Source organism: Ceratotherium simum, chromosome 32 (assembly GCF_057802395.1).
Source record: "Ceratotherium simum simum isolate JZ-2026a chromosome 32, ASM5780239v1, whole genome shotgun sequence".
NCBI lineage: Eukaryota > Metazoa > Chordata > Mammalia > Perissodactyla > Rhinocerotidae > Ceratotherium > Ceratotherium simum.
This window is the reverse complement of record NC_141931.1, coordinates 27,459,993-27,523,528: the sequence shown is the minus strand read 5'-3', so window position 1 is coordinate 27,523,528 and position 63,536 is coordinate 27,459,993. Positions and strand designations below refer to the sequence as shown.

Below are 63,536 nucleotides of genomic sequence, written 5' to 3'. Positions count from 1 at the left end.
ATAAAAAAGGCCAAGGATTTTGTAAAGCAAGTGACAACTGATTCCAAAAGATAGAGTTGCTACTGAATTAAGAGAGGAAGGTGGTCTTCAGCATCCAGTGCTGTAGAGACACCAAGTAAAATACGGGTGGAGAGGTGTCCCTCTAACTGGCTGTCTGCAAGTCAGTGGCGACACAGCATGGGCTTCAGTGAGGCCAGAAGGCAGGCTGCACCAGGCTAAACTGTGAGTGGGGAACTTCAGGTAGTTTGATGGACTAAACCTATGTTTGGTTGCTTCCTGAAACCATACTAAAATGACAATAAAAGGATTTTTTTTTAAAGCATAAACGTTTAAGGGCAAAGAAAATAGAAAGATGACAGAAAATTTTGGAAGTTGGAAAGCAGGTAAATAAGTGATAATTGACTTAGCTCACCTGAGAAAACTGAATCCTAAGCCCAAGAACTCTCAAAAGATGTGGGCATTGATGGCACTAGGTACTACTGGAAGTAGGGTGTAAAGGTGTAAGAAACAGGAAGATGGGTAGAGATTTTGTTTAAAAACCAGTGAAATCCTCAGATATCCTTTCCTATTCTGTGTAACTGGGCAACTTCTCATCCTCAACCTAGCAGAAGACTGGAGGTTTAATCTCTGGAAAGAATAAAACAGAGGAACATCTCATGTAAGAGACTAGGCACAGCTGAGGGCAGGGGCCATACTAAAAACAAGGCAACGGTCTCAGCCAGCTCGGGCTGCTGTGACAGAACACCACAGCCTGGGCGGGTAGCAAACAACAGACTTGTCTCTCACAGTTCTGGAGGCCGGAAGCCCAAGAAGAAGGCTCAGGCAGAGTCGGTGTCTGGTGAGGGCCCACTGCCTGCTTCGTAGACGGTGTCTCCTCCTCAGAGGAGACTGAGGTGAGACACCACCTCAATCACGTGGTGGAAGAGGCAAGGGGCTGTCTGGAGTCTCTTTAATAAGGACACTAATTCTATTCATGGGAGCTCCACCCTCATGACCTGATCACCTCCCAAAGGCCCCGCATCCAAATACAATCACATTAGGGGTTAGGATTTCAACATATGAATTTTATACACACAAAAACATGCACATACACACACCATGCACGCATACACACCTACTCTAGGTGGGAGATTGACAGATCCTTCTCTAGGGAATAGAACCAGCTTTAGCAGAAACACTGACGGTGACATCAGAGGTTTCTAAGGTAATTGGCCAATCAGATTACCCAGTGGAAAGAGCCTACTTCTTCAAACCCCACCCAAGTGCCCCGAGTTTCAGACATGTTTTTAGTGCTCCACTCTTAAATAGATTTGAGCCGTAAACTGGATCACCAGACATCAGAAAAGAGCCTCCAAGATGAAGGTTGGATATCAAAACAGCAGAAATGACCCAACCTGGAAGAAACAGTCTGTGCAGGGAGAGGAAAACATCTAGATATCTTAAATATATTCAGAGAATAAAAGAAGATAGTGCATCCTTGGAATAAAAGGATCGAAATATACATAAAAATAATTGGAGGCAAAATTAAGAGTATAAAAGAAAGAAAAAACCTCAATAGAATTGTTGGAAGGAAAAGTTGAGAAAATATCCAAAACGTAGAGCAAAAACAAAGATTGAAAAAAGGAAACAAGTAGTCAACCAATTTAAGAAGTTGAGCGTAGAGTTTCAGGAAGAGAAAACAGACGGGGAAATTTTTTTTGTAATCGTGAAAAATTACCCAGAACTGAATATATGAGTTTCCAGACTGAAATGCTCAGCCAAATGGATGAAAATAGACGTACAGTGAGTATGCTGTGGTGAAATTTTAGGAACACTGGAGACAAAGATCCTACAAGTTCCCAGAAAGAAGAAACGTCATCTGCAAAGGTCCAGGAATCAAAATGTCTTCAGATTATGCAACAGCAGCACCGTGGAGCTTTACCTTCAAAACTGAGGGGAAATGATTTCCAACTTAGAATTCCTAACCCAACCAAAGAATCAATAGAATAAAGGCATTTTCACGCATAAAAATTCTATCTACCACACAGCCTTTCTGAAGAAGCTCCTGGAGGACTGAATTACAGTAAGGTGATGAGCAAACCCAAGAATGAGGAGGGGAAGGCATGCCAAGTGTTCCTGAACATGTTGCTGGAATATTTCCATCATGGGCAGAGTGTTTAGGCTGGAGTTAGTGATGAAGACATAGAAAGCTAAGGAAATGGGGCGGGGGGACAAGGCAATTGTTAATTCTTTAATACTTAAAGCAACAGGTTGTGCAAGGGAGAAAAAGTAACCGTAATTTACTGCCCAGCCAGCTCAGCCACGTGTAGTGGAGTTTTCGTCGTCTTGTTAACGTCAGGGTGTGTATTGGAGGTAGGGAAATGTGTGAATGCGTGATAAGAAGGAGAGTGCTCAATTTTCAGCCTCCACAGTAAAAAGTCAGTTATAACGCCTGAAACTGAAAAAAGGAAGTAGAAGTCAGTAGGAGCTTATTATTTAGAGACACAGAGATAGGCACCAAAACAATCAGCTAAAAGATTTTTAAATAATTTCCTTTTGGGAGGAGGAGGTAGGGAGGTGGGGTGCTTTTTGGTAAGAAGCCTTATGTAACTATTGACTTAAACTCTGTGCCTGTGTGATAAACCTTCAGAATGAGTAGAGGGTGAAGGAAAGGACACCATCTGCATAGATGAGTCTCAAGAAGCGAGACTGGGAAGAGATAAGATGGTAGATGGGGGATGGTGTGGTGTCAAGGAGGGGAATTCGTTTTTTAAGTGCAAGAAATTTGAGCATGCTTACATGTTGAATGGAAAATAACAAAGAGAAGAGCGATCGAAGATACAGGTGAGGGGGTGGCTGGTTGATAGTAGAGTGGGAAGGTTTGGGACATGAGATAGAAGGAAACCAGGTTAGCTGCACATATAAGTGGTTAAGGAGAAAGTTCAGGTAGCTCCCACCCAATTATTTGATTTTATTTTTAGTGAAGTCATAAATATGATCATTCAGAGGGAGTGTGGCAAGTTTCGAACAGATGTAGAAGCTGACAACACAGGATCGCTGGGAGCACCAACCCAGTTGAAATTAACACCATGCTTTTAGTTGATGTGTACCTTTTCATCTAGCTGTCTAGGCGTGGGAGCAGAGAAGACAAATAGTTAGAGTCAAACACAGTTTACTAAATACTAATATGGACAGAAGTACAAGGGGAAATCATCCTGCCCGGTGGCCGAGTCCCCCCACGTGTGTGGCAGGCCATCGTCCGATCCTATAGTGGTGTCAGGTCTGCCCCTGGGCTGAACACCTGGGTTGACAGGGGACTTGGACACATCTCGAGTCAGACTACTTGTGGTATAATGCTTTTCCTCAAGTCTCATCTTTGCCCTCAGTCCTGCCTAGTCACCCTGAGCCTCTGGGCTGTTAGGAATGTGGTGAACACTGAGACTGAAAGCCAGTTCCTTTGGATTTCCAGTGAATGGGTACAGTTAGAGCTGGCCTGAGATGAGACAGGCCAGGAGTTCCTCCAGACACTGCCCCAGACAGAGTATGACCTGATGTACCCTTTTCTGAGAGCCCTTTAAACACCTTCACCTTAGGCTGCGAGGGCTTCCAGAGCATTCGGAGGGGACCTCGCTTCCTGAACTCCTGAATTACACATTCTTCAAGACAGCCAGGTTGCTGTCCCTCACTCACCACCAGTGATTTCATATAATTTCTAGTGGCCTGGCCCTCTTCAGGTAAGTAGATGGAGAGAGATGGAGCTTCAAGCGTGAATGTCTAACTTCTTCCTAACTCCATTTGATGTCTCTGCACAGTCTCAGACTTAACGTGTCCAAAATGCAGCTGTTGATTTCTTCCCTCACCCCCAACCGGTTCCTCCCCTTGCCCTTCTCCACCTCAGTAAGTGGCACCACCACGCAAGTTCTTTTTTTTTTTTTTTAATTAATTTATTTATTTTTTTCCCCCAAAGCCCCAGTAGATAGTTGTACGTCGCAGCTGCACAACCTTCTAGTTGCTGTATGTGGGACGTGGCCTCAGCATGGCTGGAGAAGCGGTGCGTCGGTGCGCGCCCGGGATCCGAACCCGGGCCGCCAGCAGCGGAGCACGCGCACTTAACCGCTAAGCCACGGGGCCGGCCCCCACGCAAGTGCTTTTGACTTGATCTCTAAATATCTTGAATCCAACCTTTTCCCTGCATTATCTTGCCTCTTAGACCAGGTGTCTATTTCATTTCACCTGGCCTATGGCCACATCCTTCGGTTGCTTGGTGCTTTCCTCTGGCCCATCTTTTCCACTCCATGGGGAAGGATTTGCAATCTTAAAACAAAGACTAAATTATGTCACCCTCCTGCTTTAAAACCCTTCAGGAGTTTCTTACTGCAATTAGAATGTTTGTCTAACTTGGACTGCAGGCAGAAAACGACCTGTTTTCCTCTCTGCCTTCCCCAGAAGCCCATCTTTTAAAGGACCTTACTGAGGGCCCCAAGAGGTAGCCAATACAACATCAACATCCTGGATGTTTTTTTTCTTTTTTAAAAGTCCAATTCAATGGTTCTCGATTTTTTTAAGTAATCATTTTCCTAATATTACATTTTCCTAATCTGGTAAAACAAGTAACATTTTAATCAGTTGTTTCACAACTACATAAGGAAGGTCACTGGCTTCCTAGCCTACAGTAGTAGGGACCTTACTCTCCTCTGTCTACCTCCTCTGCTCAGCCAGTTTAGGGTCTGTTACAATATCCCCACTTTCTGTTACCAAATTCAGCATCAGGACATTTGGGGCTGTGAGTAACCCAAAACAAAAAGTCTAAAGGGCATTGAACAGAACATGTTATGATTTCACGTAGGAGGACGGAGGAGGGCAGGCTGCAGGGGTGGCGACCTCAGCTGCTCAGCGTTGTTGTTAAGCAGCCAGGTTCTTCTGCCTCCCTCTGCCATCGCTAGTGTTGGCTTTGCCCCAGGCTGGCTTCTCTGCAACGAGCTATTTGCAGCAGTTCCGGGCAGTGTGTCCAGATGCAGGAGTGCCAGAGAGAAGATAGCCTTTCTTCTGTGTCTCTTAGGAGCAAGGAAACATTTCCCAGAAGCTTCCGTGGCTGACCCCACATCTCAGTGATAAGAATTGTGTCACTTGCCCATTCCTAAACCAATCACAAGCAAGGAGGATGGCTTAAAATAATCAGGATTTCCTTTCCTGGAGCTTGGGATGAGGTCAGCTTCCTTTAATGCATGTGGCTGTGTGGAAGAGAATACTTAAAAAGTGAGGACTCATGAGAAGGAAGGAGAGGGGCAGGCAGCCACCAGTACCAGATTATCCAGTATGTAAATGGATCTCATTTAGGACATGAATTTAGTATTAAGTGTCTCCTCCGTGGTAGGCACACTTAGGACTTTATGTCCATTGTTTCGTTTAGTCCTCACAACAAATCTGGAGAAGCGGATGATGGAACAAGATTTGGAGTGATCGGCCCGGACTACTATGCTCGGTAGCACATGGGGCAGAGCTTGGATTAAAACTCAGATGCAATCCCCAAACCAGTGGTATTTCCACTACCACCATGTGAACAGCTGGAACTAGAACGCTTCAAAAAAAACCCACATTTGTTAAAAACAGAAAGCATAGACGGCTTTCAGATATCCTTAGCCATGGGATTCTTCAAACCAAATTTTACTCCTGATTACGGAATATGGCTGCTGTAATTAGGACTGGGGGTGCTAATGAGGATTCTTTCCGAGCTCTCCCCCGGGTAACCTCCAAGGTGCTTCTGGATCTTCTAAGGCTTCTTGGAACACACTGAAGACAGCAGCAGCCACACGCAGCCCAGGCGGCCCTGGACCACTTGGTATTAGAGCAACTTACGTGGCCTCTGGATCTCATTTATCTCAAAGGGGATTTTGAAGAGTACACGCTTATTTTGTAATTAGTGCTTTTGGTTCTCTGCCCAGAAGAAGTGACAAAACAGTCCTGGAAAGATGACCATCTAAGTTCATGGTGATGACATCTACCATAAGGGAACATTGGGTAGAGCCAGGGACTTGGGGCAAGACCCTAAGATTCTGCTGATTCCATTCAGTCCCTGCAAGACCTTTGCTCTTTAAAGCTGCTTCTGTTTCCATTTGTTTGACATATAGTCACTGAGCAATCCTCCAGAACCAAACTAATGTTATATATAACCCCAGGGGGTTATAAGAGAAGTATGATGCTTCCCCATCTGATTTCTGCCTGATGTGTTAGCCCTATAAATAGCCTGTCATTCCAGCCGCCTTGCTTGCTTTTCTGAACTTGTCACTTGCTTTCCTGTCCGTGTCTTTGCCTGCATAGTTCCCTTGTTTAGAATCCTCCTTGCCTGTTTCTATTTATTTAAATCACACCCATCCTTCAACTGAAGTCCCATTACATCTAAAGTGCTCCTCAGCTATCCAGGCCTTTTAATGATTTGTTCCTTTCCTCAACTTGTGTAGCATTACTGTCTTCACAACTCATGTGGCAGGTATATCTACTAACTTGTGGTATGAGGTGTTTGCTTTGCCTTGTTTTGATCCATCTTCCTTTTTTTTTTTTTTTTTTTGACCAGGCTGTAAGCACCTCGAGGATAAGTACCAGCTCTTCAATTACCAGCTGGTGTCTGGAGAGAGAGAGAAGAGAGACACATGTTTATAAAGCACTTTCAAATATCTCATTTGCTTATCACCTTTGTGGGAACGACAATACGTGTGCTGTTATCCCCACTTTAAAGACAGAATGTCAGTCCGTACAGCTTAAGAGATTCTCCCAGGGTGACAGGCCAGCAAATGGCAGAGGGAAAGCTTGGTACTCAGGCTTTCTAAGTCCTGTGCTTTTCCGCTTTATTAAGGTGGTATTAGGCAAACACCTCATTTGTAGGACACATGATAAATATTACAGGAGCTCAGAGGCAGGCGCTGTTATACATTGGAGTAGTTATTGAAGGCTCCTTGGAGAGGCTGGACATCGAGCTGGCTCTTGGAAGGGAGATGGGATGTAGAGAGATGACAAAGGAATGACAGATGGTTTGACCTTGACCAATGTCCCTGACCTGTGAGGAGACAGTAGGAAGATTCCTGGGAAGCAATGGGGAGTGAGGTGAGAGAGGCAGCATGGAGCAAGGTCCTGGACGGCCTCTGTGGGAGCTGTCATTCCAGTTGAATAGGCTGCATTATGTGATCCTAAGAGTCTGGCTAGGATACTTAGTGAAGCTCTCTTCCCATGCAGACCAGGAGGAGAACAGGCTGCCTCTTAAAAGATGACTCCTTGGCCAAGGAGGTAATGTTACCTTGAAGCAGATGAGGAGCAGCGTTATCAGACAGAACAGGGGGCTGCTTCTGAGGACAAGGGAGGGTAAGTGGCAGGGGGCAGGTGGGATACTCATGAGCCCTCCAAATGGTCCCCTATATCTCCACTCCAATATTGGGGCCTCATCCTTACCCAGTCAGTGCTCTGTTTTTCAGCTACGAAACCTGATGGGCTGTAAATTCAGCTGATGTTATTCAAGAGCTTGAAGACAGATTTTTAATTAGCTTTCCAGGTCTCTTGGCCTTGCTTTTCGAAGGGATGAAATTCAGCATGGTTATAGAAGTCTCTAGGTTTCAGCCTGTGGCTTTCATTAAGTCTGTAGGGATCTGAGTTTGTTAAATTCTCTTTTGTAAGTTATTCAATGCCGTTAATAGTAGCCACCCTTCTATGGCCTTGGATTTCACTACCCATAATACTTTAGGTTGGCAGGGATGCAGTCCCCCAGAGCTGGGCCTTCAGTGGGCCTGTCATTCCAGGTGACTTCTGGGGAACTACCTTACTGCGTGCCGTGGGCTGCTTGAGTCCCCTCTCAGAGTATTAGCAGAACTTTCACTATTGTCTACCCTTTCTAAGGCAGATAACCAACTGCAGATATTCCTTATTTCCCAACTTCTCTGTAATTTGCAATACCCACTCCTAGTACTGAATTCTGTTTTGGTTAGGAACTTCTCAGTGACAAGTAATGAAAACTGAATCTGTTAGAAGGAAAAAAGAAACCATAGTAGAAGAATGTTGGGGGCTCATAGAATCACGGGAGGTTGGAGGATTATGTTTGGAAAATGGATAGAAACCAAGACAGTCTGAAGAGCCAAGAAACAGACAGCATGACAGCCATTTTGATGCTTCTGCAACATTGCTGGGCGCTGCTCTATGAATTCTGTTGTGCTCATTCCTTCCATATTCAGCAGCTTCTGGGCACTAACTAAGTGAAGGTGTCTGATGGGCCTCACCGGGTCAGCGGCCCACACCCTGGTGGAAGCAGGGAGAGGGGAGATCGACCTCTGCATTAGTGGGTGGTGAGGCACTTCAACCCAATGGCGGGTCCCCAAAATTGGAGAAGAGGGAGTGTTGCATCCCAGGTAGCTAAAAAACAAAAGTAGAATGGGTGGATTTTAAACAGGCCCTTAGGGGAAAAAAGTGTGAACCAGAATTCCCACATAAATATAGTGCCGTATATTCTGGAAAAATAGTCAGTCTCACGTTGAAGTCCTGATACATTCCAGGCTCTGAGGTGTTGGAGATACTATGAATCAGGGTGGTCTTGTCTTCAAAGAGCACAGGCTTGTGGGAAAACAAGTAAACTCAAGATTGTCAGCTGTGTTCTTGAAATTCTTAGGCCAGGATGTGGCAGTCTCAGCTCATGGTAAAGGGTCCTTTATGAAGAAAGTGGATTGGGCAATTAGAAACATGGAGAGACCCTTCAGTGTTTCTTTTTGGTCCCTGTTCTCCTACTCGCTAATGTCTAGAAGAGGGTTTAAAAAGAGAAAAGTAAAAGTCTTATTTCTTGATCAAGGAAAATCAAGGCAAAAATAATAAGGATGAAGAGCAATCAGTTATCTTCATGGCACATGTTGTGAAGGACAGGAAATGAGAGAGGAGGGAAAAATGTGAATTATGTGGATTTGTAGCCAGCTGACCGAAGTCATCTGGGCCAAAGAAAGTTGTAGAACTTTCAAATCCTTTTGAGTCCTATATACTTTTTCCACTAAAAAATAAAAAGATTGGCTCTTCTCAGTACCTTGCAGATCATTCTGTTCATTCATCCAACATTTATTGGCATTTACTCAGAGCCAAAGACTGAAAGATAAATTACGCTTCTCTGATGGCCCTGGAAAGTACCGTGGTAGATCATCTCCAAAGACGGTTTCCATCGATTCCTTCCTCCCTTTTGTCATTCCCATTTGCCTTGAATCTCCCTGGTGTGGTGACTTGCTTTGACCAATAAAATGCAACAGAAATGATATGTGCCAGTTCCTACCCTAGCCTTTAAGGGTGCTGGCAGTTTCTTCTTTCAGTCACCATGTAAGCAGGCTGACTATCCCAAGACCATTATGCTGTGCAGAAACCCAAGCCAGCCACATAGAAAGGCTCCTGTAGAGGAGAGCTGAGGCACCAGACGAGCGGGTGAAGCCTTCTTAGACCTTCCGGCTCAGCCCAACCACTAGCTGAATGCAGCCAAGTGAGTGACCCTAGTTGATGCCACCTAAAGTAGAACTACCTGGCTGAGTGCACTTGGCCCCCAGAGATAATAAACGGTGGTTGGAAGCTGCTGTGTTGGGGTGGTTTGTTTTGCAGCAACAGATAACTGGAGCGGGTAACATCATACCAGGTCAGTCAGCAGGACTCTTCCCAGGTTGGCTGAATCGAGGCTTTTGGGTAGACTGGGGGAAAGTGGTGATTCTGGAGAACTCTGGCAGGCAGCCTACTGGTAGAGGATGGGGGGAGGGTTTAGAAAGGGGGCTCTGATGCGACGGAAGAGGTGCACCTCAGATCCCTATGTCCTGCCCTTCCAGCGTAGGTGGTTAGTGTTCTCCATGCACTCCTCCTCACTTCCAGGATACATCGTGTCCTCCCAAGCCAAACCCTCTGAGCATCAGTCAGTTACTACTTGTGTGTGAAAATAGGGGACAGATGTAGAACTTGAGGCAGTGCTTGGAACTATCAAAGAAGGATGGGGACATGGGAGGCAGAAAGACAAGTGGTGGAGTGCCCCCAAACATCACTCCTTTATAGCTTTGCCTGAGAACTGGCTACCCTGTCTCAGAAAACTTTGCCATACTTTGGCTAGGAATATTTTAATTTATTAATCTAGCATCTGTTAATCATCTTCAGGGCACTGCATCAGTCTCTGAGAATTCAAAGATGAAAACACAGTTCTTACTTTCAAGATGTTCATCACTGCTTGATGGATAAATTCTGGGGCCATGGTATGTTTTGACATTGTAGAGGTTACTTACACATTTCCCTAGAAAGACTACACTACCTGGTGAGAGAATTCATTTTACCCCTTTAGTTCTTTTAAAAAAAGTCCTGATCCATGGCTCCATTAATCAATCTCTATCTATCTATCTATCTATCTATCTATCTATCTATCTATCTATCTATCTATCTATCCATCCATCCATCCATCCATCCATCCATCCATCCATCCATCCATCCATCCATCTATCCATCCACCCCACCTGCCTTGGTCTTTCAGACCTCAACTCCACCCAACCCTGCTTGTTTCCATGTCTAGACCTAATTTTTGTTGTGTAATTTACCAAGCTTGAACTTGGTTGATGCCTGATGGATCAGACGACTTCTGTGATAGACCTGAACCAGGTGATTCCACAGCTCCAAAATGGACCCCAGAGGTCATCATATCATTTACTTTTCCAAAGATGATGGTGAATCTGAACCACAAATCCATGAACTAGCACTATGATTTAGCCCTCTTTGACCCAATAGAAACTGTTCAAAATTCTGGTTCCACTGAACATCTGCCCAATTTTTTCTGTAAGTTGTGTTTTTCATCAAATTAGTTTTAAAAATAACAAGGATCAAACTCTTAAAACTTTTTATAAAGAACAAACTGGATCCAGTTAATGGTAAACTCTAGAAACTTAGGGGCAAGAAGCTGAAGAGAGAAGCAAAAAGTTTAAAAAAATCAGGCAGGTTCAGGATAGTCAAGTAATTAAGGCCAATAGTAAATAAAACGGCTCAGCTCATGTGTTAGCAATGAGTTTTTCTACTTGTTGAAAGAGACATTTGCAGATAGTGAAATGATGTGGCTCTAAAATTCCCAACATCAGCCATTTTCAATTCCTACCCTTCCTTCGCTTTTGATGAAACCATCTAAATTGACAACATGGAAAAGTTAATAAGGAATGGCACTTGGAGAGCTTCTGGCAGCATGTGAATCAGTTGCTATGACTATGCCCCACCGCCCAAATTCTTGTGATGATGACGACCTGGCTGTGTGATGGGGCAGTCAATAGCTGGTTTATTTATAGTCAGGACTGCTCTGCTTCTACTCACCCCCCCATCCCGAATTCTGTTCAGACTCTGGCATTAATTGAGCCATGTGGCCTTGAGCAAGTCAACTTTTCTAGGCCTCCATTTTCTTATCTATAAAATGAGGAGATGGGATTAGGCCCATGATTTTAGAAGCGAATGTTATAAACAGCAGAGATAGAAAGAACAATGCAGGGAAAGAGACAGTGTAGGTACCAGGCGTACCTGGCCCATAACCTGCCACTTGCTGCTTCTCACATGGAAATCCTATTAGAAATTCTCCAAAACTGTGATCTGATCCAGCTTTAGGCTAGATTTTTTTTCTCCCTTTAGAAAGAAAAGCTGAGCTCAACCATTTGGGACTCTACATTCCTGCTATTCTCTTTTTTTCTTTGTGGTACATTTCTCCTCAGTGATTCTTTTAGTGCACTTTTTTATATTGAAAATAGACATTTTATTTTGTTTATACGAGGCACAATTTCAAAACACAAATCATATGTAATACGTAGATATAATAGACAAGGAAGTATAAATATAAATGGGCATATATGGAAAATGTCACTGAGTTCAGTGTTCTTTCTGAATCCTTAAATCAAGAGGATTCACTGGGCACCATATCTCTTTGCTCCCTTTCAACGCATGCAGAGCACCTAATTGGAGAAGCGTTTTTAGGAGCTGAAATGCTGGTGTCATCCTTGTAGATGTCTCCCAAGCCAGGAGGAGCCTCGTAATTCACTTAGAGCCTCAGGTATATTTCTTTTCTTTGTAAACTGCAATCAGGATGAGGGGTGGAAGAGATAGTCAAGCTGAGAAGCTATCCTGAATCGATGTCATAATGAAATAAAAGCCCTGATGGGAAGACCTGAGGCCTTCAGCCTCTTCCGGGAAAGCTTCAACTGCTGAGACTTTGGGAACTCGGCCCTGCACCTGTGGCAGGCAGGGCAGGGAAGGCAGCGAGCTTCCATCCTGAGCCTGGAGAGCTGACTCATACAGGTGGTGCCCAGGCTGGGCACAGTGGATAAAATGATGCCAGGACGTTTAATCATCCTGGTGGTCTGTTCCCTGGCGCCCAGCTCTTTGAGTCCTTTCTAGGTCCTCTGGCTAGAGCAGGCTTGGTGCCTTCGCCCCAGCCTTTGCTGGCCTCAGTTGTCACCCGGAGCTTCCTAGGTCGTGTGGGTAGTTTTCTGTGTCCTCCTCTCTGCCGCTGGTTCCCCCGGCCATTGGTATATCTTCCATGTTTTCCATTTCAACATTGGCTCTCCGGGAAGTACGCCTGTAAAGCAGATAATGCACAGGTTTTGAAAGGGGAGCAAGTGGCCTTCAAATTGAGTGAACAGATAGTTGCTGTTGAACATTCAGATGCAGAAAACCTAGACTGCCTCCATTCACAGAAAGTGCTTAAATCCTATTTTAATGTTTTTAACCCCCTCATCCACCAAAGATTTACCAGTGCTGTCGGAGCGACTTCCCCCACCTTGCCAACCCTCTGCTAGAAGCAGTGGTTCAAATGGTGAGAACAAGAAAGGAGAGAGTAACTAGGAGCCTGGCTAAGCTGGGCGTGATAATCTTGATAAAAATGAGGTAATATTTATAAAGGTTTTCAAATAGTTCTTGGGACTTAGTCAGTGTTAAATCAATAAACAAATATATCAATCAGTTTCTGAATAGCCCAGAGTAGGGGAGGCAGAACATCTTATTCCATGTTTCCCTGTCTGTCGTTGAACGACATGTTTTTTAGGCCCTGAGTGTCTGGCTCAGTGGTTTCTTCCACGGATTATTTAATCCACCTCCTGAGGGTCAGCAGCTTTTTACGACATTTTAAAGCAAGCACTTTGGGCCGGCCCCGTGGCTTAGCGGTTAAGTGCACGCGCTCTGCTGCTGGCGGCCTGGGTTCGGATCCCGGGCGCGCACCGACGCACCACTTCTCCGTTCATGCTGAGGCCGCGTCCCACATACAGCAACTAGAAGGATGTGCAGCTATGACATACAACTATCTACTGGGGCTTTGGGGGAAAAATAAATAAAGTGGGCACTTTGAGTTCCTTGGAGTGAGAGCCAAACTATAAGTCAGGACTTAGGCCAGTTTATCAAAAATAATTTGCTAAAAGCCAATTTGTTGAAAGACAAATCTACCTAATAACCTGTTTGCAAAAAATCAGTCTATGGCCAGAATCAATTCACCAAGTGACCAAATACTCACACTTATCAGGTTTACCAATTCTTCTTAAAGATATATTTATGAATATTTCTTTAACATAGTCAGTAAATATTGATATTTTCCTCTTATGAGCATATTTATTGGCCATATATACCAAATTGACAAATTCTTTCTAAGAATATATTTTTAACATATTATTCTTTAGAAAGATTTTTGTATATTCTTTTTTAATATGGTCAATGAATACAGTTAGTCATTATAATGTCTTAAGAATATAGCTCCAAAATCATTATTTTATGTGGAAGTTATTCAGTTATAATGATATTTTAAAAATCATTTTCTATTTTGCCAACATTTTGGCATTTTTTGGATTGTTTTGATAATTTTTGAGTAATATATCAATCTTAGTTTGTGAATTTCTCAACTATTTATGAGGCTCATGGCATTTCTTATTCTTTGGGATAGTAGTAACAGCTTTTGAAGATTTATGTCATTTTTTGGATGACTGTTTTTCATTTTGGCTTTACAGTAGCATTTCATGGAATGTTCGTTTTGTCAAAGTTAGGCTGGAAGGATGGTATAATCTTTATACTGATACTTAGAAAAGATATTTTATAACTAGTAACTAAAAGTTTAGTTTCAACAAATCTGATATCCACTCATTGTATGATGCTGAGGAAGGATCCAGAACAATCATATCAATATGGAATGCTGAAATACTGGTTACTAATTGATAGAAGTGCAAAATTAAGGCTAATATGCCATTTGAGGCTTTAGTGAAAGTGACAAAAATGCCTAAAGATGAGAAAAATAAGCCCTGAAATTTCAGCAAGTAGCAGAAACAATCTTGTCACAAATGCTGAAATGTAGAATTTCAATTATTAGAAATACAAAAGGAAGGCCGACATGAATGAATATATTTATAAGAAAGGATGTCCGTATTTAATGAGTACATTCAAGAAGAATATATTCATGAATATATCATAAGAATTGATACAAATCGCATATCCATCAAACTGGTCATTTGGCCCATTCCTTCTCTCTGAATTGGCTTTTGGTAAACTGGCCCTGTGTCATCAGCTGGGTTCTTGCTGCCCCGTTTCTGACTGTGGCCTGCAAAATGCTTTGGAAAGAGAAGGGCTCCATAGGACTGGCTCAGTGACTGCTCAGCTCTGACACTCCTTTTGGCCGATATAGAAGGGGGCCACTGTGAGAGTCTGTAGCCAGGAAAGAGATTCTTCCTTTGAGAGGGCAGGCCTGGAATCATCCTGGTGCAGCTCCTTTCTTAGAGGGAAGGAAGACTCTTGTCCAATGAGGTTCTCCCCGGCTACTCACCTTAATACTTTGTAATATACCAGAAGAAGCACGACACATACTCCAAAAAGCAGGGTGACAGGTATGGAGACGGCCACTGTGGAAGAACAGAACTAAGCTGGCATCATGCTAAAAGTCTAGGTAGCAGATTCATTTCTAAGAATCTGAAAATTCTTTACAATTTACATTCCTGCAGAGAGATCCAGATGCTTGCCCAACCAGCTTACTGTTATTAACATGTCTTGAGGTCCATGCCATTCAGTCTATTCTATCTCTGGGCTAAAAGTCCACTCCTTTCCCACTAATGCTGCCAGTTCAAATTGTCCCCATTCGTGTTATCACACATTCCACGCTCCTAATCCTCGTCCTTCCTGAGCACAGTGACACAGAAGATGGCACAGGGACAGGAGTGAGTCAGGAGGGGAAAGTAAGGGGCTCAGAGATGAGAAGCCGGGTGGAAGTGTGAGGACGAGGAGGCCAGTACTTCAGGAGATGAAATGCCTGCGGCTAAGTCCAAAGTCAAGAAAATAGACAGGGCAAGTGTCCTCCTCAGCGGTCCCCTGGCACAGCTTCTTCCTTTCCCTCAACTGCACAGAATCCTGATTGAGAAACAATAGCGTACAGTGCCATTTTCCTCCCAATTTCATCATCATCATTTATTTATTTGCAACTTTTAATGGCAGAGGAAGAGCGGTAAGGAGAAAGAAGAGGTGTTATAAGAGAGATGTTGCAGAGAAGAGGAGAATAAGGTAACGGCTTAGGAAAAGGAAAACACGTGTTCCGACTGAGTGGAAAGGAACAGCATGGAGTGGTGGGAGGACTGGAGGGTGGAAGGCCAGCAGGCATGGCGGTATTTCAGATTTATCGGACAGGATAGGAAGAGTGGGACCTTCATGTGGAAGCAAGAGGGCTTAGCCCGAGGGCAGGGTGAACATAACTATTTTTAAAACACTTGCGTCAATAATAAGCTCCAGGCAGATTTGGCCAATTTGCCTTAATATTGTGGAGTCCCCCTGCAAAAATCACCTACCTGCCTACATGCAAGATGACAACCCAGAACATCTGGGGAGCAGTAGTCTCATTGTGGACCCAGAGTCACATATGCCTTCTAGACTGTTAAGCTTTTCAGACCTGCGCCTGTACAACCAGCACAAGACCTGGTATGTAAGGATAAATCTCCTGTGGGCTGGCCTTCAGAATACACCTCTGTTGAAAACCAGCTAAACATAAAGATGTGGGGAAACGCCCAGGTTCTCTGCTGGTAGGAGTGTAAATGGGTACAGTTTTTCTCAAGTGCAATTGACAACAAAAAAGCTTTAGAGAAGACCATACCCATGACCATCTAATTCCACTTCTGGGAATTTATTCTAAGGAAAGGAGAAAATAGATACAGGAGTATTCACTGAAGTATTGTTTAAAATAATTTTTAAAATGTTAATCTAAATCTCTTATCAATAGAAAATAAGTCACATAAAATGTGGTACGCCCATGTAATGGAATACTATTCAGCTTTTAAAAACTATGAGATGAATCTATGTTTATTAACATGGAAAGACGTCTACAATATCTTAAGTGAAAAAAGCTGGTTGAGATAAAAGTGAACCAAAAATAATCTCCAGTAAGCCATGTGTGTGTCCACACGCACAGAAAAGTCTTGAAGAATATATAGCAAAGTATTAATGGTGGGATTGTAGATAACCTTTATTTTCTTTTTCAAAAAAGTTTGGTAGTTTTGCAATGATACTGTAATCAGAAGAAACTGTGAAATTATAAAAACAAAACTACCTGCACCTGAATAAATAAAAATAAGCATAGAAAACTTGTTCCAAAAGAAGTAACAGAAAACATGGGAAATTAGTGAAATATGTTTTGAGTTTTCAGACTTAACATTAATCATCACTATGACTAAAAAAACAGAAATTTTTTTTTGGCAGAGATGTTGTATCCTATGGTAAACTCTTTCTTCACATTGAGTAATCAGCTTGGCATGCACTTAGCGTTCATGGAGAGATTTATCGGAAAAGGCAAGTTAATGTAAACTATACTTTTACTTTCACCATGCTTCTTCCTGTTTCCTTTTAAGAAGAATAAAAACTGCAGACTCAAACTCAAGTGAGAAGAGGGCTCCTGAGCCAATGATATAAACAAAGCAATTTGAGTTCAGTGACTTAAACTCAGACCCCTGGCCTCTGCCTCAATTATATCCAGGCAAATTTAGTAAAGAAATTGAAACCAGGATCACTAAAAAAATGGGTTAACATATCAAGTGCCAAGCTCTCCACCCTTTTCTGTTTCCTAGAAGGTGCCTAGATTGGAGAAAAAGGAAGAGAAAGAAATTTGGTGAGATAGACGAGGAGAGTAGGATTAGAGTCTGGGAGAGGGAGGAGGAAAAGTGGATTATTGCACAGGAGGCCAGAACAGCCAGTAGCTCCCCGCCTAGACTTCCACCCCCACCTAGACTTCCACCTACAGGGCATGTTGGGTCTAAGGCGGAGAAGGTGGCCTAGACAGCCAGTAGCCGCTGTTCGATGTGGGTGATGAAAATGTCCTCTGAAATAAATATACAGGGATTCGCCATTCCTTAGCAATACTCGCAAACTAGGTCAGTCAGGGGTGTAATATTTCCGATGTCACCGTTCAGGGTGCGTGTATGCCTGTATCCGATGAAGGCAGTTTGAAGTAAGAGCATCAATTCATATTCCTGGGCAGTGGCTTCTTTTCTATCTCTTACTGTATCAAGCACACAGTAAGTGGTGGGTTCAGAGTAGGTACTCAATAAATACTTAATTAATGGAATTAAACCCTTAACATTCCGTAAGTTGAAATACATTTAAAGTGCCATTTGCTTTTTAAGGAGAAATCTGCATTTCATTGCAGCTTAGGACCACACCTGGCACAGAGTAGGAACTCAATTTATATTGAATGAACAGATGAATGATATAATATAGAGGTGGCTCCTGTTAAAGGCTGAGCATATCGACTGCAGCAAGTTTATTTCAGATATGAAAGTTGAGAGGAATAATGCTGTCTGAAAAATACACTCCTCACTCCTAGTGTATGAAATGAATGTGGCAGTGTAAACACTGCCGTAGGTGACGTTCTAACCTTTTATTTTACAGTCAGGAGTCTTCAAGAATAGCCTAGTCAAGGATCAGAGACCAGATATTGGAATAATTGAATAAAGTTTTGATAAAAAGGGCTGCCAAGTGAGGCTATAGACATTTAAGATAATGAAATGATGAATCACACTTCCTAAACGTTTATTAAAATGTTAAAGCCCTCTATGTTATTCATTTGCTCACTCTTTTAATATTTATTGAGCATATACTGCTGAGCATTTACCATTTTCTGTTGAACTAAAAAAACCAACTTTTGAAAGTTGTGGTAATCATTTATATAACTTATTTAAAAAAACAAATTATGATATTCATGGTATCAATGGGCTGATTAAAACATTCAGTTAATTAACATTTACTGATCAACCCCTATGGTAAAGCATTGTTTATATTTTCTTATAAAGATGATCAACTGATTGCTTATTCATGCAGAAATGGCAACACCCACCAATGGCAGTGAGCGTCTCTGCCACTTGTTCCTCACAGGGGCATACTCTTGGGCCTTAGGCAGCTGGTATTATATATGACATACTTTGAAGGTGCTATCACTCAGTGTTTTTATGATTCTGTTTTTTTTTTTTTTTTGGTGAGGAAGATTAGCCCTGAGCTAACATTTGTTGCCAATCCTCCTCTTTTTGCTGAGGAAGATTGGCCCTGGGCTAACATCCGTGCCCATCTTCCTCTACTTTATATGGGACGCCTGCCACAGCATGGCTTGATAAGCGGTGCGTAGGTCCTCGCCCAGGATCCGAACCTGCAAACGTCCGGCCACTGAAGTGGAGCGCACCAACTTAACCACTACACCACTGGGCTGGCCCCCTCACTAAGTGTTTTTAGAAAACTAGCATGATTTTAATTTTAGCTTACACCTTCTTAGCAGATAAAGCTTAAATAATATATGATGAAATATATCTCGTTTTCATCTCTTTGATGACTATTACTTGGTCTATCTTATAGTTAGTCATTAACATGTGTATCTTTATGTTTAATCAGCCTGAAAGAAGGAAATCTTATTAATGCAACATGAAAGATTTAAAAGTTTTTTTCTCTTAATCTCTGTATTTCCACATTTCCCTGCACAGAGCTATCTTTGTCTATTGTAGGTGTTCAGTTAATGTCGATTATATTACATTTCAGAATTTGGGAGAGTTTCTGATATTTTGATCCAGTGAAAGTCATGAACTTGGAAAAACATATTACAGATTACAACCTATAATAAAATAGTTGCTTGAAAATCTATGTAGAAAAAATGGCCCCCAAATTTTATGGGTAGGATTTTATCCTACAGATATACTTGCATACATGCAAAATGATATCACGTTTTCCAATTGATCATTGTTTGTAATTTAGCCAAAGAATGTAAGCAATCACATGTCCAAATAGGGAGTTGGCTACATAAATTGTGGCAAATCCATACAATGGAGTATTTTGTAGCTGTTAAAAAGAAAGAGGTGGTTTTTATGTATCCATATGGAAGGTTCTCCAAGATATACCATTAAGTGAAAACATTAAGTGAGAACAGTGAAAATAAAATACCTAACTATCCAGCATCCTGTATCCTTTATATGCAATTTACAGATTGACTCTTTCTGAAGGGATACACAGAAATCTGGTAGCAGGAGTTGCTTCCTTCCTGTGAGGGGATTTTCAGTCAGAGATGGGGCTTTTTACCATATATCCTTTTGTAACTTTTAATTTTTAAACCCTGTCCAAATATTACCAATTAAAAAAATGAATAAAAATTTTAAAACTTTGTAGAAAGATCAATGTAGTATGACATAGGGAGAAAAATTAGGTTGGCTACTTTATTTACTGGCCACCTCTTAAATCATAAACATATTTTTGTTTCAATGTCCTTGTCATTAAATGCCACAGTTTTTCCATGAAAATACTCTCCAGAGAGCCTTTTAAAAATGTCTTGCCTTTGCACATATGTTTTGATAGTTTTTAAAACCATTCTAATCAACTAACTGCTGAAATGATCACAGCCACTTGCTTTTTCTCCAGATGACACTTGATGCAGATAAAATATAACCACAAAAATATGAATGATTCCCTAGCAGAAAAACTTGTCAATAGAAAGCAGAAACAATTTTTGCCCCATTGAAAATTTGTCAGATGAAAGTATTAGATTCTTTCTTCCTACTTGCATTTCTCTCTCCCTGCTTCTGTTTCCCATCTTTCTCCTTTTCTCTTCTCTTCTCTCTCCTTCCTCCCCTCATCTTTTTCTTTTATTCTTCCAAATATGTTTCCATTTTCCTCTTCACATTCACTAGGACATTCTCTTTCTTTCTCTCCTGCCTTAATGTTGTGTGCGTGTTCTGTAAAAAGAAGCCTTTTATTCTGAGAAATTGGAACAGTCTTGCTGGAAAGTACATGTTGCCAACACCCCGTGAAAGGTTCCTGCAGCTTATGGCAGAAGAACAATGTCATTTTAATGACAGCAGCACTCGTGTTGACAGTCCTGGACAGAAGTCTAGCCTGCGCAGTAGCATTGGATAGCTGAATGAGGAGGCCCTTTTTGTGCTGTGTCAACTGTCTGCTTTCCACAGCTGCAGCCTGACAGTGAGAAGCTATTGATGTTAAGATAAACAGTCATGTTAGAATTCCATAGATAGTGATCATGTAACTTAGTATCTAAACAGACACTTTTCAGAGTGAACAGGGATGCTGTTAGTGACTATGCTGGGACAGCAGGCATAAACTGGGACTGTTCAGCATCCTGGGACTGAGGTCCCCAGAGCATAAACATGGCCAGGACAAAGAAAAATACTTACCAGTCACAACTCTGGAATTGTATTGATATGCACCTGCAGAGAAGAGATTGCAGCTTAATTATTAAGGCACTAATTTCTCAATACACAGGAGAAATTCTGGACAATTTGGCTCCCATCTTAAAGCCTTGAGAGATTCATGGCTGGCAAAACCAAACTTGCTTTAGCAAAGAACAAGGTTAATTGTTTTAGATGCTGGGCCATACTTAGGAATCAGAGATGCCCTGACAGAAGATGCAGATTACCGAGAGTTCCTCCATCCCACAGATCATGACTCAGATTGCGGAAAGCGTCCTCTGTCCTCCCACAATGGGAGGAGGCAGATGTTATTCAGATTCTTGGCAAAGGCTCTGCCATGCAGGTTAATACAGTGAGCCTTGTCACATCTGGGAGATGCACTTTCTTTTCCAGCTGGACTGAGCCAGAGCGGAGCACAGAGAACAGAGACCAGAGCAAGGAGGTTGTGGCAGAGAGCAGGAGGCTGAGGATTGCTAAGTTGTCCTGACTTTGGATTGGATGGTCTAATGCTATGCAGTCAGCTTGTTCGAGATCTCCACCCACATCTCAGAAGCAGCATGTGGGGAGCCGACCCCTCCTCAAGTATGGAAAGCCAGTGCTAACCTGGCGTCTCTTGCGAGGCGACGGAGGGAGTATGTTCCAAGGCTGTTGTCTGAGATGGGGCTTGGGAGGGCTCATGACTGACTACCCCTGTGGTTCCTGCAGAAGGAGGTTTTGATGGCATCAGCCTGGAGCCTGGTATAATAGCTGGCTTTGTGGCCACTGTGGTGTCTGACTTTGAAGTGAAAGCTGGCTCTGTAGGAAGGTGCAAGACATGGAGAACAATGTTTAGAAGAGTGTCTTTTCTCAGCTCCAGAAGAGGGTGGATTTAATACTTGCTCTGGTGAGCCTGCCCTGGGCTAGCCCACCCCAGCACATTGCTCCACAGCACTTTGGGAAAATCCCTTATGTGGGTAGCATATTCATCCATCTGGAATGGCCATGGGACTTTTGAGAACGCTGAAGGATTTACAGATATTTATCATGGTGCACGTTAGTTCGAGATCCCAAAGATTTGAGTAGATCCAGGCTTGTTTACTAGAGAAGGCACACAGACACTTAAGAGACTATCTCAAAAAAATGAGTGGAGCTATTTTTGCCAAGGACATCTGGGATGCTGATTTTAGTTTGTTTTTTACATGTTTGCACAAAACTTTTGAAATCAGGGGAAGCCTGAGATTCAGCCCGTCTGAACTTCAGAGAGAGTATTTGAGGAAAGCGTCCTGGTTTTGCCCTGATCTCAGGGAGGGGGGCCTGCGTTATGTTTAGACCCTGACTGGCAAATGGCCACTCCCAAACTGTAAGCTGTGGTGGCATAACTTCGCTGTTCTCTTTCCGTGGACAGTAGGTTTTCCATTGTGATAAATATGGTACTTAGGAACCGCAGCCCTGGAGCAAGGAATGCACAGAGCGCCGCTGTGGTCCCAGCATCACTGGCCATCGGACCACATTGTTTGGGGCCATTTCACATGCACTCCCAGCCACATGCGCCATGAGAAGTCTTGGTGCCCTTTAATCCCTTGTCACAACCTCACGTGTAACTCGCCCTACCCAGGCTGCCAGCACTCCAGGCGCGCTGCAGATAGCGTCCCCCAGAGCATTCCCAGCCAAGCACCTGTGGCCACATCATCATGCGTCAAAGATTACACCCTCACATCTGTCGACTGCACCGCTTCGTCTGCCCAAGTGTTTAGCACTCGAAGGCAGAGCTGGGAGAGGCCATTTGATTACTCTCATCAATTGAGTGAACCAGGTGTGACTCAGCTCAAAGGAGTTTTGGAATTACCCCACATTTAAATGGAGCCTGGACCTCAACCTCTTCCTTCTTGCATTTGTAGTCAACTACCTAACTAGGAGGAAACCTCTTTCTGGCCTCTCCATCCTCCCTTGAACAGTGGTTCTTAGCCTTGGCTACCGAAGAATCACCTGGGGAGCTTCTAGAACTCTAATCCCCAGATCATTCCCCAGATCAACCGGAGTTCCAAGGTGATCTCTCTGTGCATCCAAAGTTAAGAACCAGCACTCTAGGGGTGGCGTGCCTGAACAGCACAGTCAGCAACAGCAGGAGGACTGTGCCTGGAGGGCCAGGAAAAGCCACACCCTACATAACGGGGCACAAAAAATCAAGAGTTAAGTGTAAAGTAAGGGTATCATAGGATAAGGGCACACTGTCCCAAGATAGTTAGCATCCAAGATTTCGAATTTCCTTAACATTGAGACAGTGCCAAGGAAATTGGGATAGAAGATCACCTAAGACTCAGTGAAATGCAGCACATTGGGAGCTTTGCACAATGCTTTTGTACTAGAGTGATCATAGGACTGTTGGGAGACCATCCTGCATGGGTCTTACGTTTCTGCTCGTCTTGCCAGCAGAGGCAACGATGTGACGGCCCTTTCTGGGGACCATCTTTTCAAGGATGCTTATATAGCCTTGGAAGATGGAGACAGCGCTTCCCTCTGGAACAAAGGGCAGACACGTTCACACAAATGATATAAGACTCAGGTTTCCTGAGCTCAGGCTTCCTCTCTTGTGACTCAGCCCGCTGTGTGTATGGGCACCTGTTTAGGTCCATCTGTGTTGCCTCTGTGGGACTTGGGGATGAAGGAATTGATTGATGCAGACATGCCAGTGCTCCTGCTGCCTGCTGTGCCGTGCAAGAAAGTCCTTTGTCTCTGATCCTGGAGGGTTGTGCTTCCTGCCGGCACCCATGACACCACGGCGGGCTAACATGCAAGGCAGGTGAAATCTCAGACCTTCCTTGGTTCTTGACAAGGATATCTGTCTACAACTAAGTTTGATCTGGCTTATTAAGACCGGATTTTAAACCATTATTAACTATGTACATATGAAACCCGGATATCAAGCAACTTTGATTTAAAAGAGAAAATTAAGCTAATACAAATTCTTATTCTTGACTTTAATAAAAATTGTGTTCTACGATATAAGTTTGCAGTGGAGCTCCAGCAGTGGTCTGTGAATCTGAGGGTTGGTGGGGACCTAAGTGGTAGCAGGGAATGGGAGTTCTTAAAAGGTTTCCAAAGTTCCTACCTTTTCCAGAAGGGGTGGGGCTCTGTGGCTCTGAGGTCACCCCTGACGGCGCTAGTGTGGAGGGTGGCCTTTCGTGAGTCAGGGAGGGGTCTCCTAGAGAGAGGATAACCACATAGCATTTATGATCCTGAGGGTGGAAACTGGGGTGTCTTCAGAACTGGATATAATAAAAAATAAACATATAATTTAAAATGGACATACCTGGCTTCCTAGGATAGGTCAGAAGCACAAGAAATAAAACACAATCAGTGTTTCCCAATCTGCAGTTCCCATGCAAGTGCAAACACTGCAAACCATTTTCTAGCCTTTCAAGTTAAGCATCAGATGTCTTTTATTTTTTGGCTGGAATCATATCAACTCAGTTTTCTAATACTGGCTTTTGCATGGGAAAATAAATGATTACTCAATAGATTCAGGTTTTTTGGCAGAAAAAAAATCATTCAAAGCACAAGAGGTTAGGAAAAATAATCGCAGGAGTTGTTAGTGCTAAAAGGTGGGGAATCTTTGGGCTAGATGAAACCTAAAGATTCCTCCAGTCTTTGGTTTCTACAAGTCTATGATTCCAAGTCCCTCCCCGCCCTGGCTTTTCCTTCCCCCCGCCCACCCTGCTCAGAGCCTACCTGTCTTCTCCATCCTGGATTCATTCATCCAAAGGAATTGGAACTTTGATGAAATGGTAACTTTCCCTACAGTGGAAAGCCCTTATCTTTGCCCCTGGATTACAGGTTCCAGTGGGTCCCTGGACTGGACGGAGTCAGACATCTACTCCGTGTTCTCACCACAGTGTTATTGCTCATTCCTATCCTTACCCAGCTCATCACTTCAGTGGCACTTGATGCCATGGGCTGCTGCATTTCCCGGCAGAGCAATTCCTCTGCTACAAGTAGAAGGCCTCCTCCTTGCCCTGCCTCTGAGGTCTGCATGACGGTCACACGGGGGAGAGGGAAGGGACACTAGGTGATCTAAACAGTACAAATTCAGTGAGAAAGTCTGCGCTTCAAAGAGTGCTACAGCAGTGAGTTTGCCATAGAGCAACCTCTTTTGTCCGCTTCCCCCAGAGAGGAGTTGAGAATTTTCACAGATGTTATATGAGAAAGCATCTAGCTCACAGCCAGACATGCACCAAGTACGCAATAAATTTAAATCAGAATTCTCTTGGAAGACCGTGGGTTAATCTTTATTTTTCTAGAGAAAGGGGCTTAGTGTTCCTGGAGATAGCACCATTGGCTTCCATGCCAAGATTGTTTGGCCTCTTCTGGCATGGTTATCCAGTTGTGGATGGTTAAAAAAATTTGATTCTGGTGACCTTCTCTCACACTTGGCTCTGGAGCGCTGGCTGGACCCCAGACATGGGTGACGGAGCTAAGGGAATGTCTGCTCTGTGGGTGTCCCAGTCTTCTGGGTGGGTGCCAACAGAGAAGAACAGCTATAATCTCCCTGCAGGCTGTCTCCTAGGGAGAAATCAGGAAAGCTCTTTGGGAGGCAAGCATCCTGTGAGCACACACCCTTGTCTATAGCCAAATTCTTGCTACCATAATCTTAAAGCATTGATAGTGATAATAGTTAATATTAACCTGATTTCACTTAATCCTCTTACTACCCACAATGTTGACATCAGGTCCATTTTTTAGGGGAGGAACCAAGAGTTCCAAGATGTTAAGGCCCTTGCCCAAGGTCTCACAGATGGTAAGTGGCAGAGCCAGGATTTGAACCCAAAATTGTGTGACCCCAAAGCCCATGTATTTCCATCTTCTGGAGGTGTTGTTTAGAGGCCCATTGTTTTATTTAGCCTCAGACCTCAAGACAAATCTCTTGGCCCCCTGAGATGGGCTCATTCACCTTCCCACTCTGCAGTTTTGCTTTCTGGTGGAGGGACAGTGCAGGGAGGGCTACTTACTGATGCACTTGAGATTGGGAGTTGTCCAGTGGGCAAGGTTTGTGGTTGTGTTAAGCACACACTCAGTCAGGCTGGACGTCCCGGCTTTACGCTTGAAACCAGAGTTACAAACGTACCGCTCCTTGGAGCTCAGGTTGTAACTCTTGACCCGGATGTCTGCATGTTCAACAGTCGTGGGAGTAGGGCATGTGATGCCTGCAAAAGTGCAGATAAGAGGGGAGAGGTGAACAGTTTGTTCAGAGGCATTCTCCAGGGAACACTAGGGTGGCAGTCAATAACTTTATAGCCAGGATCTGGCTTATCCTAGGGGCCCCTTAGGATGCACCCCAGATTCCAAGCATGTGGAAGATGTTCAGTAAGGGCACCCATCATCTAGAAGCCTTCCAAGAGGCTTGCCTTAACTGGCCGCCATCCAGCATAGCTAGAGACTGGGAAGTCGTCAATGGAAACCCCTTCTCCCTCACCCTCCACTCCCGTCAGTCTCCAACCTCAATATCTCTTAAAGACATCCATCTTCCTCTCTTTCTTCTGCCCCACCCCAGACCAAGCCTCTGAGCTCTCTTGCTTGAACAACAGCAATAGCCTCCAGATTGGTCTCCCTGCATGCTCTCATTGCAAACCTTTAATCCATTCCCACAAGGCAGCCAGCATCATGTTTAGAAATGCATATTCAGTGACTTACTCTTTCCTGGCTGCCCGCTGCTCTTAGAATAAAAGCTAAAATCCTTAAGAGGTCCTCAAGGCTCTGCTGGATCTGGCCTTGCCTGCCTCTCTAGCGACTCTTCCCCCTGGCCACACTGGCCCTTGTTTCATGCCACTCTCTAGGCCTGCCTACTGTCCTGCCACCCCACTCTTGGCTGGCCATCTCCTGCCATCCTTCCCAGCTTACTTCAAAATCACTTCCTCAGGAAAGCCTTGCCTCACCCCGACAGTCAGCCAGGTCCCACGGTTCTGTGTTCTTTCCCTGTGCAGTCGCTTTCACAGTTGTATTTAAGACGTTGAGATGGTATAACTAATGTATGTCTCACCATCCACACTATGAGCTACAGAGAGTAGCGGCCACATCTGTCTTGCCCAATACTGTATTCCCTGAGCCTAATACAGTACCTGGCAACCGTAGGTTCTCAGGATATACTTGTTCAAAGAATGAATGGATGAACTCTTCCTCAACACCAGGCTTATGTCTGACCTTCTAATATAAGTGAGTTCTATCTACCTACTTCTACATGTGTAACCAGTTTATCTGATTCTTCTCACTTTTTTGGAAGAAACCAGGGGCAAGGTGAATTGCCCCAGATGGCTCTACTTCTGTGATAGCTGGAATTGGACTCAGACTCCAAAACTTCAGCTAGAATCCTGGCCATGGGGTTCTAGCTCTTTTCTGTGGAAATGACAAGTTTCACAAGTGAGTTTCTAAGGGTAATGGCAAGAAGAAAAAGAGGGACTGAAATGTTGGCCATTTCCATTTGGAGGATGCCATATTTGTTATTGACTTTTTTGTTAATTATTTGTGGCCTGTTGATATTTCTGCATCCTTGGAAAAATTCCTTTCCTATATAAATGCATGTAACATAAATGTTAAAGACAACTTAACTTTAATGAGTTGTAGGAATACTTCAGACTTTTTTTCTATATTATGTAACAACAACAACAATAAAACTTGCAAAAAGAAAAATTAACTTTTTTTTCCACTAGGCAAAAAATGAATGAAATTGGTATTATTTATCATGCACCTAATGTAAAATGCTATGGACTCCAGGAAAGAATCTATTCATAAGGCCTTGATAACAGTGAAAATAATATACTCCTTAGCACTAATTTTGTAGATTGGGGTTCTATAAAAAAACCCAAAAAAGGTCCATAGTTCTTTTTCTTTTTCTTTTTTTTTGTGAGGAAGATCAGCCCTGAGATAACATCTGACGCCAATCCTCCTCTTTTTGCTGAGGAAGATTGGTCCTGGGCTAACATCCATGCCTATCTTCCTCTACTTTATATGGGATGCTGCCACAGCATGGTTTGACAAACGGTGCGTCAGTGCACGCCCGGGATCCCAGCCTGCAAACCCCCTGGCCGCCGAAGCGGAGTGCGTGCACTTAACCACCGACCCACCGGGCCGGTCCCAAGGTCCATAGTTCTTAAAAGGTGAGGACCCAGTGAAGGTATTACTCTACCACCATTCCTCCACACCAATATCGTTGGCCAAGCCTTGTTTAAGATAAGGTCCCGTCCAATACCAGAAAGTCTATTGCAGCTAAAGCTAAAAAGCAAGATTTTTCTTTAGCCATTTGAAACAACTGTATGATTTTTATACTCTGTTTCCTATTAATTCAATACATTTTAGGTTTTCTTGTGTGCAGAGAAGATGGGCCAGAACTGGTTTCTGAGGCCAAGCCTTGCCTGGGGCAGTGGAGGAGGCTGAAAGTGGGCTGTGTTGGATGGAAAGTCCCAAGGAGGGAAATTCCTCTGCAGCATTTTCCATTGTCCTGGAGCTTGTAGGGACATGTTGAGAAAGTATTGCCCCCCTCCCCCCACCATTACTAAACTGTGTGTACATGCTGAGTGATTCATTGGCTGAGGTGCTGGCAAAGGGCAGCAGCCTAGGTTACCGAGTCAGTTGTAAAGCATAAACATCTGTGGGCTGCCTACAGCTGCCTGGGAAGCTGGCTTTTTGGTCCTGGGTCAGGAAACCTGAATGAGTGTCTGCTGAGCAGCTGAGACTTCAGCAGGTAAGAAGGTTGCGACTCAGGCAAGAGAACTGAGTGAAGTAACCTTTCTGCCAAGGAGGACGGGATGAGGGGGAGACCCAATACAGTGGCAGTCAGATTCACAGACCGGAGTGGGGTGGCACCCCTAACTGCATCTGTGCCAAGAGTCAGCAAACTATGGCCCATGGGCCAAATCCGGCCCACCACCTTCTTTTGTCAATAAAGTTTTATTGGAAAACAGCCTTATTCATTCATTTATGTATTGCCGGGAGCTGCTTTCACACTATGACAACAAAGTTGAGTTGTTGTAACAGAGACCAGGTAGCCCACAAAGTCTAAATTATTTACTCTCTGGCCCTTTACAGGAAAAGCTTGCCAACCCCTGCTCTATGTAGCCTTTAAACAAACCATTGCCCTTCTTACTAAGACCAATTGCCCAGTGAGTGAGCACAGAACTGGTGCAGGCCTCAGAGTAATTGAGGTTGACAAAGGTAACACAGCCTACCTAAAAATATAAACCTTTCCAAATGGCAAAACCCAACGTAAGTCAAAAAGCAAATGACAAAATGGGAAAAATATTGCCTCTCATATCATACAGGGCTAATTTCTCTCATATGTTAAGAGCTCCTGAAAAATCAATAACAAGACTACCAATCCCATGGAAAAACAGGAAAAACATATAAACAGGCAGGTTCACAGAAAAGGAAATATAAATGGCTCTTAAATATATAAAGAGACTCAACCTCATTCATAATAAAGGAAATATAAAATAAAACTACCAAGATAGCATTTTGAGCTCCTAAATTGGAAAAGAGCCCAAAGTTGATTAATACACTCTTACTTTCATATTGCTTATACCGCCCCTAGCGAGGGCATCTTTGCAATCTAAATACACATGCTTGTTGACCCCACAATTCTAGGAATTTATGTTACAGATATATCTGCATACCGTGAAATGTTACACTGCACATTCCCTTTAACGCAGCAATTCTATTTCTAAGGCTTTACCTTACAGATACACTGGCATATTTACGAAGTGAATATATACAAAGTTATTGATTCTAATAGCCAGTATCTTTAAATTGCCTTGTATGTGAAGTGAATATATACAAAGTTATTGATTCTAATAGCCAGTATCTTTAAATTGCCTTGTATGTCTTCAGTAAGAGACTAAGTAAATTACAGTACAGCTCTACAATGAAGTACTACCCAGCTGTTTACAATAGAGGAAAAAAGCTCTTTATGCACCAAAGTGCAAAGATCTCCAAGATACACTGCTAGGTTAAGAAGAAAAGGAACAGAACACTGTGTATTGTATGCTACCATCAGTGAAAAAAGAAGAAACAATACCTATACACACTCTTTAGTTTTCTATACATAAAATCTTCAAAAGGATATGCAAGAAATGATTTGCACTGGGGATGAGGCAGCTGAGAGATGTGCTGGGAGACGCTCTTCACTGGATGCCTTTTCATACTTTCTGAATTTTTAATGGTGCAAATGTTTTACCTGTTAAAAATGCTTTTGTAAGTTTCTGTAATGCTCTGTTTCTTGAGCTGCTGTGTACATGGGTGTTTATTATTTCTTTTCACATATTACAGATACACTGGGGTGAAAATCAAAATATTGAACCACCAGTGCCACTCAGACGCTGACCAATCAGAATGGCTGCTGGCATTGACCAGGACCAGGCGGGGTGACCACTGGCCACAGATGAAAGGCCAGAACAATGAGGACTGACAGAAGATCAGTCGTACATATGTGTTATATACTGTTTAAATATACGAAATGCTTCATAATAAAAAGCGAGAGGGGGTATTTTAAAGTACTCTACCGCAGGAAGTCAGAAACCTTGGTTGAGCCAAGGTCAAGAGAGGGATAAATCTTGCCAAGGGTGGGTGTTTAGTGCTTTTATTGGGATATGTCTCCTGCTAAATGAATGAGAGAAATGCAGAAGATCTGAGAAGTAGGAATTTTTGCCTCTCTGGGTAAGTCAAGGCGGCTTGCGCAAGTCAAATCGAAGCCAAGAAGGCTTGTAAGGCCATCTGGGAGGATTCTGGACATCCTTTTGGAGGACAAGACACAGTCACTCCCAATAGACTGTGGATGTGACAAAGTGCACGTGGAGTGAAAAATAAGATACGTTTTATCAGAAGAATGTTACCAAAGAAGATAAGAGCCAGAGCTAGGATGATTAAAGTCTTCTTTAACCTATAAAACTGTATTAAAAATTCCCCTTTCTTTCTAATTAGAAGTTGAAAGATTTGACCAAGATTTAGAACCTAAGATTTTCTTTGTTGTGAAACTTAATGGTGGGCCGGCCCCGTGGCTTGGTGGTTAAGTGCGCGCGCTCCGATGCTGGTGGCCCGGGTTTGGATCCCGGGCGCGCACCGAGGCACCACTTCTCCGTCCATCCTGAGGCCGAGTCCCACATACAGCAACTAGAAGGATGTGCAGCTATGGCATACAACTATCGACTGGGGCTTTGGGGGGAAAAAATAAATAAATAAAATCTTTAAAAAAAAAAAAGAAACTTAATGGCGAAAACCAATATCCTGGGGCTTGCCTGGTCATGTTCATTCATTTCATTTCTGTGGCACCTTACTATAGAGAGATGCTCAGTAGATCTGCAGGATAAGCCCCAGAGCTGGTCTAATGGCTTGTTAGCGTGACGCCTCGTGAACTTCTCTGTTCTCATATGAGTTTAAGAATGTGCCAGGATCAGGCAGTTCTAATATGAAAGTCTGATGATTTAGCTACCTGAGAATACTGTGAATGGCCTAACTCCCAAATGATAAGATGATCTTGGTCTGTGTGCTAGGTCTGGAGAGGACAGATTCTGGGAAATGTGGCCATCTTCCGCAGTTCTGCACATCATGGTGAGGATTCTGGATTCTGGAATGTGAATCTCCATCTGTCCTAGAAAATGTCTCTGATCTTTACCTGGGTGTTCTGGTTGTGCTGATATCCTTCTGTATCCTTCAAACAAGCCAGTCTTGTTTGATTTACCCCAATAGAATCTTGTACCTGCTTTCCAGCAATCTGAACCTTCTCTTGGTTGGGCAGGATCTGGGGTCAGCTTTGACGAACCATGGGCCCCCAAATAGCAGCTTTCTCCTTCCTTCTCACCTGCTCCTTGTGGACTGGCCTGCTTCTGCCTAGAAACCCTAGCTTTCTGGACGAGGACCCTGACCCTCCATCCTGGTCCTGCCCATCTTCTCCTCCAGAGAGCAATCCCTGCATTTCCACACTCCCCAGCTGCTGGCTTAGGTTTGGATGTCAGAGAATGACTGCCAGAATCACCGGGACACTAACTCACCTTACACTTCCTCACCCCCTGGACCCATTATTTCCCATCCCACTGGCCAGGTGGGCCTCTCAAGATATCAAAATCAGCCACCTCCGTGTTCAGAATGCTGTTAGAACAATCTACTGTAAAGTGCCTGGCAGCCTCCAGACAGGCCAGCCCGCTGGTGGGTCAGCTGTTAGACCCTCCCTTCCTACTTCAGGAAGCCCTCCCCTTCAGGATCTGTCACCGAGGTCTCAGCCTGCCTCATACCTGAGCCCACCTGAGCTATGACAGCCCAGTGGGTCCATCACCCCAGGCTTGACTTTGGTCTTCCTAGTCTCAAGAGAGAAAATGGATTGTTTGATTTTTTGCTTAATCCAAACACTGACTCTTCTTTTAAAGCCCCACTGATATCTGATATTATATTTTGTAAAATATACGTCTGTGCCATTCTTTATCATTCCATGTTGATAGTGCATATGTTCTCTTTTCACTTATGTGGCTTCCATAGCAGACTCAAACATCTTCATTTCCTCTTCAATGAGATCATAAGATAACCATTATTTTAACTTACTAGTTTTCTGAAAAAGAAATGTATATATATTCCTACTAATTTCTATGAACAAAGTTAATAGAAGAGAGAAAGTTACTTCCATTACCTTCCTCTCTCTCTCCCATCTGGTCTTTGGATTGTACTTCGTTTGCCTGAATCCCTTCCAGAACATTTTGGGTTTTTTTTTTTTGCTGAGGAAGACTAGCCCTGAGCTAACATCCATTCTGATCTTCCTCCACTTTATGTGAGACACCGCCACAGCATGGCCTGACAAGTGGTGCGGTGGTGCATACGGGGGATCCAAACCCAGGCCACCAGCAGCGGAGTGCGGGCACTTAACCGCTACACCATGGGGCTGGCACTCCTTCCAGAACATTTTTATTCACCATGTAGTCCTCAAGTTCAATTTTATCAACTGATTTTAATGTCAAATGATGTTCTGAATCTATTGATCTTTCCTCAGTCGCCTTTTTTCAGTCTTCACTGTTTTCTGCGTTGTGGGATTTTTGTCAGCAAATTGTTCTACGTCGTCTAAGTCTTGGAATAGTCTCCTCTATTTAGGATGGTGGGTTTCAACTTTTAGTGTCTGTGGCACACTTTAAATTTTTATTTATTTTATTTTTTTCCCCCAAAGCCCCAGTAGATAGTCGTATGTCATAGCTGCACATCCTTCTGGTTGCTGTATGTGGGACGCGGCCTCAGCATGGCAGGACAAGCGGTGCCTCGGTGCGCGCCTGGGATCCGAACCCGGGCCGCCAGCAGCGGAGCGTGCACACTTAACCGCTAAGCCACGGGGCCAGCCCTGTGGCACACTTTAAAATAAAATATTTGTGACCTGTCGCTCGAGGGGATTTAAAAAGTTAAAACAATGGCTACCCTGTGAGCAGGAGTTACAAAGAATCAGTGAACAGTAGAAGGGAGGGCATTAGTGCTACTGTGACTCATCCGTCCTGCAGAGCTGGTTGCCATGTGGGTGGGACAGTTCATTGTGTATATAAGAACTCAAAGTTTGTACAGGTTTCAATACATATGCAGTCTTCTTTGATGGTGGCTTGACTTCCTCCTCTTAACCTTAGATTCATAGCAGGTAATTCCCCTCCCAGCTCAACATCTCTGCCAAACACTGTTGTTATTGCAGGCATATTCAGTTATAGCAATGAATTTTACACACTGATCAGGAAAGGGTTCACAGGAAATGTGCTATGCACACACTTGAGAACCTGTTTTAAAAGGAAAAGCAAGCTTGGCCAGATACTGAGTAAATTGTGATTGCTCGTAGCTTCTGTAGATTTTTCTCCCAAGCCCATCTCTGCTCTTAAATCTGAGGGCAAAGTCTAAAGTCACTGTCATCTCTCCTTTTCTTCTGGATAATCTATAGGAACCAGTTGTCGTGAATGAGTGAAACAAACCCAACCCGGGTTTCTCACAGTTGGAGGAAGAAGTTACACTATGGAAGAGGGGAGGGGATGACTAGAATGTACCTTGTGGTGTTGGAATAGAACTGGGGTGGGAGGTGGTATCAGTATGTAATCATAGTGTGTGTTCGTGTGTGTGTGTGTGTGTGTATGTGTGCTAGCTCTGTTCTCTGACAGTGCCTAGAAGCAATGACATATTAACAGCAAACATACCTAGTGCCCAGATCTTGGTCTCCACTAAAAGGAACCAACACCACTTGGAGAAAAGGCTGATTCCAGGGCTAGGATGGGGAGAGCATTTTGATCTTTTGAAAGATCAAAAGATGAGCCTGGACTATCTTGTAGCAGAAAGTAAGGAAATGCTCAAATGATGATAGTAACATATCAAAAGGATATAGTGGCCAGGTTGAACTGGCTCTCGCTGGCCAAATCTGGGACAATTTGAATTTCAGAACAAATAAACATAGTAACAGATTATGGAACAAAGCAAAACAAAACTCCATAAGTCTCTACTAACATAAATAAATAAATAAAAACAATCGGGAAAAGAGAAAGCCCTCCTTATAGTCTAATGCTAACTAATAAATATAGAAAATGACGGAATAAGAAAAGAAACAATGGATGCTAAAATGAGTGGGTTCAAGTTTGATGAGGGACAGGATATTTATATAGTGTGGTGGATTTGCACTGTGTCACTTTAACTAAGCTGGACACACATTCCCTAAATTCCCTTCCCTGCAGAGTGCCCAGCTGGCCTGTGACACAGGAAAGATTTTATGTGTGATTTGGAAGGAAGTGAAGGAGCATCCCTGTTCCTTTACATGGGGGAGACAGGAGTTGTTGCAGCTCACGCCCACTGTCACTTACTGCTGGCTCACTGGGTGGCACGGTGCAACAGCTGGCCAAATAGCTGCTCCAGCTCCGTGACTCTTTGCTGCAGCTTCTCTCACTCTTGGGCCAGGTGTGTATTTAGCTTCATGATGAGGAGCGCCAGCTTCTCCTGCAGGACACACTCATCATGGAAGCTGGATTCTCAAAGGTGAAGATGAAGGACCACCATGGGTTCCAACTCAGAGTCTCAGGTTCCAGGTGGTTCTTGCTTCCCCCTCATCCCATGTCCATCTTCCCGTCCAGACTGCCTGCCCCGTGGCCTTGAGGCTCCAGCACCAGACACAGAAAGACCAGCTCACAAAGACTCTGCAACCAGCTCCCACAGCTGCATAAGGTGGTTCTGCTCCTCTTAGATTCTTAGGACCACACTCCTGATTGATACACATAGTCTCAAAATATCTTTCTACATTTAGTTACTAAATTACAATGGGAAAAATGGTAACTTTATATTGGGGAAAGCCGGCAAACACCACTTTAAGCAAGGGATCAAACTTAACATCACCAATATTGGGACAAATCAACATCGTGTGCCTCTTGATTCAATTCTCTGAGAAGGATATAACATCACATCTGTGGTATTCCTCCCCCAAATCCATAATGTCAATCTAATCATGAGGAAACACCAGATGAACCTAAATTGAGGGACATTCTAAAAAATAATTGGCCTGTTTTCAAGATCAAGAAAGATAAAGGCAGAGGAAATGTTCAAGATTGAAAGAGGCTAAACAGTTATGACAACTAAGTGCAACATGCAGTCCTGGATTAGATCCAGAATTAGGGAGAAAATGGCTAAAAAGGACATTATTGAGACATTTGACAAAATTTGGATGTGGACTGAGTATTAGATAATAATATTGTTTCAAGGTTAAATTTGCTGATCTTGATAATTGTGCTGTGATTATGTGAGAGTGTTTTTTAAGAAGGTATGTAAGAGAATGTTGTTCTTAGGAAATATATACTGAAGTATTTAGGCATAAAGGGGCCTAATGTCTCCAACTTACTTTCAAATGCTTTAGAGGAAAATGCACATGTACTACCAATGTATATGGATAGAGAGGGGGAATGAGAAAGCAAATGGGGCAAAATAGAAACAGTTGGTGAATCTGGGTAAAGGGTATTTAGAAGGTCTTTGTGCTATATTTGCAACTTTACTGTAAGTTTGAGGTTATAACAGGATAAATAAGTTAAAAAATAAGCAAAGTAAGTACCCAAATAAAAACCACTTGATGAGGGCACCTGGGGCCCTTTCTTTGAGAATGCCTCTTGAAGGAAACTCTAAGAGCTCTTACAACTCAGGCCAAGATTATCTTTTGGTCAGGAAAATTATCTTTAATTATTTCCCTGACTGTAGTTTTCATAACACTAACTTTTCCTCTTTTCTTGTGCCCTATTACACCTTTAGAGTTCCTTCTTCCATTTCCAGGGTCCAACAGTGGTGTTTCCCCTCTGTCTACATTTGGTGTCTTTGACTATCGCCTTGGTTTGCTGTGAACCTTCATCACTGCCACACTGGAGTGCTTGCTCTGCTCCATCAACCCTGCTCCTTGCTGCCTTCATCTTCACCTTGGGACCCCCATGTCAGTGGTTCTCAAATCTGAGCACGCACCAGAGCCACCTGGAGGGCTGGTAAAAACACAGAGTGCTGGGCCCTCCTCCCAGAGCTCCTAAGTCCGTAGGTCGGGGTTAGGGCCCGAGAATCTGCATTTCTAACAAGTTCCAGGTGACGGTAATGCTGCTGGTCCAGCGACCATGCTCTGTGGTATTTACAGGGCAGAGAGTCTCTGAGCATCCCAGCAAGTTACTTTTTAGCATGCATTTAACATTTTTCTTGAGGTAATAACTGCTTGTTCATACCTTCCTCAGGTCATGGTGTTGATTCTATCATGAGGATTTCTTTTACAGGTTCCTCCTGATGTGCCCTTCTGAATTTCTATTATAATACTTTTTAATTGGATCTAATTCTCCCACCTCCATCTCAAAAATGTACCACCTCTGTGTGTGTGTGTGTGTGTGTGTGTGTGTGTGTGCGCGCGCGCGTGTGTTTAGCTTGGCAGTTACCATGGATTTAACTCCATGCTACCAAAATCTTAAATCTGCATCTGTGGTGCTTTGCTGTATGTTAACACAGCTGGGAAAATACTTAGAGACAGAGGGGTGGGGTGGAGTGGGGAGGAAGCACCATAAAAGTCAACTCTAGAAACATTTAACAATAGATCAGAATGGATAGTCCCATAAAAATACTAGACTCTGCTCTGTGATAAAATGTTCCTTCCTTCTGAGGAAGTCTGAATCAACCTTTGGCCCTTTCAGGTAATATTACATCATCAGTGACTGGACAGTCTCTATCCAGCCACAGATCGATGACTCCAGAGAATGCGAGCGACATGAAGTCCCCAGGGGAAAAGGCAAAGCCTGGATTTAGTTGGTAGGAGTGTATATAACTGGCTTTTCCTTACCTACCCCTTTCCTTCCTTATACCAAGTCTGCTCTTTGGAGCTGACAGCATCGTTGTCTTGGGCCTGCAGGAACTTGTGAGATCACAGAGTCGAGCTCTCAGCCTCTGGAGGACTGATGGCCTCTGCCATGGGTTATTCTGAAACCTTGGAAGGGAAAGAGAGTCTAAGAACCCCTACCTCACCCAAAACACCACACACACAGTTACTTGCAAGACCAGTCCATTTCTTTGGGATGGCAAAGACACCTCGCTCAAAACTGTATGTGGTTTTTTGTGACTAGCTTATTTAACTTAGCATAATGCCTTTAGCATAATCCATATTGTAGCTTATTGCAAAATCTCCTTCCTTTTTAAGGCTGAATAATATTCCACTGTATGTATATACCACATTTTGATTATCCGTCATTCATCTATTGATGGACACTTGGATTGCTAACATGTTTTAGCTATTGTGAATAATGCTGCTATGAACATGGGTGTACAAATATTTCTTCAAGACCTTACTTTCAAATCTTTTGGGTATATACCCAGAAGTGGAATTGCTGAATCATATGGTAATTCTATTTTCAATTTCTGAGGAACTACCATACTGTTTTCCACAGTGGCTGTACCATTTTACGTTCCCACTAACAGTGCAGAAGGGTTCCAATTCTCTACATTCTTCTTTTTTTTTTCTAAGATTTTTATTTTATTTATTTATTTTCCCCCCAAAGCCCCAGTAGATAGTTGTATGTCATAGCTGCACATCCTTCTAGTTGCTGTATGTGGGACGCGGCCTCAGCATGGCCAGAGAAGCGGTGTGTCGGTGCGCGCCTGGGATCTGAACCCAGGCCGCCAGCAGCGGAGCGCACGCACTTAACCGCTAAGCCACGGGGCCGGCCCATCTACATTCTTTTTTTTTGTTGATAGTAGTTATCCTAATGGGTGTGAGGTGTATCTCATTGAAGTTTTGATTTGCATTTCCCTAATGATTAGTGATATTGAGAATCTTTTCATGTGCTTTTGGCCATTTTTATCTCTTCTTTGGAGACATATCTATTCCAGTTCTTTGCCCATTTTTGAATTGGGTTCCATGTTTTTTTGTTGTTGAATGTTTGGTGTCCTTCATATATTCTAGATTTTAATCCCTATCAAATATATGATTCGCAAATATTTTCTCCCATTCTATGGGTTGATTTTTACTCTGTTGATAAAGTCTTTTGTTGCATAAAATTTTTTAATTTTAGTGAAGTCCCATTCATCTATTTTTTCTTTTGTTACCTATGCCATTGGTGTCATATCCAAGAAATAACTGCCAAATCTAATGTCATGAAGCTTTTGTCCTATGTTTTCTTCTAAGAGTTTTATTGTTTTAAGTCTCATAGTTAGGTCTTTGACCTATTTTGGGTTAATTTTGTATACGGTGTTAGGTAAGGTTCCAACGTCATCCTTTTGCAAGTGGATGTCGAGTTTTCCCAGCACCATTTGTTGAAAAGACTGTCCTTTCCCAACTGAATGGTCTTGGCACCCTTGCCCAAAATCATTTGCCCATATATGCAATGGTTTATTTCTAGGCACTCTATTCTATTCCATTGGTCTATATGTCTGTCTGTATGACAATACCACACTGTTTTGATTACTGTAGAATTGTAGTAAGTTTTGAAATTAGGAAGTGTGAGTCCTTCAGTTTTGTTTTTCTTTTTCAAGATTGTTTGGGCTATTCAGGGTCCTTTGAGATTCCATATGAATTTTAGGATGGGTTTTTCTATTTCTACAAAAAATATCATTTGGATTTTGATAGGGATTGCATTGAATCTGTAGATTACTTTGGGTAGTATTGACATTTTAACAATTTTAAGTCTTCCAATCCATGAACATGGGCTGTTTTTCCATTTATTTACATCTTTAATTTCGTTCAGCAATATTTTGTAGTTTTCATTATACAAGTCTTTCTCCTTGTTGGTTAAGTTTATTTCTAAGTATTTTATTCTTTTCGATGCTATTGAAAATAGAATTGTTTTTGTAATTTCCTTTTCAGATTGTTCATTGCTAGTGTATAGAAATAAACTGATTTTTGAGTGTTGACTTTGTATCCTGCTACTTTGCTGAATTCATTTAGTCTAACAGTTTTTTTGTGGAATTTTTAGAGTTTTCTACATATAAGATCATACTTGCTGCAAACAGAGGTAATTTTACTTTTTCCTTTCCAATTTGGATGCCTTTTGTTTCTTTTCCTTGCTTAATTGCTGTGGTTAGAACTTCCAGTACTACGTTGAATAGAAGTGGTGAAAGCAGGCATCCTTGCCTTATTCTTGATCTTAGAGGAAAAGCTTTAAGTCTTTCACCATTGAGTATAATGTTCACTGTGGGTTTTCACATATGGTTTTTATTACATTGCCATAGTTTCCTTCTATTCCTAGTATTTTGAGTGTTTTTATCATGCAAGTGTGTTGAATTTTGTCAAATACTTTTTCTGCATCAATTGGAATGATTGTGTGTTTTTTCCCCTTCATTCTGTTAATGTGGTGTATTACATCAATCCATTTTCATATGTTGAACCATCCTTGCATTCCAGGAACAAATCTCACTTGGTCATGGTGTACAAGCCTTTTAACATACTGCTGAATTCAGTTTGCTAGTATTTTGTTAAGGATTTTTGCATCAATGTTCATAAGGGATATTAGTCTGTAGTTTTCTTTTCTTATAGTGTCTTTGTCTGGCTTTGGTATCAGGGTAATGCTGGCCTCACAGAATGAGTTAGGAAGTGTGCCCTCTTCTTCAATTTTTCCTACCTCCTTGGTAGGTTTTGTGTTTCTAGAAATTTGGCTATTTTAACTAGGTTATCCAATTTATTGGTGTACAATTGTTCATAGCACACTTTTATAATCCTTTTTATTTCTGTAGAATTGGTAGTAATAGCCCCACTTTCATTTCCTATTTTAGTAATTTGAGTCTTCTCTCTTTTTTTCTTAGTCCATCTAGCTAAAAGCTAGTTGATTTTGTTGAGCTTTTCAGAGAACCAACTTTTGATTTCATTGATTTTCTCTTGTTTTTCTATTCTCTATTTCATTTATCTCTGTTCTAATCATTATTTTTTCCTTCCTTCTTCTAGCTTTGGCTTTAGTTTGTTCTTTTTCTAGTTCCTTGAGGTATAAAGTTAGGTTGTTGATTTGAGATCTTTCTTGTTTTTTAATGTAAGTGTGTATCGCTATAAATTTCCCTCTTAGGACAACTTTTACTGTATCCCATAAGTTTTGGTATGTTGTGTTTTTGTTTTCCTTCATCTCTAAATATTTTCTAATTTCCCTTGTGATTTTTTTCTTTGATCTATTGGTTGTTTTAAAGTGCGTGGTTTAATTTCCCCAATTTTGTGAATTTTCCAGTTTTCCTTCTGTAATTGATCTCTAACTTCATCCTATTGTGGTCAGAGAAGATACTTTATATGATACTTATCTTTTTAAACTCTATTGAGACTTAATTTGTAGCCTGACATATGGTCTATCCTGGAAAACGTCCCATGTGAATCAAGAAGAATGTGTGTGCTGTTGTTGTTGGGTAGAGTGTTCTGTATATATCTGTTGGATCTAGATGGTCTACTGTGTTGTTTAAGTCCTCTGTTTCCTCACTTATCGTCTGTCTAGTTGTTCTATCCATTCTTGTGAGTAGGGTATTGAAGTCTCCAAATATTATTGTGGAACTGTCTATTTCTCCCTTCAATTCTATCAATTTTTGCTTCATACATTTAGATGGTCTGCTATGATGTGCATAAATCTTTATAATTGTTATATTTTCTCACTATATTGAAACTTTTATTAATATATAATGTCTTTCTTTGTCTCTGTAACCTTTTTTGATTTAAAGTCTACTTTGTCTGATATTAGTATAGCCATCCTTGCTCTCTTTGGGTTACTATTTGCATGGAATATTTTTTTCTATCCTTTCACTGTCAATCTATTTGTGTTGTTGGATCTTAAGTTAGTCTCTTGTAGACAGATCATGTGTTTTTATCCATTCTGCCAATCTCTGTCTTTTCAGTGGAGAGTTTAATCCATTTACATTTAAAGTAATTACTGATATGGAGGGAATTGCTTCTGTCATTTTGCTATTTGTTTTCTACATGCCTTATAGCTTTTTTGTCCCTCATTTTCTACATTAGTGTCTTCTTTTGTGTTTACTTGATTTTATGTCATGAAATGTTTAAATTATTTTCTCATTTTCTTTTGCATATATTTTACAGCTCTTTTCTTTGTGGTTACCATGGGGATTACATTTAATACCCTAAAGTTATAACACTCTATTTGAATCTATACCAGCTTAACTTCAATAACATACAAAAACTCTGTTACTTTCAAGCTCTGTCACTGTTATTGATGTCACAAAGTTACATCTTTACATATCGTGTGCCCCAAAACATAAACTAACAATTCTTTTAAATACTTCAGTCTCTTAAATTTTGTAGAAAACAAGATTTGGAGTTACAAACCAAAGTTACAATAATACTACCTTTTACACTAATAATTTTTTTCTTTAAATGTGTTAATCTCTTAAATCATGTAGAAAACAAAAAGTGCAGTTACAAACCATTGCTAAAATAATACTAGCTTTTATAATTGCTCATGTATTTATCTTTATTGAGATCTTTATTTCTCCATACAGCTTCAAGTTATGGTCTAGTGTCCTTCTATTTAACTTTGTAGGACTCCCTTGACCATTTATTGCAGGTCAGTTTCAGTGGCACTGAACTCCCCCAACTTTGGTTATCTGGGAATGTCTTAATTTCTCCCTGACTTTTGAAGGCAATTTTGCTCGATATAGGTTGGCAGTTTTTTCCTTTTAGCACTGTGAATATATTGGCTCATTGCCCTCTGGCCTCCAAAGTTTCTGATGAGAAATCTGCTGATAATTTTATTAGAGATCCTTTGTATGTAATTACTTGCTTCTCTCTTGCTGCTTTCAGGATTCTCTCTGTCTTTGTCTTTTGAAAGTTTGATTATAATGTGTCTCGGTGTGGGTCTCTTTTGAGTCCATCTTACTTGGAGTTCACTGAGCTTCTTGGACATTTATATTCCTATCTTTCACCAAATTTTGGGAATTTTCTGCCAAATTGTTTCTTCAAATATTCTGTCTGTTCCTTTCTCTCTTACTTCTCCTTCTGAGATTCACACAATGTGTATGTTGGCCTGTTTGATGGTGTCCCACAGGTCCCTTAGGCTCTGTTCACTTTTCTTCAATATCTTTTATTTCTATTTCTCAGACTTGATAATTTCTGTGGTCCAATCTTCAAGTTCGTAATTCTTTTTTCTGCCTGTTCAAATCTGCCTTTGAATCCCTCTAGTGAATTTATCGTTTGAGTTATTGTGCTTTTCAGCTCTAGAATTTCTTTTTGGTTTCTTTTTAGGTTTTCTGTCTCTTTATTGATATTTCCACTTGTTCCTACATCATTTTCTTTGACTTTCTCCACATCTTCCTCTAGTTCTATAAGCATCTTTAAAACAGCTGTTTTAAAGTCTTTGTCTAGTATATCTGCCATCAGGTCTTTATCAGGGACAATTTCTATTGATTTATTTTTTTCTTTTGAATGGATTATACATTCCTGTTTCTTTCTATGACTTGTGATTTTTTGTTGAAGACTAGACAGTTGAATCTAATAATGTGGTAACTCTGGAAACCAGAGTCACCCTCTATCTCAGGGTTTACCATTTTTTATAATTTTTTATTGTTGCAGGCTGTCTCTGTGCCAAGGGTCAGCCTGAGGTATAAACTTAAGGTCTTCTCAGGTCTTTTATCAACTTTCTGCTGGACTTGTGTGGTCACTTTCTCATTTTCCCCGTATATGCAGTTGTTTTTGAATGTCCTAGTCTTTAATGTCTGGCTCCCAAAATGGGAAAAAAGAGGAAAATGAAGAGGGGGGACAAAGGGATGCCAGCCATTTCAATCCCCTGGAGGTTACTTCAACTGGTCTGGGAGTGGCTTGCAACAATAGAGAGAGATGCAACAACAACGGCTGCCTCCCTCTCTGGCAGCCTCTTTTTTGATCAGAAGTACCAATCAGTGGTCACAGCACAGATCCCTGATATTTGTAGGACAGGGTCCTTTTTGCCCACCCTCCCTCCTGCAAGTTATATGCCAGCTGCCCCAGAAACACCTGTACAGCTGCCTGCCATGTGCCTAAGAGTGGGGTATGGGTAGCTGCTACTGTGCTAAGAGCTGAAATTGATGGCAATTTACTGTCTATGTCCTCCCCTGGAAGCTGCAAGCCTTCAATAGATTCCAGAGTTATAAAATAATTATATCAGACAGATTCTGTTAGTGCAATTATTGTCTAGGTGGGGAAATAGATTCCTGATGCTTCCTACTCTGCCCTCTTCCCAGAATCCTCTCTATTTTACCCTAATATTTTGAATGAATGTTTCCCTGGATATATAATTCTAGGCAGATGGCTTTTCTCTTCATCACTTGGAAGCTTTCTAGCTTTTATTGTTGCTGTTGCTACTGAAAAGCCCACTATGTGTCTAATTATTGTTTCTTTGTCATTAATTGTGTTTTCTCTTTGGATACTTAAGATCTTCTCTAGGTATTTGGTGTTCTGCAGATTCATTACAACATTACAATGGTTCTTTTTTTGTGTGTGTGTGAGGAAGATCGGCCCTGAGCTAACATCTGCCAATCCTCCTCTTTTTTTTGGTGAGGAAGACTGGCCCTGGGCTAACATCCATGCCCATCTTTCTCCACTTTACATGGGATGCTGCCACAGCATGGCTTGCCAAGCAGTGTGTCAGTGTGCACCCAGGATCCGAACCGGTGAACCCTGGGCCGGCGCAGCAGAGTGCGCGCACTTAACCGCTTGTGCCACAGGGCCGGCCCCTACGATGGTTCTTGATATGGGTTTCTTTTTGTTTGTCTTGCTTAGGGTGTTTCTCAAATTTGACCATCCATGTCTTTGATGTCTTTGAGCATTTCTGGAAAATACTAGCCATTATCTCCTTGAATATTATCTCTTCTTCATTGTCCCTATTATCGTCTTCTGGAACTCTGATCATATGATTCTTATTCTATCTGTCTTAGTCAGTTTGGGCTTCTATAACAAAATACCATAGACTGGGTGACAACAAACATGTATTTCTCACAGTTCTGGAGATTGGAAGTCCAAGATTAGGGTGCCATCATGGTCAGGGAATGGTAAGAGCCCTCTTCCTGATTTACATACTGCCACCTTCTTGCTATATCCTCACATGGTGGAGAGAAAGAGCTCTCTGGTCTCTTCCTCTTCTTATAAGGGCACTAATCCCATCATGGCTTCACCCTCATCACCTCAACTAAACCAAATTACCTCCCAAAGGGCCCACCTCCAAATACCACAAACATTCAGTCAATAGCTCTATCCTTCATACTTTTTTTAAAGATTTTATTTATTTATTTATTTTCCCCCAAAAGCCCTAGTAGATAGTTGTATGTCATAGTTGCACATCCTTCTAGTTGCTGTATGTGGGACATGGCCTCAGCATGGCCGGAGAAGCGGTGCTTCAGTGCGTGCCCGGGATCCGAACCCAGGCCGCCAGCAGCGGAGCGCGCACTTAACCGCTAAGCCACGGGGCCGGCCCATCCTTCATACCTTTTAAACTCCCCTATTCAGCATCTGTTTCTCTGTGCTATACTCTGACTAATTTCTTTGGACCTATCTTCTAGTTCACTAATTTATCTGCAGCTAGCTATAATTTGATGTTTAACTTCTCTATTGAATTTTTAAATCAATATTTGAATGTTGATTGTTTGCAGTTGATTATATGTTTATTGTTGATAAGTATTTACCAGAGTAGGTCAATAATTAGTTAGTCACAGAATTTGTATTCAAGGCAGGATAGTTGCCTCAGAGTACCCTCCTCCTTGGCACCCTCCTCCTCTTCTGTACATTCTTAAAACACTTTTTATTGTGAAAATCCCACAAAGTAAATAAAATGTTTTAACATATTAACGAAAGTTATTTTAGCTTCCAGTCTGATAGTTCCAATTTCTGGTTCTTCTCTGAATCTTGTTTTGTTTATTGCTTTATTTCTTGACAGTGGGATTTTTGTTTTTGTTATTATTGTTGTTGCTTTTTTGTGTATCTTATAATTTTTCAGTGAATGCTGGACCGTATGTGTAGAACTGAGGTAAACAGTATTTATGCCTGAAAACGGGAACACGTCTTCTGCTAGACGGATAGTGTGGGGGATTGAGTCAATCTAGTCAGTTGTTGACTTGAGTTTGGATTTTGTTGTTGCTATGGTTACCTTCAGAAAACAATTGTCTTCAAATTCCTCTTCTCTATTCCTCTGTGAAGGGTGGGGGCTGGACTGTCAGAGGATTTTTCTCAGTGTACCTGCCCCACCCTCATCTTTTGTCTTTCTCTGTGTATCTAAACCACAAGGGGGTATCTCTCCACACTCTTGCCCACCCCATCCCACCCTTAGCAGCTGACTGCTCTGCTTGTTTCTGGGGTGTTTGCTTGCCTGGAGGTGGTGGGGTCAGGAAATTTTCTGTCATCCTAGTCCAGCCTCAGTCTTAGGCAGGCCCTGTGTGCCTGGATCTCAGGGTTGGAGCTTTCAGTTATATTGCACCTTCCTTTCATGGTAGCCAACCTCTCCCTTGTATCTATAACAGATTTTGTGCAGGGAAAAGCTTCCTTCCCCTCTTCCAGCAGTAGGGGACCTCCAATGGTATTGGAATAGGATCCTGAGCCAGGACTAAGTATATGTGGGTTTATTTCTGGACTTGCTATTCTGTTCCATTGGTATAGGTGTCTATTTGTTAATCTTAACACCAATACCGTGCTGTCTTGATTGTAGTAAGTCTTGAAGTCAGGTAGCGTAAATCCTCCAACTTTGTTAATCAATTTCAAAGTTAAGTTTGGTCCTTTAATGAATTTTAGAATCAGCGTATCAATTTCTACCAAAAAAACAAAAACAAAACCAAAAAACCTTGCTGAAAGTTTGATTAGAATTGCATTAAATCTATAGATCAAGTTGAGGAAGAATTGAAATCTTAATAATAGTGAATTTTCTCAATATCCACAAACACAGTATCTCTCTCAATTTATTTAAGTCTTCATAATTTATCTCAGAAATATTTTATAGTTTTCAGTGTACCAATTTTGTACATCTTTTTTCAGATGTATTCCTAAGTATTTCATGTTCTTATGCCAATGCAAATAGTATTATTTTTATTCCAATTTGTAGTTGTTTGTTGCTAGTATTTAGTATATTAACATTTGTAAATTGTGTATTCTGCAGCCTTGCTAAACTCACTTATTCTAATAGCATTTTTGTAGATTCCATAGGATTTTCTATGGAGATAATCATCTCGTGGATTATTTGAGTATTTTTGATGATTCCACTTTATCTTCCTTGTTGGCTCACAACTATAACTCTTTATTGTATTATTTTAGTGGTTGCTTTAGGGTTTATAGTACATATCTTTACCTCATCACAGTTTACCCTCATGTGACATTATTCTATTTCATATATATATATATATACTTCCATTTCTCTCCTCCCAGCCTTTGTGCTATTGCTGTCATATATTTTGCTTCTACATATATTATATACCCACAACACATTGTTATTATTTTTGCTTTAAACAGTCAATTACATATTTTATTGGCTATGGATTTTAATAGATGTTTGCTCTATATTCATCATTTCTGGGTGTTTTGTAGCAGGTGGGTTTTTCAGAATATCTACTCTATCATTTTGCTGAAAAAGGAAGTCTACTAGTGCTCTTTCCATTGTGAACAGTCCCCAAACAAAGATAAATCCATGAATAATTGATATATGAACTCACAAGTATATCATATACTGCAGCCAACCCAATCAGGCACATGATGCCCAGTTACTTTAAAAGCTAGGCTCTCTCATAAGTACATTGGAGGTAATACCTTTGATTGTATCAATAACTTTTCATTTCCACAGGCCTTAATCACATCTTTTGATATTTCTATTATCATATATATTCCCCTATAACATTGTTCCCTAGATATTCAATGTAAGCAAGTCTCATGTTGTTTACAATATTGTAAGCTCCTTCAAGGTGGTGAATATATTTCACAGTTGGTACTCTCACAATGCTAAGCCCAGTATGTGATAGGTATTTTCTGAAGTTAGTGGCTTACGAATACAGAGAATGGAATGGACGAAGTAATCGAAATAGGAGTAAACTTAAGGTTCTGGGATTTTCAAAACTCTTGTGTAGCCAAAAAACATACGAAACAAGTCCTAACGATCATTTAAACAAAGTCACCAAAATAGTGTATTGGACCACACCTCTTTCTACTTCCCAGAACCTGTGAATCAGACTTCTTTATCTGTCAAGTCAGTTTACACAGTCCAACATGTGTTAAGTAGCCCTGGCCTAGTCTCATATCCAGAGTTCAGATGTTATCAGGTTAGCACGCCCCTCCTGTTCTTGAAGGAGAGTCAGAATCCATTCCAATACATCCTTTCTCTTATGCTACCATTTAAATGCCTACAACATGCTAAGTGTGGTAGAACAAAAAGAAGTATAAGATGTGATTTCTGCCCTCAAGAAGCTCACTGTGAGCGGAAAAGCATAAGTACCTGAATAAGCTGAAAGGCTGAAAAGTATCAAAAGCATAATGGCCTCCACGTTCACAGTAATCCATTTTCCTTCATTATTTTTCTAGCTGAAATGCCTGTCAAGGCAACACATTTCCTTGTGACACTCACTGTAAGTACGGCCTGTGCCCAGGTCACTGCCCTTAACTCATCAATTGTATTCTTTCTCTCTCAGGCTCGTTAACTGAGCTTCCGAACATGCCTTTTGTGTGGTCGGTGAATTCCTCATAGTTCAAGTTCTTAAGTAATGACTTCTGAAGGTCTGGAAGAGTTGAGTGGCTATAGGATGACGGGCAAAAGGAGAAGAAAGAAATACACTCTGCACTTGTAGGACTCAAGAGGACATCTGCCCCCTCTTCCCTCCCTAACTGACACTGCCTTGCTTCAGGATTTCATCACCACTTACAGGAACTATTGCAAAAGCCTCTGGCTTAGTTCCTGCCTCCAGACCCTCTTGATGACAGTTTATTCTTCACACTCTTTACAAGAGTAACCCTTCCACCATGCAGCTCCAGTAAGATCCCTCCTGCCCAGAGAACTTCAATGGCTCCCCACCGCACAGAAGAAAATCGAGTCTTTCCAAGTAGAAAACATTCAAATAACATCAACCATGTGTAATGAGTAACACCGATACGACTCCAAGAGGGAATATGACTCCATACTAGGGGATTTTATACATTTATTCACTTAGTTACATACTATTTGGTAAAATCAATTTGGCAAAAGTGATTTAGCCCAAAGCAAGTTATTGAAGTGATGATTTGATTGAAAAAGAATATCCCCAGAGACATTTCTGCCATTTTTTTGTTTTTAGACTTTGAGGAGTTTCCCCTTGCCTTTTTTGTTCTATATGACTAATTTTCATCCAGTTATTCTTACTCTGTGCTGTTTAGAAAATCAAACATTTTGAAACAACCTGAATATCCCACCATAGGAAGGTAACTGAAGCCTACACACAGCTCTAGCAATAAGGAATTGTTTAAACAAACTGTAGAGGATTAAAATGTATGTATAGTATGCACAAACGTTATATGCAGTGACTTTATAGAACTTTATTTTGAGCAATTTGCAAAATGTATAAAGTCATGAAAAGATTACCAAACAAGATCAGCTACAATTAATTAAAAATAAATTAGAAAAAAGCCCAAAATTCTAGATCTTTTTTGTTATTTCTTTTGTAGTTTTATTTACTTTTCTTATTACAAAAGCAATTCAAGTTATGAGAGAAAAATAAGACAGACAACTACATACACACGACCCATAATAGCTCCCTACTCAATGACAACTACTTCTAGATCTTCTAGTAAAAACTCAGTCATATGATACATACTATTTGAAAGAAACTCCATTTTATTTATGCATCCTCCACTGTTGAACATTTATGTTGACTTCAACAAATCTAATATTTTGTATATTTTAAGTTTTTATCACTTTTTTCCTATGAGTAGCAGCACAAAGCAATAATAAGTAGATAAAATTGATTTGAAATAAAACATAAAAGGTTTGGACAAAACTCCCCAGAATTCTGAAAAAATGGTTTAAAAAAAAGTTTAAAGTCACATAAGTTGTAAAACCACGCCCAAGTGCAATAACACCCTGTACAACCAAACCCCAACTGGTGAGCAGGAATATTCATCTTCAAACAAATCATCATCTTCTCCAGCCGCTTTTGGTAAATCACCTGCAGCCTTTCAGATTGTGAGAATCTTTAGGAAGTAAACGACTACCTGCCGAAGATGAAGGATTTCCCCTTCAAATCAGGCCTTTTGAATAATACAGATGACAACAACTTGCTGTGTCTATTAGCACTGTAAACTAGCAGGACCAGATCTGAGACTATATTATTTACTCAGCTAGTGATAAGGAATGAGCTGCTCTCTATAATTTCTAACTAGGATCATACTACCAAATAGCAGATTTAATAATTTGGGTCCACTTCTCTTCGAAGCTTACTTAAAAGCATCAGGCACCCTCGCTTCTCATAGCTCATTGTCCGTCTTTACACCAATACCACACTGTCTTAATTACTGTAACTTTATAATATGTCTCAAAATCAGAAATGTTGTTCCTCCAACTCAGTTCTTTTTCAAAGTTATTTTGGCCATACTAAGTTTTTTTGCATTTCCGTGTGAATTTTGGAATCAGTTTGTCAATGTCTTCAAGAAAGCCTGCTGGGATTTTGATTTGGGGAGAACTGACACCTTAATGATATTGATTTGTCCAATCCATGAACATGGTATATCTCTCCATTTGTTTAGATCTTCTTTAATGTCTCTCAGCAATGGTTTGTGGTTTTCAATGGACAGGTCTTTCTCATCTTTTGTCAGATTTATCCCTAAGTATTTCATATTTTTTGATGCTATTACAAATGATATTTTTAAAAATTCAATTTCCAATTGCTCATTGCTAACGTATAGAAATATAATTGATCTTTATATATTGATGTTTTGTCTACAGCAACTAACATATATGGACAGCTGATGTTCGAAATAGGTGTAAGAGCAATTCAGCAGAGATAATCTTTTCAACAAATGCTGCTGGAACAATTGGATATCCATGTGCAAAAAACCCAAAACCAAACCAGTACAAAACCTTCAATCCACATTTCACATGTAAAAAGTTAACTCAAAATGAATCATAGACATAAATGTAAAATCTAAAGCTATAAAACTTCTAGAAGAAAACCTTTATGACCTTGAGTTAGGCAAAGATTTTTTAGATATGACACTGAAAGCATAATACATAAAAGAACAAATTAATAAGTTGAACTTCATCAAAATTAAAATTTTTTGCTCTTCATCAAACACTGTTAAGAGAATGAAAAGACAAGGCACATATATTCTGAGAAAATATTTGCAAATCATGTATCTGATACAGGATTTGTATCCAGAATATATAAAGAACTCTCAAAACTCAATAATAATTCAACAACTCGAATTTTAAAAAGGGAAAAATGTTTCACCAGACGCTTTACCACAGAAGATATATTGATGGCAAATAAGCACATGAAAAGATGCTCAACATCATTAGTTATTAGGAAAATGCAAATTAAAACTATGAGAGACCACTACACACCTATTAGAATGGCTACAATTAAGACTGACCACACAAGAATTCTGTAACTATGTGAGATGATGAATGTGTTAACTAACCCTATTGTAGTAATTATTTTACAATATGTATATTTATCAAATTATCGTGTTATACACTTTAAACTTATGCAATGTTATATGCCAATTATAACTCAATAAAGCTGGGGAAAAAATTTTAAAAGGTAAAAAAAAAAAAGACTGACCATATCAGGTACTGACAAGAGTGTGGAGGAATTGGAACTCTCACACACTGCTGGTGGGAGTGTAAAATAGTACCATTACTTTGGAAAATGGTTTGGTAGTTTCTTAAATTAAACATACCCATGTCATATGATCCAGCCATTCCACTCCTAGCCATTTTTCCTACCCAAGAGAAAAGAAAGCCTATGTCCACACAAAAACCTATGTGTGAATGTTCACAGCAGCTTTATATATAATAACCAAAACCCAGAAACAACTCAAATGTCTGTTAACAAGTGAATGGATAAACAAACTGTGCAATATCCATGCAATGGAATACTACTCAGCAATAAAGAGGATGAACTATTGATACAAGTTACAACACAGATGGAGAATTCTCAGAATAATTACTATGAGCAAAAGAAGCTAGACAAGAAAGAGTATATACTGTACGATTCCATTTATATAAAATTCTAGAAAATGCAACAAATCAGTAGTCACAGAAAGCGGACCGTGGTTGTCCGGGGGAGAGGGCTGGTTGGGAGGTAAGGATTATGCAGGACATGAGCGAACTTTCCGTAGTGATGATTATGTTTACTCTCTTGATTGTGGTGATGGTTCCATGAGTGTATACATTTACCTCTAAACTCATCAAATCGTGCAGTTTAAACTCATGCAGTTTATTATCTATCAATTATACCTCAATAAAGCTATTTAAGAAAAACAGACATCAGGAGAGGCCAGACGGCAGCAGTACCTTTGTGAGGTCAAAGATCCAGGCTGTAGTTGATGAGCCTTAGAGACCTTGCCTGCAGGGTTCCTCTCTGCGCTTTGAAGCCGACAGCTCATCCTTGCTGGGCTCTGAAAGCTGCATTTCACTTTCACATTGTGCAAGAGAGTTGTCCCAGTCCACTGGCTAACTCCAGCATCTCCTCAGGGATCATGCCGGACACTGGCTAGCCAGCTGGCAGGAACTGACCAGGTCACCAACACAACTCAGATCCTCAGATGTGGGGAAAAATCCAAACATAGTCTCAGGAAAATAAAACTTCATGAAACTTCACAGAGCTATGGGATTCACACCAAACCAGCCAAGAGTAACTGTGGATGGATAGCTCTCATCAAGTACTGGGTGGACTGGCCCACCTGGATGTAAATTATTGGGAGTCTTGCCTTAAACACACACACACACACACACACACACACACACGCAGAGATCATGGGGTTACTACCTCTCCTGCAGAGTCAATGGATGGCCTTCAGTGAGTCCCTGACTCCAAAACTACATGCAAGTTTTGTAACTATGTGCATTCATGCATTTTTCTGGGGAGAGTATTCGTAGCTTTCATCAGACCCTCAAAGAGCTCCCTGACTGTAAAGAGATTAAGAAGTGCCAACATGGGTAAACCCAAGCTCATCTGTCCTTTCTCCTCCCTTCTCTCTAGCTCCAGGATAAACACCGAGTCACTCATTCGCTTCCTGCCACTGAGATTACATCTATGCCACCTATGTTTTTCTCAAATACAGTAAGCCATCACCAACTTCATTCCCTCTTGAATACACTGTCATCACCAACTTCATTCCTTCTCGAACACACTAAGACATCACCAACTTCACTTGTTCCCCCTTTGCCCGGGAGCGCGTACTCCAGGCCGCCCCCACCCCCTCCCCAAGCACGCCCTCTCACGGTTTCCTGCTACCTAAGAACTTGAGTTGTTTTCAGGTCTCCAGGTGTGCAACTTGCCCGACACGTTTTCTCTCGCCGGGGACGCAGTCCCTACCGCGTCCTACCACCACCCACCCATATCATTTGCTTTTGTCTGAGTTTAGACACAGGGTGGTTTTCTTTGCGACACGGGCACAGCTTTCCTCGTGGGGCTCGGAGAGCCACGCTCTCGTATTTCTCGAAACAGCTGTACAACTCCAACTCGGAGCCCCCATTGCAAATCCTGGCGATCCCCTTTACCTCGAAAATTGGGAAGACGCAGAATTAAAAGCCTGGCCCCTGGGCTCCCTCCCTTGGGTGACCAGGCAAGGCGGGCTGGGTAGGGGCGCAGGGGCCAGCGCTCTGCTCTCCCCACAGCTCCCTCCACGTGTCCCCGGCGCGCGGGCGCAGCGCCCCCTCCCCGATCCCCGGTGGGCGCACACCCCTTTCCTCGCCGACCCACTCGCGACCGCGGTAGGGCGCTGGCTGCCGCCCCCCTCGGGCGCCCCGGCCCCTTCCGCCGCCCCCCGGGGGCGCACGCCTGTCCCTACCCGGAGTCACCGGCGGCCGGAGCAGCAGCAGCAGCAGCAGCGCGGGGAGGGCGCTGACCCGGCAGCCCCGGAGCCGCCGCCGGGCCATGGCCCGCCGCTCGCCGCGCCCCCGCCGGCCACCTCCCGGAGTCGCAGCGGCCGGGCCGCCCCGCCGCCCGCGCCTGCGGATGCCCGACGGTCCCGGAGGAGGCGGCGGGCGCAGCTCCCGACACTGGCCGCCCCGCGAGTCGCATTCGCTTTCGCTTTTGCTTTAGCCACCGGAGGGCTGGGGAGAGGTGAGGAGCGGTGACAGATCCGTGACTCAGCATCCCCACCCACTCTAGAAAAAGCCCTGGCACCGCCGTGACCCCCGCGCCGCAGACCCGGTCCCCGAGCGCCGCCGGCCGCGTGGAGCGGGGACCCGGCACTGTCACCCGCCGAGGCCCGGGGTCCTCCTCATCTTCTCTCCTCGCTCCTCTTTACCCCAGGAGTCCGTTCGGTCTCGTGTCCCCATGCAGAGGGAGCGGGCAAAGTCAGAGCGGAGCGAACTCTTTCCAGTTACCACGGCTGGTGGGCGTTCGTACCTGACTTCTCCCCTTGGTCACCTCCCCTCGCTTGTCTCCGCCTGTCGCTCCGACATCGACTTTCCGAGGTTCCCAGCACTCCTGGACCTGGGGCTGGCGGGCCAGTGGCCCTGCGCTCTGCCAGGATGGTCTAGTCACGGTGAGGGACAGCGCAGGTGTCGCCGCGGGGCGGCTGGCCAGGTCTTCTGCCCCGTGCGCCCAGGCCCGGCACCGGGAGCAGCCCGGGCCACCTGCTCACTCCTGCTCCGGCTCCACTTCGTCTTCCTTCTCCAAGAAAATTTCCAACATTTGAAGGAGGGATGGGAAGGAGGAGAAGGAGAGACGACATGACAGTTACTCACCTCTGCGCCTTAGTTCGTTTCGTTCGACGAGTTCTCCTAGTCTACTATCCTCCTCTTTTCCAGTTTTTTTTTTTTTTTTTTACCCCCCTTGGGATCTCAAGTTAAGCCTGACGTTATTGAGGACGGAGTCTGTAACAGAGCTCCGCACGCACGGTCCGAATTCCCAGTTCTAGGAGTGAAATAGGCAAGACGAGACATCTCCGGGCTTCAGTCTATTCCCCCAGGGGTAACGTCTTGCATAACTATAGTGCAATATTACAATTGACAGGAAATTGACGTTGATGCAATCCATAGACCTTCTTCAAATCTTACCAGTTTTCCGTGCATTCGTTCATTTGCATGTGTGTATTCTGTGCTATGCAGTTTTGTCACCTGTGTAGAAGCCTGCGACCACCACCACTGTCAAGACACTGAACAGTTTCTATCACAAGGACCCATCCTAGTACTATTTTATAGCCACAGCCACCTTCCTCTCTCCCCCCTCCCTAAGTCCCTAAGGCAACCACTGGTCTTTTCTCCATCTCTGTAATTTTGTCATTTGAAGCATGTTATATAAATGGAATCATACAGTATGTAACCTTTAGAGGTCGGCTTTTTTCACTCTATGTAATTCCCTTGAAATCCATTCAAATTCTGTGTGTATCAGCCTTTGTTCCTTTTTATGAGTAGTATTGATGGTTTCTTTTTAAAATGTATGAATCTCTGCCATCCACCCTGAAACAACCCCGTGCTTTTATACGTGTATTCATTTCTTAGTGCTGCCGTAACGAAGTACCAGAAACTAGGTGGTTTAAAACAACAGGAATTGATTCTCACAGTTGTCAGAGTCTGAACTCTCAGGAGCCGGCAGGACCATGTTCTCTCGGAAGGCTCTAGGAGAGGATCCTTTCTTGCCTCTTCCAACTTCTGGTGTTTGCTGGCCATCCTTGGTGTTCCTGGGCTCATAGATGCGTCACTCCGGTCACATGGCTGTCTTCTCCTTGTGTCTCTTCACGTTGTCTTCCTTCTATACGGGTCTGTCCTCTTTATAAGGACATCACTCATGTTGCATGAGGACCCACCCTGACCTCATTTTAACTTGGCCTCTGTAAAGAACCCATTTCCAAGAAGGTTGCATTCTGAGGTACAGGGGGTTAGGGCACACTTCCCCCCATAACAATCTGGTATCTTTATTTCTGAGAACAAAGTCAAGATCCATTGTCTCAGGCCAAAGGAAATGACCTGGCTGCAGAATGGCTGGATTCCTGAGGGACAGTGTCCATACTTCAGGGGTGACTCGGGTGGGAGTTCATTCAGGGGCTCCAAATCAGAGGGCCCACACAGGAGTGGGGGCCTTGGTCAGCACCCATCACTCACAGCAGAGCTGGAGTTGAGGACAAGGCTGTGGGGTCAGGAAAGACAATGCCTGGTAGCAGTACTTCAGCCATAGACTGTCCTCTGGAGGGGTTTAGACAGTGGACACTCAGGACTGGGGAGGGTAAGATGACAGACTGGGCCACCATGAAGAGGATAGCTGTGACTCAAGGCTAATGGATTCTTTTTTGTTTTTTTTTTTTGCTTTAGAATCTTAAATTTTTAAACTGAAATATAAAACATGAAATTCACCATTTTAAAGTGTATAATTCAGTGATTTTTAGTAAACATTCATGAAACTGTGCAACCATCCACCATCTAATTCCAGAATATTTCCATCACCCCAAAAAGAAACCCAGGACCTGTTGGGAGCCACTCCCAATTTCCCCTTTCCCAGCCCCTGGTAACCTCTAATTTACTTTCTGTCTCTACGCATTTGCCTAATCTGAATATTTCACATAAATGGAATCATACAAATGTCCTTTTCTGTTTGGTTTCTTTCACTCAGCATAATTTTTTCAGGGTTCATCCATGTTGTAGCATGTATCAGTACTTCATTCCTTTTTATGAGTGAATAATATTCCACGGAATAGATATTCTACATTTTGTTTATTCATTCACTAGTTCATGGATATGTGCATTGTTTCCACTTTTTGCCTGTTGTGAATAATACTGCAATGAACATTCATGGAGAAGCTTTTGTGTGAATATGTGTTTTCAGTTCTCTGGGGTATGTACACCCAGGAGTGGAATTGTTGGGTCATATAGTAATTCTAAGATTCTTGAAGGACAGCAAGAAGACTCAAGGAGCCGTTTAGGAAGGAGATACAACTGGTTCTCCGATGGGGATGACAGTTTCTAATGCTCACCAAATGATAGCGTACTTGGCTTTTGGAGATATTGACTTAAAAACTTAGGCAAGATAAGTGTGTGGGGATCAGTGTAAGGGCATCTAGCTGCTGCAGCGAACCCAGGGAACCAAGGCAGTGAAAATGAGGTGGAGAGAATGAAAGAAAACTACTACATTCACAGAAGAAGTTTTGCTTAAGAGCAGGAAAAAAAAACGTTGGATGTAAGAGGAAGGAATTGCTTCTCAATACTCAAAGTATAAAAAACACATTTGGGGCCGGCCTGGTGGTGTAGTGGTTAAGTTTGCACACTCCGCTTCGGCGGTCGGGGGTTCGCAGGTTTGGATTCTGGGTATGCACCAATGCACCGCTTGTCAAGCCATGCTGTGGCGGTGCCTCATATAAAGTAGAGGAAGATGGGCATGGATATTAGCCCGGGGCCAATCTTCCTCAACAGAAAAAGAGGAGGATTGGCAACAGATGTTAGCTCAGGGCTAACCTTCCTCACCAAAAAAAGAAACACAAACCACATTTCCTTATTTTACTTTTGTAAATCATGTCATATCTGGCTCCAAGCTTCCACATGCCAAAATCAACAAAAATCTGATATCATTCCCCTACCGCTCAATGGGAAATGGTTCTCTTCCCTTCCCTTGGATTTTACCAGGACCCAGGAAAAACAGGGAGAGGCTGTGACCTGTGTTTTATTGATTACTCCCGATGGTCCTTTTCCAGACACACTCTCTGGCCTCTGGTCAGCAAACTACTCGACTCTCTTCTAGGCAATCCATCCCCATTCCCTTCAAAACCTTTTTTGCACACCCAGTTATCCCCACAGACAATCTAGGCAGATTATCTCAGTTAGCCTAGGTCTTCCTCCAGAAAACTCCTATTTGGGTCAGCCTTCCCTGCAATCAAATAAACAAATAAACATCAAAAAAAACTGTAAACTGCATCCCTGTGGGGGGAGAGCTCTAAATTCTAGAACACAAAACCTTGCCTGCTCTTGGGGAAAATCACCCTTTACTTTCTTCCCTGTGCTGAGTCTCTGGTAGCAAGAATCTCCAAGAGACCAATCCATTTCTTGATAACTCACTCAATTATGTTAATTTGGAGCCTCATAATCATACTTTAATCACTTTTTTAGTGGAAAAAATTAAGCTATGAAAGGGATTTTGAATTTTAAATGTTTAAACATGTCAGAGTAGAGTGAGTTAACTGTTTAAAGTTTCATTGTTTTTGAACTCAAAGTTGGTTTGGAATTTTACTTTTTAATTGACCTTGAAACTACATTCTCTCCAGTTCTGCATGTATGGGACTAACAGGACCTATACCGTAGGGTGATTGTGAGGATTAAATGAGTTAATAAAAGCATTTTGAACAGTACCTGACATATAATAAATGGTCAATAAGTGTTGGACTTATAATACACGATGTATAATATATAATACACAATGTATAATATATAATACGTTGTCATTTGTAAACTATGTAAAATGATTGTAGAGAAAGTTGTCAGCAAAAACGTTAAGTTAGGGGTTAAGTGTTCAGAGAAATATTATCTATCATACTCAGCCAGGCCATCTGTCACGGCAGGATGGCAGAGCACCAAGAAGATGGGTAGGAGGCCCCACAAATAGGAGGTGAAGATAGAAACTCCACCCTGGGGGAAAGTTCCGACAGCTGGGAGCAATGTTCCTATTTCTGCTGTCACTTTCTACAGCGAGACGACACCCAACCAAGACAATAAACTTGTAACGCGAACCACTCCAAGAGGAAGCAGCTTCGTGTTCCACTCCAATTACACCAGGAGCATCCCCTACTGACTCTCATTTAGCTAAGAGCCCAACGTGATCTGTCTCCCTCAAGACTCCTTCTTCACAAAAGATAGTCTGCCCTTTCTCTTCCACTCCGACTCTTCCTTATCTCATCTCCTGGTGAGGAGAACTTGGAAGAAGAGGAAAACTTTTCAAGAACTGCCTACTTTCACCTCTGGTTTTTGGTTCACTCCTAAATAACTCAGGATAAAACCAAGGAAGAAAGTGACAGAACCACAGGGTTTTAAAAATGCAAACCCAAGATGTATCCGAGAATCCTAAACCCAAATGCCTAGAAGGGCCAGGCAGCAGGGTTGGTGGACATGAGACAAGAGGAAGTGGGCCGAAAGCTCTTGTAGATTAGAAGGAAGCAGTGTGTGTCCAGTGCCACGAGATTTTTAATTTCTGAAGAAATTGAAAATATAGGTCCTTGTGAAATCTCCCAGTTTACAAATAGTGATTTTTGTTTTAGAAATAAAACCCCGTGCAAGCCACACAAAGCCAATCTGTAGGCTTTGCAACATCTGATGTGTAGTAATCTTTTTATTCAGACAACTATAAAGTGTTTCTATTCCCCAACCATCTTAGAAATCAGAAGTACTAGTTTACTAGAGTGAGTTTGGTTCATGAATTTTAAAATCTTAGATCTATGACCAGTTACAGTGGGTGGTCCGTGATCTCTTGGAACATTTTACAAAAAGGTTTTTTGTGTGTATACTTTTCTGCAGAAGGTACCCATAGCATTCACTAGCTTTTTCAAAAGCGTCCTTGACCTAAAAAATGTTAAGAATAAAATGTCTACAAAAGATGTAATATTTTATAGACATTGTAACTTTTTAAATGTAAGAAAATACAGATTATGAGTTGAAACCTAGGCTATTTATGAGCTTAAAACTATTTATCTGGGGTTAGAGCTGTGATTACAGTAATTTCTCTCTCTTTTTTTCCCTCAAATGATTCCTCCAGCTGTGGCATAAACAAAGTGTTAAAAGGCATCTTAATAATTGCAAAGATTGGAAATAACCTAAATGTCCATCAATAAGGAAATGATTGGAAAAAAAAATAAAAAGGAAATGATTGGATGTTAGTAACATGCATACAAGAGAATACAATGCAGTTATTTAAAAAATTAGCTCTCTTTGTACTAATATGGAAAGATCTCCAAGATAGAGGATTACCAAAACAAATACACAAACATGCAAAGCTGTGTATAGTACCCTGCTTCTTATGTTAGAAGGGAGAATATATGTTTATATTTGCTTGTATTTGCACACATATTCAGTGACACTCTGGAAAAGCACACAAGAAAACAGTAAATGTACTTCTTTACAGGGGTGGTAACTGAACACACGGGCGATGGGGATAGGAGGGGACATGCTTTATAGCATCTTTGTATCTTTAGTTTTACCTTTTTCCCTTATTTTTGAAAGATATTGTATTACCTATTCTAAAAATTAAATTTAAAAATTCTCATGAAGACATTAAACATCTTGTTTTTAGAACGGAATTTTTAGTTCATGGGTAATTTTTGTTTTATTATTGAAACAAGGCAAGCAACAGCTGTGATGCAATTTTGCAGACAGCATTCCAGTACAAGTTTACTTTCATCATTTTATGAGGGATGCTTCTAGTATAAAGTAGCTATTTTAAATAAATATAGTCTCAAAATAAACAGGCTTCTAAAGTGAAAATGTTTCCAAAATAGTTAACGAATAAGAGATTTAAAATCCAGCATTCTGGTAGACTGGGGAGGCTCGGTTTGGCAAGATTGTTGCATACCTAAAAGACAGTTCATATATTCCAGACACTCTTCCATATTCTCCCAAAAGCAAGAAACATTTTTTTGTTTGCTGGTGTAGTTGCAAGAGAAATTTGAAAACAGCACAGATGTGTTTTATATCTTGAGACTTAATTTAAATAGCCTTAAAAGGAGGGGATGTGCCGTTCTTCATCCTTCCTCCTTCTTGCTGGCTGAAATGCAGACATAATGACTGGAACTCCAGCAGTCATATTGGACTATGAGGAATCCTGAAAATGGAAGCCACAAGCCACCCACAGAGTAGAAACAAAATGGAAAGAACCTGGGTGCCTGACACCAGGAGGACCAAACCAGCCTGGACTGTCTCCCTCTGAACTTCTTCAACTTGAAAGAGAAATAAACATCTATTTCTCACTGTCACTTTTGGTTTTTCTCTTACTAACAACTAAACTCACAACTAATCCTAACAATATACCTAAAAAGAAAAGCTACATTTCAGATAGGATTTTTGGATGTTTTTGGATTTTTTTCTTTATAGATTTTTTTTTATTAGCTATAGTATTTTCATTTCCCTGATGGAAGGAAAAATATATAGTATATTCTTTAGTTTCACCAATTTTAACATACTGTTAAGCCTATCCCCATATCTTCATTACCTTTTAGTGATTTAAAATAAATTTTATGTTTCAGTTATAAAGAACATGCAATTATGTAGTCTTTTAAAGAAAAAGAAGCCTGTTATTATTATACATGAACTTAATAAATAATCAAATTTATAATACAATAGAAAGAACATTTATAAGGTTATAAGGTATATCAGATTATTCTATTTTTTCTGTCTTTAAAAACATATTCATATTGATCATATCTTCATTTAACCTGGTGAGTCCAATTTTAGGGGAAAACTCTGTCTATTCTTATCCACCTAGCTTAACTGATAATTTTTTACAATCTAGATCTTTGAGGCAACATCTGGTTCTATTAGTGGCCTATAACATTTCATTTCTAGATCAGCTCTTAGTGGCTTTTGAAGGCCACTATCTTGTTGGCTGGATGTATTTGCTCGCCCCATCGTCTGTACTCTGTAACTCATGTACGCTTATACAAAGAGAAAGATACAAGAAGAGATAATAGTTGAGATTTTCCCAAAATGAATGAAAAACAACAAACTACAGATCCAGAAAGCTCAGAGAACCCCGAGCAAGATAAATTCAAATAAAAACACATCTTGGCACATGATAGTCAAACTACTGAAATTCAGTGATGGGGAGATATCTTGAAGGCAGCCAGAGAGTAGTGAAATAGTCCGTAAGGAAGACATTACTACATTTAGCAGGCCCCACATCAGGCAAGTCAGAAGACGATGGAGTGACATCTTAAAAATACAGAAAGAAAAAAGCAACCTAGAATTCCATATTCTGTGAAAATATCTTTCACGATGAAAGAAAAATAAAGATTTTTTAAGGCAAATAGAAGCTAAGAGAATTTGCCACCTATAGACCTGCAGTACAGGAAATGTTAAAGTAAATTTTCAGAAGGAAGATGGGACCAGAAAGAAATTTGGATCTACACAAAAGAAAGAAGAGTGCTGGAAATAGCAAAAATGTGGGCCAATATGAAAAATGTTCTTTTTAATTTTTAATCTCTTTAAAGGATAATTGACTCTCTAAAGCAAAAATAGTAACAATGTGTTATGGGATTTATAGCATAGGTGGAAGTAACATGCATTTCAACAATAGCACAAAGGATGGGAGAGAGGAAATGGAAATATACTGCTGAAAGATTATTACTTTTACAGTGAAGTGCTATAATATAATTTGAAGACAGATTGCGACAAGCAAAAAATGTATATTATAAAGCTTAGAGCAACCACTAAAAAAGAAAAAGGCAAAGCTAATAAGCCAATAGTGGAGATAAAAATGGCGTCATAAAAAATACTCAAAAAAAGGCAGGAAATGAGAAAAAATTAAAAAGGAACAGTTGGGACAAATAGGAAACACATAGCGAGAGGATAGATTTAAACTCAGCCACATCAATAATGAAATATAAACAGTGGAAGCAGTCCAAAAAATTAGAGAGATTGTCAGATTGGATTTAAAAAAGCAAAACCCAGCTATAGTATCACTACAAGAAACCCAGTTTAAATATAAAGACATAAATGGGTTAAAAGTAAAACAATGGAAAAAGATATACCATGCTAACACTAATCAAAAGCAAACTGGAGGTATATGAACATCAGACAAAGTAGACCTCAGAGTAAAGAGTAATCCCAAGGACGCAGAAAGACATCACATACTGACAGAGTGAATTAGTGAAGAAGACATTACAATCTTAACAGTGAATGTACTTAATAACAGAGCTTCAAAACACATTAAGCAAAAACGAATAGAACAGAAAGGAGAAATAAACAAATATATAATTATGATTGAAGTATGAGTCAGCACTCCTCTGTCAGTAACTGATAGAGCAAGTAGACCAAAAGATCGGTAAAAATATAGACGATTGAAAACACTATCAACCAACTTCACCTAATTGATATTTATAGAATGATCCATCCGACAACAGCAGAACACATATTCTTTATAAACGCACATGGAACATCCCACCAGGTTCATTTTCTGGGACATGAAAAATAGATCCTATGCTGAGCCTCAATGAATGTAAAAGGATTCACATCATACAGACTATATTCTCTGACCACAACATAATTAGAATGGAAATCGTTAACAGAAAGATATCTGGAAAATTCTCAAATATTTGGAAATTCAATAAAACATTTCTAAATAGTCCATAAGTCCAGGAAGAAATCACAAGGTGAGACAGAAATTTTTAACTGAATTATATGAAAATACAACATTTCAAAATTTGTGGGATGCCACTAATGCAGAGCTTAAAGGGAACTTTATCATATTGAACACCTTGATTAAAGAAAAAGAAAGATCTCAAATCAACGATCTCAATTTCCACCTCAAGGAAGTAGAAAAAGAAGAGCAAATAAAAGTAAAGAAAATGAAGGAAATAATAAAGATGTTAGCAGAAATCATTAAAATTGAAACAGAAAATCAAGGGCAGTAGTAAGTAGTTTTTTTGAAACACAATAAAATTGAGAAACCTACAGCCAGTATGATTTTTTTAAGTGACAAAAGACACAAATTACAAATAATATGAATTAAAGAATAGACATCACTACATATGCGACAGTAAAAGGATAATTAGGAAATATTATGAGCAACAATTTGATAACTTAGATGAAATGAATAAATTCCATGAAAGACAGAAACTACCAAAACTCACCCCAAGAAGAAATAGGTAACCTGAATATACATACATTTATTAAAGGAAGGTAGTTAAAAACCTTCCTACCAAAAAAAAAAAAAAAAAAAAAAAAAAAAAAAAAAACTCCAGGTACTGATGGCTTCAATAATAAATTCTACCAAACATTTAAAAATGAAATAAAATTGTCTATGCATGTTCTTACAGAAAATAGAAGAGGAGGGGCCCTTCTTGATTCAGCATTACCCTGATACCAAAGATGAGCAAAAACATTACAAGAAAAGAAAATTGCATAGCATATCCTTCACCAAACCAATGCAGAAATTCTTAACAAAATATCACCATATTGAATTCAGCAATATATAAAAAGAATAATCAAGTAGCATTTATAGATTTATCCCAGGAATGCAATCTTTGAAAACCAATTAATCACTATATTGACAGAAGAAAAGAAACATGTTCATATCAAAATATGGGGGGGAAAAAGGAATTTGATAAACTTCAACACC

At 41.4% G+C, this 63,536-nt stretch overlaps 1 protein-coding gene across 2 annotated transcripts; it reads right to left on the bottom strand.

Annotated features, from left to right (window-relative positions):
* Nucleotides 1–11,719: 11,719 nt before the first annotated feature.
* On the bottom strand, nt 11,720–53,176 carry IL15RA (interleukin 15 receptor subunit alpha). 2 transcript variants are annotated; one of them, XM_087420857.1, is made up of 7 exons: nt 53,074–53,176; nt 25,649–25,843; nt 23,752–23,844; nt 21,267–21,458; nt 20,649–20,681; nt 14,777–14,852; nt 11,720–12,556 (listed from the first exon to the last, which is right to left on the bottom strand). In XM_087420857.1, the coding sequence occupies exons 1-7, from the start codon at nt 53,159–53,161 to the stop codon at nt 12,433–12,435; spliced, it is 801 nt and encodes a 266-aa protein (XP_087276983.1). In that variant the 5' UTR covers nt 53,162–53,176; the 3' UTR covers nt 11,720–12,432. The 2 variants fall into 2 exon arrangements, with proteins under 2 accessions (XP_087276983.1, XP_087276984.1); XM_087420858.1 differs by lacking the exon at nt 21,267–21,458.
* Nucleotides 53,177–63,536: the final 10,360 nt, after the last annotated feature.

What these genes read in the sequence shown, in the direction of transcription:
- IL15RA (XM_087420857.1), bottom strand. Translation starts at nt 53,161, where the DNA reads ATGGCCCGGCGGCGGCTCCGGGGCTGCCGGGTCAGCGCCCTCCCCGCG. An exon ending in CCCCACCCCTTCTGGAAAAG is followed by an intron (nt 21,459 to 23,751) that starts GTAGGAACTTTG and finishes ACCTTCCTACAG; the next exon opens with AGCCAGCTTTCACTTCAAAG. An exon ending in CGCCTCGCAAGAGACGCCAG is followed by an intron (nt 20,682 to 21,266) that starts GTTAGCACTGGC and finishes TCTTCTCTGCAG; the next exon opens with GTGCATATCAATACAATTCC.